We start from the raw sequence: 72,089 nt of genomic DNA on the forward strand, positions 1-72,089 counted from the left end.
AAAGCATTAAAGGTTAGTTTGATTTTTACAGTGTATAATCTCTATATGTCCTCGTTGGTAACCTGTCATTTAGTGGCTTCCTTCCTCCTACGTAACCGTTTAGCCTCTTTTTTCCTCCACTGCAATCACTTTTCCCATCCATCGGAGGCTGCATCAGGAGTTGCCGGTCGTTATACTCAATCTCATTTTATTCTTCTGTAATTCGGAGTTGGCATGCGTGTTATATAGTGCAGGACCAGGTTGCTGTAAGGATGATTGAATAACCAGGGAGACTCTGAGTGTTACTGTTTGGTCTCCTTCTATCCTACATCAACATCCGTCTTTGTGAATAAAAATGATATGGCTGGATTGCTTTTACTCTTGATATTAAAATGCATCTCTGATACACATATTGTCCACGTTCATGTGCACACAGAATATGAATTTGTAATGCATTTAAGAAAATAGTCGCAGCAAGACAGGGCCCATGTAAACACCATTCATATCACTTATGTTAGTGGCGTTACGCTGTTTGAATAAGAGTAATTGCAGGAACATATGAGGAGTAATCCAATTTGAGTGCCAGTTAGAGAGATCAGTCAGAACATGTAAACACCTTAATTACAATCCTTTAAGTGTCAACAAGTGCTCCTGTGCAGATGGTGATTTAACCCAAGTCGCATCAGCATGTCATTACTGTGTGAATACTCCCCTCATTCCCAGTCCACATGTAAACCAGCTTATAATGGCATGTGGAACTTTACATGAACATGTAAATGGCTTAGTTTTTCCCTCGCCAAAATGCTGATCCCTGCATGTCATCTCATGTTGTTATAGTTTTGTATTTTTTTTTTTTTTTTTTTTTACAGAAATAGTTTTTGGATATTCTGTTTGATTAGACAGTCACAGTGGAGAGAGACAGGAAAGACAGGGCAGAGAGAGGGGATGACATGCAGGCCGGGCTGGACTGACCACTGTCCCGTTCTTACTGTTTTTCTTAACTTATTTTATTTGTTTTATTATATACATATTTCTTTAGTACTTCTTATTTATTGTTTGTAAATTCTTCCTACCAAGCAGAGGTGCAGACCCCAAATTTCGTTGTGCAACTTGTACAATGACAATAAAGGCTATTTTGATTTTTGATTTTTTTGATTTTTTTTTACTTGAATCCGTGCTTCTGTGGCTTAGATTTTGTATTACATGGTTGGGGCTCTACATACTGAGCCACCAGGGCGCCCTGTATTTTAAAATGAACTGTAAACATCTCACTTCTTTCCCTTTCCTCAGCATCCTTACAATATACTTTTGACAAATATTGTAATAATGTCCAAACTGCCTACTGCTGCCTCTTTTGCTTCAGTGTATTTTCTGGTTCAAGCCGCATTTTAAAGCCACAGTTTTCAGCCTGAGATTGGGAGACAGTGTTAGGTCTGCTCTTCTTCCCTCAGTTGGCCAAGACTGGATGACTGTATCCTCAGTGCACCTTCAGTGAATTTACACCTGGGGTTCTGTATTTTTACTGATCAGATCACCATCCAATCACCCAGAATGCAGGTTAATGCAGGTGGAAAAGGGGAACTTATTAAAGACCATTTGGTGCCATTTTCCCCGCCTCTCCCATCACCCTCAACCTCTGTCTCAACCTCGCTTTCTCTCTCTTTCTCCCCGCGGCGCTCTCTCACCCCTCCAGAGACATCAGAGAATGAGTAGAGGTGTGAAGATTAATTAGATGTGATGATTAAATTAATGTGCTTCATTACTGGCCTTTAACAGCCTCCGAGAACACTGGACTGTACTGCACAACATATATTAAATCAGACACGCGTACATAACACACACATTCGCGCACACAGTCAAAGTACTGTCTGCTAACACTGACCGCTGTCACAACTCATCACAGCTCTAAAATCAGCAAGGGCTTCTGTTACACACACTGAGATTAGGGATGGCGAAAATGGAAAATTTTCTTGGTCGACCACCGGGCCTCATTAATCGGTTTATTTCGGTTAATCGAGAATATTATTTGACTGTCTGTAAAGTTTACAGACAGTCAAGAACGCGACCGTGTCCGTTCTGTACCACGGATGTCCCCTCATGATATCCTACAAACATTATGTAATTTACGCATGTTGCTTACCGTGGTGTAGAAGAAATCTCTCTCTCCTCGTGAAAAATATTGTCTCCAGATTCCTCGGTGAGTCTGCTTGGTGGTTTTATGACTCTTGCAGACTTGCATGGCACACTTTGTTCAAAACTATACGTGATCACCATGAGCTTGGCTCGCTTCTCTGGTCTGTCTCTACCGTGCTGAGCTCTGAGCGTGATGACGTAATCCAAGCCCGGCAGAGCGTCCCGTTGCCATGTTTACCGTATTAACCTGTATGTGGGTTCATGAGCAACTTCTTAGCTTTCAGGAACAGTTGGAATTTTTTCGATAGAGCAAACTTTATGGAAGTTACGGTATTTACAATATGACGTGCGCATTTGTGTTGGCGACGACACGTTCGGCCTTAAAATTAACCGACAAGATTATTCTGTTAAAGTTCAAACGGTCAAGAACCGGTCAAACGTCCACCGGTTAGCATTCCTAACTGAGATGAATGAGAACATGTCAACTAAATAGAAATAGAGCAAACATAATATTGGTGCATAAAGATATTTAGGGTTGACCCCTGAACGCTGATGATTCCATTAAGCTGTTTCAAAACCCCCTGCAGTCGACTGCTAAGCTGGAGTTGAGCATTTGTTTTTTGTTTTTTTCTTTTTATTATATTTCTTTTTTCTTTTTTTTTTTTTTTAAACAGTGTGCATTGCAATACCACAATAAATCCCAGTGATAAATAGAAACATGTTGTCGCAGACACAACAATACATGCACACCCGCACTGCTGCCTGTAGTATTCCTACAATATTTTTATGGCAACTCCTGTTGCATGTCTGCTGTTTAAAATGTGTTCTGTCACTGAGAAATAATTCCAGAGAAATCACTTGCATTTTAATAACGTAATTGTTTAATTTTCCATGTTAAAAATAAATAAATAAATAAATAAATAAATAAAACAAGTGAACTCTCAGGGCTTCATTTAACTAGACATATCACTGTGCTGTCTCATTATTGTGTCATTTTACTAACAAAACTGCACAGTAATTCAGATTGGCCAGCAATTAAAATCTTAAAATGACAGTTAACCTTAAAACAGTATTTGACCCATAAAACATCATGACCTCCAGAGCGTGGATTATACAGATTTTAACCACCGAGGTCCATGTAGAAAGCATGGGATGAACGGAGGTGGAATTCCAGGCAGTGTTTTTGGCCCAACAGGCTTCCTGTACTTTGTGTCTGAACCCCACTGCCAGTCCGCCTTCAGTGCGGTGAAGACTGGAGACGGTTGTAGTTGGTGTGTTGCGCAAGATATTATGGTTATTTGAGTGGTTATGATTCTGCGACCCTAAAATCCACAAGTACAGCCAAAATCTTACAAACTAATAAAATAAGATGCTTTCCCTGCTTTTAAAAAAAAAAAAATTACAATGTCACAAAAATTAAGTGTATTATGATGTTACTTGGTTACTGTGCTCTTTAAATGCTCAAATATGTTTGACTCTATTGCGTTCAATTACGTGTGATTATCACCGCTTCGAGTATTATGAACATTGAACATTGTCTACACTGAAACTTGCCAATGCATATTCTGATTGCTAGAAAACAACAAACAAACAAACAAACAAACAAATCTGCGATTCACTGAATCTTCGTAATAGATGGTTGAATCATGCAACTGACGAAATTCTCTGTCGGTATCGTTGTGGAGATATTAATGCATATGCTAATTGGAATGCTGGTATCCTGTTCAATGCTATGAATACCTAGTATTAGTGTTTAATTCAGTGCTATGATTATTTAATGATAGCTACTTCAGTAGTCCACAGTAGGTCACTTCCACTTCCAGTTACTGAGCTACTGATTCATTTGCATGCGTTGTGGGTCTGATTGCACGTGTGTATCAGAAAGCGATATGTGTGCACATGTAAATGCCATACTCACACATCCGGGCGGCGTCTGCTGCAGCTCTGTGTAGTGGAGGGCGGTAATAAAAAAGCAAACGAGAGATTAAAAATGAGAGCAAGGAGTGATGGGAAAGCGTTGGGTCAGGAGTAGGCCGTGCCACATTAAGAATTCAAACGCACATAAGATTGCATGGTGAGTGTGCGTGTGTGTGTGTGTGTGTGTGTGTGTGTGTGTGTGTGTGTGTGTGTTGGCTGGGTGGGAGATACATATCAGTCAATTTGGTGTGCATAAATAATGTGTATCTCCAGCTTGTACAGTGCACGCGTGTGTGTCTGTCCTGTCTAGCTTGCGTTTACATACCAGTCAATTTGGTGTGCGTAAATATGTGTCCAACGTGCGTGAGTGTGTGTTAGAGACAGAGAGAGACAGTGTGTGTGAGAGACGGAGAGAGACAGTGTGTGTGAGAGACAGAGAGAGACAGTGTGTTTCTCTCACTCTTGTGTACATATCAGTCGATTTGGTGTGCATAAGTAATGTGTATATACAATATGTACTATGACTGTGCTGTGTTTGTGTTGTGTGTGTGTGTGTGTGTGTGTGTGTGTGTGTGTGTGTGTGTGTGCGCGCGCGCGCCCTGGCAGTGTAAACAGGGTGATCTGGATGCAGCTCAGGGCTCTGGCCCAATCGCTGCCGCTGATTTATCTGCTGTTTTCTTTGACAGGGGAAAACAGATTCATGTGAGCATTAAAATACAGAGCTGGACGCACACACGCACACACGGATGCGTAAGCACTGAAAAATGTGGATTTGCGCACACATGCATACAAAAAAGCACACACTCCTTCACGCACAAACACACGTCCCCTGTGGTTCCTGTAAGTGGGCAGGCCTCAGTTGGCCAGCATGCTGCCATTAAGTTTATTACAAATCCAGAGCTTGAGGGAAAAAAGGTAGCAAGGAAAAAAGAAATAAAACCCTAAAGAAACAGGAAACTAACAATGTTAAAAGCTTATCTTGTTATTTACCATAAGACCGATGCAGAGCAGAGTACATATCACACAAGGGCGGAATAAAATGTAAACTTTACAGTTTGTGAGTGAATGGGCTCCCCCTCTGGTCCTCAGTCATTAAAAAAAACAGTCAAAATAGACAAAAGTAGAACAGGCATCGATGTAGCTTGTCCTGCTTGGATGAAATTTTATTTATTTATTTATTTATTTATTTCCCTCAAACTCAATCATTGGCACGGGTGGTCACAGGTTAATGAATTAAATTTATTGTAGGGGCCTCAATTGAGTGGCTTTTGTGTTTTGAATATTTTGAAGTCAGCAATTTATGCTTTTACTCACGGTTAGGTATCGTGGCCTACCGCACAACATTATACATTTTGGTGGCGATCCATTAGCACCGCATCAGAGGTTGTATTTGCATCAAACCAATGTTGGGGAAGCTACCTCATTGTTATATCAAATTGTCAAATTTAATATAATTTAATTTATGGCCGGAATACACCAGGTATGGACGTGGCACTGCACACCTGCTGCAGTAGAACGTGTCCATCATAATGATGAAGCTGCTACATTGACCATCGAAGCCAAGTGCACCCATTTTTTATTTTATTTTTTTCTCAAATTTTGGAAGTGAATGGAGGGAGAGAAATAAGTATTGAGGATTAGCAGTCCGGGGAAGCACCAACCCACTAATGAGCATATTTCACCGCCATGTGGACTCATATCCATATCTTGGCCAGGTGACTATATAAGCCAACAATCTATCAAAGTTTACTTTTGCTTTAAAATGATTTCTGTGCACATTACTTACTGTTCCATGTTTATAATGGTGTTTTACAATATACTCCCTCTTTTCTCATTTACATGCTCAAATGATGAACCCACTGAAAAATTCTCTGCTTCTCCATCTACCGTTTGCTCCGGGTTTAGAAGTTATGGACGTTTGGATTTAAGTCTTTAAACAGTCGTTTCTGAAGGGAATATTTTCTGGCAGAGATGCACATTCTTTTATGTGGGTTTTTGAGAACAACAAGCATAGGAATGGTGCATTCCTCTCTCTCTCTGTTTTGCATTCAGAAAAACAAATTTCCTATTTGGTTGTCGAAGCCAAATCCACACATCTTTTTCACAGTGTTCATGTCTGATTATTGCTTCTCTTGATGGTTTGTTTTTAAGAGTGGGTACCACGCAAATGCATTGGTGTTTTGCATCTCTCTTTGAAGTCTCAGATGCTGGCTCTTCCCACCAGCATCCAGCGTTACAAAACACCCCATGACTAAATACTTTTGATATGTAACATTAGAAAAAAAGAGACTTCAGGGCACGCTGGTGGCTCACCTGATAAAGTGTGTACCACGTATGCGGTTAGAGAGCGTATCGCGTATCAAGTCCTTACTGCAGTGGCCCAGGTTCAATTCTGAGCCGAGCCCTTTGCTGCATGTCATCCCCGCTCTCTCCGCTGCCTTTCCTGTCTCTCTCTATACTGTTGCTATGGAATAAAGCAGAAATGTCCCCAAAAATCGGAAAAAAGAACGGAAAAAAGGAAAATGAGAGCTGATGAATTAGTCCCTAAAAACACTGACAATTCAAAAGACACTTGGAAGTATTGCCTATTGTTGTCTTCTATCTCAAACAACACAGAGATATCAGTTACTATCTCAAAAACCAGGTTTTTATTGCTGATCCATGTAAGGAACATTTTTTATTTAGTAAGCACTTCTTTTCATCAAGTCGGATATTTTGTTTCTCCTGGTCATGCTGATATGTCATCCCTTCTGTTGTGCAGCAGCATAAAGTCATTTTACTCTCCACCAGTGTTATTTCATTTTATTTGGAGCCGGCGTTGGCGTGACAGCAACAACGTGAGGGAAACCACTGGGTTTTTCTCTGGAGAGAGCGGAGGAGAAGCAACAAAAAAAAAGAAAAAAAGAAAAAAAAGAAAGACCGAGAAAATAAAAAGACAGAAAAGATTGGGCTAGAAGCCAAGAATTTCTTGTCTTGAAGAAGAGGAAGAGCGTTTCGAGCGGAGGGCTAATCCAGGCTGTGCTGACAGGAAACCCAAACGATAGACCGGCTAAACCCCGGTGTAAATATGGCAACTCCTTTTTCCTCCTGCCGCCTTTTCCTTACCTCCTTTCTCTCCATTTTTCTCTCTCGGTTTTGTTCCTTCAATCTCTGTTTCATGCCCTTTTCTGTGAGTGTGTTGGGGAGAGCCTGAATAGATGGAAATAGAGCTCTGTGGGTGCCATAATCTCCCCAACCCGCTGTCATACACTCATACTCAAGAGGTGTGTGTGCATGTGCACGTGTGTGTGTGTGTGTGTGTGTGTGTGTGTGTGTGTGTGCGTGTGCGCGCATGCGTGTACAGAGTGAGTGTGAGAGAGCGAGAAAAGCGAGGACACCCCACTTGCCTATTTTTGATGGTTATGCAACTATCAAACGTCAGAATATGCTGAGGCATTGTGGGGGGAAAATATATATCGGATCAGCATCAAAGCCTTTCGAAGAGAGAGGGAGAGAGAGAGAGAGAGGAAGAGAGGGAGATGCATTCTTTTGTGCTTTACAAGAGTGTGTGTCGTGGCGATAAGGCGCCTATCCCGAAACCGGTGTCACCTACACAATATGGCGGCCCTTCATCACTATAGAAGGGCATCCTCATCCTCGTCACGACCGGATGGAAGGGAAGAGAGAGACGCGAGAGTGAGACAGAAAAGGAGGAAGAGACTATTCCAGCCTCATATGCACGTTTACAGATGTGCACAATGAATTTTCCACACACCCTCACAAAAAAAAAAAAAAAAAAAAATCCACCATTTCGGAGAAAGACACACAAAAGCCAGATTTTTTTTTTCTTTTTTTTTTTTTTTTTTTTTTGCTCTACCGTTTTGGAGACACACACACACACACAAAGCAAAACTGCCTCTTCTATCATTTTGGAGGCACACACAATCCTCCAGGGTGGTAATTCCTATTTGAATAGAAAGCCTGTCTCACTGTGTGCAGATGATGATTTCTGCTATCTTCCCTACTGATGTGTTATCAATCTGCCTTTGTCTTTACAGCCAGAGAGGAGTGTGATACAATCTTAATTCGCCGACTCGCTGTGTTTTATATTGTTCCCTACAAGCCGTGAATTAAGACGTTAGTCATAAGTAAATCATGAGCAAACATACAGTATTTGGGTTACAGTAACTTGAAGCAGAATGCAAATCTTCAACTTTTTGTTTCGGCTCTGAGTGAGCACTGCCTCCTCGGTCTTATTTTCCTCCGGTGTATCTGCTGCGCTGAAAACGAATAGTAGCAGGTAATTTAACCTTGCCCTCCTGAAATGAATGACAGAATCTTGTCTTTTAATATCGCCCTGAACAACGTTTCCCTAACAAGCTGAATTGTGTTGATAAAACGGTAAACGAGGGTTAACTATTTCCAGCTGATTTCCAGCGCATTTTAATCCGGTCTCCATGTACAGTGCAAGTAGACTAGACCAGATAATTAGCTCTGACCAATAAAAACTTAACTTACTTGAGAAGGAAAGGAGGAGAGTGCAGGAGGAGGGAAAAGGAGGCGGAGGACTATAGATATACAGTAAAGAACAGATGGAGCAAACAAGGACAGACACCAGGCAGGGAATGAGGGATCAAAAGGAGGAGAAGAGGATGGCTGGCAGGCACGTTAGGAGAAGAAGAAAAGAAAAGGAGGGAGGGAGAAAAGGAGCAGGAGGAAGAGAGCGAGCGAGGTAACAAGTAGGAGGAATGGATGGGAGAGAGAGAGAGAGAGAGAGAGAGAGAGAACAGCTTGTTTTGCAGTGACAGGTACATGGAGGTCAGGCCTTAGCAGGTGTTTAGCCATCATGCTGCTACCAATAGCAGGTAATGAGACACACACACACTCACTCAGACACACACACACACACACACACACACACACTCATACACACCAGCTTCTAAGGGCTACATTGAGACACACTAATACACACACATTGTATTATTCAATTGTATTCACTCTTCATGTAACACTCCAGCTAATAAAAGATGGAATTTAATTGAGAGAGAGCTAGGTAGACAGATGAAGAACATGATAGGTAAGTGTGTGTGTGTGTGTGTGTGTGTGTGTGTGTGTGTGTGTGTGTGTGTGTGTGAGACGGGCTTTCTCGCTGCTCTGTGTTTCATTAGGCTTGTCAAATGATGAGAGGCGAACGGTCGGACACAGGGTCTTGTGTCTGATTAAATGACAAGGCGGGGCACATCCTACTAATTACTCCCTTAGTTCTGTGTGTGTGTGTGTGTGTGTGTGTGTGTGTGTGTGTGTGTGATTTTCTGTGTGTGTGCGCGTGTGATTAAGCAGCAGGGCAGAGCATGTCCTACTAATTACAGAGCGAGGGGCATAATTGTCGTCTGATTGTTGATCAGGGCCTCCCTATCTGCCAGCCGGTTAGAGGACAAGCCTCAGGTATAAAATCAGCTGGCAGCATCTTCTTTTTTCAAGTTTAATCTAACACTCAGCGCGTTTTATTTGTTTAAAGACTAAATTAACTCAACATAACCAGTGTATCCTCGGCTCTTTTTTGGAAGTCTAAAATAAGCAACCACATAGTCATCCGCTATGTCGTGATTTTTAGTTGACTTTGTGTTAATCTGACAAATTTCCTACATAAAGCGTGCAGACGTCGCCACATATATTACTGATTGTTTAGCTTTAGAGCTGCTAAATCTCCCAAACCCTTGGTATATACTTATAAACTTATACTTTATAAGAACATACCAAGGGTTTGGCCTCGTTCAGCTGGTCCAGCAAAAATACATAGTCATGTAGGGCTGCACAAGGAGGGCATGCCTGCACAGGTCTCTCAATGATAATAGTAAAGTGTCTGCACTCACCATAACATATTTCATAACATGTTCATATTTCTATTTTTTTTTTTTTTATAATCCTTGTTTATAGTGTTTATATTGCTTACTGCTATTCATCTGTGTATACTGTATATTTCTTCTAAATTTGCACATTGACCTACCTCTATGCATATTTTATACACCCATGCACGTTTTTTTTTTTTTTTTGCACATTGCTTTTTGCACACTGGGTTGTACTTAGATCTTATTCTGTTGTACTTAGGTCTTATTCTTTATTTTTTATTTATTTTTTATTTATTTATTTAATCTGTAATCTGTGGATACTGCTGAAAAACTGCGAATTTCCTGCGGGATGAATAAAGTATCTATCTATCTATCTATCTATCTATCTATCTATCTATAACATGTGGCGCATTCACACCATATTGTATTTAATTACCAAATTCCAACTTGTAAATAGCATTCACGTCAACATCCAACGAGTAATTACAACAAGGTATCTCACATTTTTCTGAAAGCTCCGGTAAATATCCAACAAGGAGGGCGGTAACGCTGAAGTATCTGGAAAATGGCAATAGTTAAACATAAATAAATCCAATTTTACCCTTGACATGACCATTGATGGAATCTCTCCAGCCTCTGTCTTCCTTCCCATATGACATGAATGCAGCTACAAGTGAACAAAAAAACGGACCAGAATTGTGTTGGAAAGCCAATCAAAATGCCTTCAGAGGAGCTTCCGTCCTTGAATTGCTGTCATCAAGTCCTTGTTCACGGAGGTGTCGGTCCAATTCTCTTCTCGTCTTTCTGTCTATAGTTTTGGTGACGTCAGGGAGCTGTTCTATAGTTTACTGACCACATCTTTTCTCTCTTCTCTATCCTCTTCTCTCCCCTCCATTCCTCCCCACCTGCTGTCCGTTACTCTTCCCTTTTAATGTTTTTGCTTTATGTTACGTACGTTGCATCTGCAGTCCCGTCTGCGACTTTACTTTTCGCCTTTCTCCTCCTCGAAAATGAGATCAGTGGCGCCTCGCCGCTTTAAATAAAAGGTGAACTTAAAAACAATAAATTATCCGATTAAATGTTCCATCTATCCCTATCAGTGAGTTTCCATTTGCCGCCACTGTTCCTCTTAATTGATAGAGCGCGTCTGTGTTTGGCATGTGTTGTCAGCTCTGTTCCCCTTGTCACATTAAATAATTTTGCAGTTGTTGTGACTCATGCTCCTATTTGGCCTCTTTGGATCTCTGTTAGTTGCCTCATTAACCACCGTGTTAAGTGTCCGTCTGTCCCTGTCAGTAAGCCTCCACTTTAGTTGCCTCACGTTGCTTTGAAAAATCACATATAAAAGCGGCGACTGTCAAAGCTCGTTCAAAGCTGACACATACTGCTAATTGGCGTTCAACTCAACGTGATTGGCCTGTGCAGCGGCATTTGTAAATTGCAATTTAGTTACTTTAGTCCTTATACTTGAGTTGTTTCAATTATTTTGTCCACCCCCTGTAGCTTTTCATTAATATTTTATAATACCAGGGGAGGATAAATCTCTCTAAGTGTTCTACAGACGGATACATGACAGCATGTTATATGTGTTTCATAAGAGCAATAAAAGGAGTGGTGCAGTGAGGTTTGTCATGTATTTCTCTCGCTCTCTCATCCCATCGCTCTCTCCCTCCTTTTGCAGCACATTTCGCTCCTCCTCCTACACTTTGCCTTTTCTCCACGCTTCAACAAGAGCTTGTGTAACGCTCACCAGGGGTCTGCATTTTATTCCAGGCGCTATCCACCCAAACATTCAGGGCCTGTGAGGGGGTTTTAATGCAGAGGGTGTGTTAATGCGTGGCCCTGCATTGGGGAGATTGCACTGGAGTGTCCTCAATTTCTGTGGAGGTTCATCCCAGTTGGAGAGAAGGGAGATTCAGAGAAAAAGAAAAAAAAAAACAAAAGGGAGAGGAGTATGTTTTGGCGGCAGAGATCTGTGCTGCTTACATATCACTCCCCATGGTGCTATGTGAAGGTGTTATGACAACTTAGATTCATCTAGGAAATGTGTGTATTTGTGTGTGTGTGTGTGTGTGTGTGAATGAGCTTGTGTATGCGCATAGAAATTTATACAGAAATTTTCCCAGCGACATGAACGGCGACCTGCCATCAGAGACCTGTAGTAAAGGTCTGGAAGTATAAACCATTTTCATGTCATACACACACATTACTTCTGTTTCTGTGATGTTAAAACCATCTTGGGGCAGCAGGGCGGTTTAGTGAGTTCAGCAGGATGAGCCGGGTTCAAGCCTTCACCCTGCTAAAGTGTCCTTGAGCAAGACGCTGAATCCCCATCACCCTAAGAGGATTTTCCAATTATGGTCATCTTTCTCCATGGATGTGATGCAAGGTAAACCCACTGCAACACTGTTCACCCTCATTTTTATTTGCTAAAGAAAACTGACAAACCTCTGTAGGTCATATATTTGTAGATCATGACAAAGTTGGTAGAATCCAACTTAGGTTATATTAAGATCTTCTAAGGTTACAGATTTATGCATCAATTTATGAATTTCTGGGACTACAAGTGATTGTTATTTATTCTGGTGATTGCAGTACCTTGAGGATCAAAGACAGGAAGTGTTCTTCATTGTTTATTTCTCACGACAGCTCCGAGTTTCCCCAAAAACATTGTAGAACCAACCTCTCAGGTAGCTGCACTTAAAGGAATAGTGAACTAAAATATGTAATTTTTCATTTCAGATATCCTTTATTGTGATAATTGATTGTAAAAAATAAATAAATACATTTAAAAAAAACCTGAACCTGAAGTCCTCTTTAGGCAGAGATCCTTACAGGTTGATTTCTCCTGAATTGAACTGGCGTTTTTTCAAATGATTGAAAGCAATTTCCACATGTGAGAGTGGAGCGATCCAATGAGAACAAATCGCAGTTTTTATTGCTTCTGCCCCTGTTTGATTGACTTGGCGTTCCTCTGCGTGTCAGAAACAGCAGAAAATTTTGTGCTGTGGAAATGAAGCCACGATTTTGCCAAGGATTATTTCAGATGGAGCTTTAGCTAGCGATGGTGTCAGTTTGGGATTTTCTCACATCATCTCTGCTGATGCTGTCTCCAAAGTGAGCTCTATAGCAACGTTAGCTAGGAAGACATTAGCTAACATTTTGTTGTAACATTAGAAAGACCCCTAGCTTTTTCAGGTCTAACAAGTGGGATATTTTGATTTTGCTGGACAGGTGGTTGGTCTTACCAGGTTCCAGACAGTATCATTACCCGACAAGAAGTCCACCCAGCCCTGCTGGAATGGAGTACTATAGCAAATGCTGCCCCAAAAACTCCATTTTATTAAGGTTATCTCTCAAATCTTGGTTCATGATAAATATAATACTCAAGAGTAATGCTAAGAAGAAATTCCATATTTTAACCCTGTGAAGCCTGAGCCATCAAATAATTGACTGAAAATTCCAGTTCTTTGAAACTGGAGCCAATTATTGGTCCAACTAAACAGCCAAAAAAAAAAAAAAAAAACTTTCAAATATCAATTCCCAACTATGAGTTTCAATTTGTGTCATATTTGGCACATCAGGCAATTGTGCTTGAATTTTTTTTTTTTTTAAACAAACAAAAACATCATAAAACACAAAAATTCTGTAACACATTGGTAATTCCAAACATATAAAAGAACACTTTTCCATCCAAACATAGAAAATAACACTTTTTCCATTATTTAGTATTATCGTTTTATTATTTTGACCAATTAGGTGAAAATGACCTCAGTATACCTGCTGTGTTAAATTTGAGACAGTCATTTTCAACATGGTTTTACAAACAAAAACATCATGAAATGTTCAGTAATTTCACATTGCATCAACTCAGTAATTTTTCCTATCGATGTTTCAGTAAAAATTTGCTGCACAGTTGATGTACAAGGCTGAAAACAATTATGTCTGAAATATGACACGTGTGGCTTTATAGGGTTAATTGGGTGTACCATCCCTTTAATATGAATTCCAGTGGCTACCACCAGGATACAAAGGTCTAATCACAACCATGTTAACATGACCTGCTCCTGTACCAGAAACAACCCTGTCATCTCAAATGGCACAGCTGATTGGCAATGCTCTGGCATGTTGAAAACAGTGTGTCTCTAGCATGATCTCGCTGCTCCAACAAAACCAAAATCAATGTATCCATTACCAGAGGTCTGTCTTCAGACCTGTGCTAGTGCTCGCAAATGTCACGTACCAGCACTAGCAAAGGCCGCGAGTCGCCTGTAGACAGTCATGACCACATCAGTCTGGATCGTTCGCAAGGACATTAATCCTAATTGGTGATCGGCATGGCCGTTTAGTTTTGTCATGTTGTTTTGACAACACCGGCGCTACTGTGGCATTTATTTGCATAGTGTTTGTGTCTCCCCTAAGTGAACTTTAACTGGCACCAAAGTCACAGACATAAATCATGTGTCGGGGGTTGTGATGGCGGGTGTCACGGTGGCTCACGGCGGGTGTCACGGCACGTCAGGCCCGCCGTCATTTCTTTTGGCATCACATAATGTCAGGTTGTCAAGACATTATTGATATCCTTTGCCACTAACGCAGCTGAATAGCGAGAAAACTGCCGTCATGTTGTACAAAAAAAGAAGTTTGATGCGTAACCCACTTTTTGGTTACGCAGGAACATATTAATAAAATAGGAGAGTCTTCTGGATATGCTCTTCTGTTAACAGAGTTGTTATTTTTGTAAGAGTGATATGCAAGGCTGATTTATTCACTGCTGCTGGGAATAAATAGACCCAGAATTAAATATTAATACACTTTGGTAGCTTATGAAATCTCATATATAGGTATAATTTCATAACAAACCAAAAGCTGGGTGTAAAGGGACCAGTTTAAGGTGCCGCAGATGGATGAATCACCTATAGGTGTTATACTGCCATTATATTGCATTCACTCTAAACTTCTTTTCAGATAAGGTTGAATTAGGTTCATTTGTTCATTTATTTTTTTAAGTCCTAGTTGTGCTTGCTTTTTCATTGTTTAGGCTGTATTTTTTCATATGATTTTTTCAGCATTTCTGTTTCATTTGTTAGTGGTTGTAGAAAGAGACGGGGGGAAAAAGAGGGTATGACTCGCAGCAAAGGCCTGGGCCTGGATCCGAACCCAGGCCACCACAGCAAGGACTTAGCCTCCGTGCTGTACCAGGTGGCCTACCCGGGCGTACCTACAGATTGTATTTTATGTCACTATCTCTTCATTCTTCTCTTAGAGGAAAACCTTATTTCTGGGATGGCATGCATTTTTCAGGCAAATGTTGCCTTCACTGAGTTTCTATAATATCTTCAATTTACCTGCCCTAACATGAATGTATGTTTGATGCATTCATGGTATATATCATAGCAAGTAGTATCAAGGTAATGTAAGCTATACAAGGATAGCCTACAATATGTCAAGGAGGAAAAGGCATAAATTAATGCTTTTGTGAATTTGTAATTGATTTTACTCATATTGTTGTTTGCCATAAGGTGCTCAATGTTTATCCTGATTTTTATTGAACACCAAATTGGGGTAACATTTTCATTTTATGATTGCTGTTTTTTTTTTTTTTTTTTTTGTAAATCTCAGAATCTCATAATCCATAATTCAGTGCCTGTGTTGCTTTGCAAGTATAGGGTATAAAATATTTCACTGCGATGCTCTTGCCACTATGTACTGTAAAGTATGTGTGTAATGTACAGCCTGTAGACTTGCTCAGACTTCACTGTCTGGGTTTTGCACACTGAATGGTATATTTCCTATTCCAGTATTCAGTGCAGCATTGCAATGCAAACCTGCACCATATGTCACAGATGATGACGTTAGAGAAGACAGAATCACAAGATGACGATATACAAGATGTTGTGATAGTTACGTTCTGTATTAATAAAAATATGGAAATCCAAGGTGTAAATGCTCACTGCATGCACTGTGATTGGAATGGGACTGATCTGCCCCAGCCATCAAGGCTATAATGCAGTCCTTACATGTATGTGAGAGAGTGGGATAGATCTTTGTGTTGGGAAAAAAATATGTTGTAAAAACATCATCACTACTGGTAGAAATGTCCCTGCTGCAGAGAAACGTCATGGGAAGAAACATCGTCACTGCAGATAGAAGTGTTGTCACTGTCAGGAGAAATATTGTCAGTGCAGGTCAAACATAACAGTTGGTAGAAATGTAACTGTGGGTAGAAATGTCGGCATCTTGGACAGAATGGTCATTGCTGTAGGTTGTGGGTAGACGTCACTGCGGGTAGAAATATCATAACACCAGGTGTTATGACATAACTGAAACTGGCCCACCACAACTGATAATCCACCCACAGCCACACATCTCACAATATGGACACAAGGTAGAACAAAGTGTTATTATAGCCTTTTTTTTAATCCTTATAGTGCAGGCGGGATTTTATATGGGAAGATGTATTTCAGTTCAAAATATAAAAACATCACTTTTACCATCAGTTGCTGACAAGGTTTACTGTCTCTCCCCAAAACTCCCCATCTTGTCAACTTGGGGCTCATAGAAAATCCCGACCCTCCTTGTCATTTTTACTCCCTTGTTTATATTGTTCATGCGCACTCATCTCATAATTCTGATTTCCGACAGCACCTTGAAAGCAGCGCGGTGTTCATTTGTTTGGTCGACTCGGTCGCGGATTTATGCACAATACAATCTGTTGTTGTCAGCTCAGCGTATGAAAGGAAGAATGTACCAAAGGAAAAACTGGCGGGGGGGAGAGATGTGGGCCCAGCAGTCTACATCCCAACTAACAAACGGCGTGGGACTTATTTTGGGGACTTTTTACTTTATTTTATTTTATTTATTTATTTATTTTGACGGTCTCCCGGACTCACCACCGGCCCAAAGCTCCACCAGCCCATTGGGAAAATTCCCGCTTCTCCAGATGGCCAGTCTGTCCCGGATTGAGGTCCTACATTTTTTGTAAATTTATGTGATACTCCACAACAACTTAGGATGAGTGAACAGATGGGGCTTCAGTGCCTTGCTCAAGGACACTTTAATAGGACACATGGCTGCTGATGACAGTCCACGGGCAGTGCTTTTTTTTTGTTTCCTAACCAGTTTGGAGCATTGACTGAAACGATAATGCTCAACAAGCAAGCTACTGTAGGTTTCCGCACACACACACACACACACTCATACACACACAGACTTTAGATTGAGTCCTTCCATTTGGTTCAGATTCATTCTGCTAGATTTCACCGTGTTTCTGTGCATGTCTGCTCTGCCACATTGGCCTGTCATGTCAGATCAATATGGCTCCCATTAGCCCACGTCTCCACATTGATATTTCCATTCACACCTTGTGCCTGTCGTCTAGTAACGCGCCGGAACACACCAAAGCCTGGGAGGGCTCTTTGCACAGCAGATATGATTAAACCCAATCAACCCTCGTTCTGTGAGGACGACACCACAGGGGGGAAATGTTAATGCGGGTCATATTAATAAAGCTTAGGGGTTTCTTGAACCCATAAACCCAGATTCTGAGAGAGAGAACAAGAGAGCGAGAAATTGATGGGGAGTAAAAGAGATTTTGCAGGATGTTATTTATTTATTTTGGGTGTGTTTCCAGTGCTTTGAGCAGGCCGTCAGATGTAGGGTCAATTAGGCCGTTGTCTGATTGAGAGGCAAGGGGGGCGAACATGATCAAAATGCCTGTGTTGAAATATTAATAGAGTGATACATGTCTGGGAGGTGCCGCCGAGTGATATTTTTGCAACTGTGGAGTGTTTGTTCCGCTCTTGTGTGTTTGTGTCTGACCTCACTGAGCAGAGAAAAAAGGCCTTCATCTGCTAGACAGCAAGGGAGCGTTATATAGAAGAGTGTAGGTTGCATCCTCCTCCTTCCTCCTATATGGGCACATCTGCCAACCGGTGGATTACGTTAAACCATGCGAGTGGTGTGCAGCTGAATGCAGCTTTAATAAATGTGTTTATCTGTTAAAATCCACTGAGCATTCTCCCAGCAGCACAACCTACAGGGGGTGAGCAAAATATAGTAACTGAAACACCTAACAACATCAGTATCAAGTCCATGCTAAGTAGTCTGAACAGCCTCAGTCCTCCTTGCATGTCTGTCTTATCCTGTTCCTGTTAAAGTGAGTCTTCAACAGAGCCTGAAATTAATGATTAATCAATAGAGAATTGATTAATTTAATTTAATTTTGATAATCACTTAATAATTTTAGTTATTTTTCAAGTAAAAATACCAAATATTTGCTGGTTATAGATTCACAAATGCTAAGATTTACTTGCTTTTCTCAGTTTTATATCATTACAAAATGCAAACAAACAACTTGTGCTCACCTGAGTCATCATTCTGCAGGTGTGTGGGAGCAAAAATAGACCAAATGTAGAAAGGCAGTGCTGCACACCGTGCACAACTTGCAAAATTTTCTGATATTAGTTAAAAAAGAAAACAGTGATGAGCAGCAAGTGACGTGTTGCCATGTGTGAGTTCATGATGTTTTATATATCATCATGTCAATCTAATTTCATGTGTGCCTGATAAAGGTCTCTGACTGAAACGACAGCCCTTTTTGGAATAAAATGGGAAAGTTTTACAAGTCATAGCAGTGTGTGGGACTATCTACTTTCTATATGATATTACAAAATAAAAAAAATAAAAAAGTACCTGCTGGTTAAACTAAGGAAGCAGTTTGAAGGCATTGTTTTGAGATTGATAGGCTTTTGTCAATAGTCTCAACATTTTATAGATGAAATGATTAATTGATTAATCGAAAAAATATTCAACTGATTAATCAGCGCTGAAAATGTTCCTTAGTTACAGCCCTGTTTTTCACTTTAGTTGCCTCACGTTGAAAAAATATAAAACTCAGTGACTTTTTTTTTTTTAAGTCGACACGCACTGCTAATTGGCACTCACTAAAATATGACTTGCCTTTGTTGCTGCATATAGAGATTTGACTACTTCAAATTGTGGTGTTTACGATATTTTGTCTAACCCTTAAGCAGCATATATTAATATTGTGGCATCATGACATCAGGACTTCTCCAGTGAAGTTGCTCCCCTGCCGATGTGGCAGCCCTCAAGCCAGGCAGGAACTCTGCTTAATGCTGCTGTTTCACTCTATAGACGACACAGCGATGCACTTCAATCGACTGGTCGATGAGTCAAGATGGAAGATGGGTTTCCCCGTTCAAATGGTTAACAAAAAAGGCACTCGGCAGTGCAGTTGCTGTCGCTAAAGTGATATTAAAACTGTAATTGCTCCTCTTTTACACGTCTTTTAGACATCTAGGGAAGCTGCTCAAGAGATCTAGGCTTCTCTTCCTCTCCAGCACACGCACACACTATCCAGTGTCCGTCTAGACACTTTTCACCCTCTAATGCCCTCCTGCTGTGCTGTTAAGACTCTGAGCCACAGTTAAAACTTTTTCAATTATAGCCATCGAAACTCTGGCAGAGAGGAAAGGACAGACATTATTGTACCCGGCCAAAAAGGAAGCTGAGAATGCCATCAGCCGAGCTCAGTGGATGAGGAGTATTAATACAAAGATGACACTTCCATCACCCTCTGAAGTTCACGCAGTACACACAGTATCCATAGACAGAGTGTAAAAACACCGCTCTGTGGAAGTCAAAAAGCACTTGACAGATTTTGGGTTTTCTGAATGAACTGTGGTATTTACAAGGGGTGGACAAAGTAATGGAAACAGCACATGAAGGACTTGAACTTTGAAGTAACTAAATGACAGTCACAAAGGCGGCTTCGCAGGCTCGTCATCAAGTTGAATGCCAATTAGTAGTGTGTGTCAGCATTTAAACAAGGTCTGACAATCACCCCTTGAATATGTGAGTTTTCAAAGCAACATGAGGATCCTAACAGAAAGCCAAAGAGGCCAACGTGGAGGTCCAGACACTTCAAAGTGGCATGGGGGACAACGTGGAGAATCATGACAACATATACTGACTCAGTCTCATCAAAACCTTTCGGACTTGTTCAGGACTTGATGAAAGAGACACAAAGGATATATAGCTTTACTCCTAATAACAGACTTGATAATCATATATTATTTGGTGGTTCCCGTATTTTGTCCAGCCTCCTATATTTGTCAGTGATGTAATATTAATTAATGAGGCCAGTAAACATCAGAGAGCTTTTTGGTTACCATACAAATAGCAGTTATAGCAAATAGCAATTCCTTCACCTGCTAATACCGGTTTTTCCTTCAGAATTCACCACAACTCATTTCAAACGTAGCAAAAAAATGTGCATGTTGTTGAACTGTGTCGCAGATCTTCTGTATGTGCCGCAGCTAAATCACACTCGCATGAATGAAATATTTAAGCCTCGATGCCGTTGTTTTGTGGCTGCGCCGTCACACCACATAGAACATGTCTTGTGCGTCATTTTATACGCATTGTTGTGGAATTCAGCAGGGCATGTTTGGGATACTTGGAAACCTTTGGATCTGCACTAGAATGTCAAATAAAGTTACGCGGGTTTGAACAAAGCTCAGCTGCACAGCAATGACAGGCCAACCAATGGGACCGCCAAGCAGCAAGGGTTTAAAAGACCCTCCCTCTCACCCCTTCACCCCTCCCATCTACTGGCTTGCTTGCACTGGCAGGGCCTGGCCGGTGGAGTCCTGAGGATGGGAGAGGGTGGAGGTAAAGAGGGGGCATGCTCTGAAGATGATTAGCTTAATGGGAGATTAATTAAGAAGGTAGCTGCAGGGGAGGCACTCTGGGAAATGCACTGACCTCTACTATGGAGAGAGGGAGCGATACTTGGACTGAAGGCAGAAACTGGGGGTAAGTCTGGTTTGATCCGTTTGGGCTTCACTTGGTCAATACCCAGATGTTTGAAGCCACTGATTTTGTGCTAATTCTTTAAATAAGACTATTTTCAGTATTTAGTGTTTAACTATTACTTTTTTTTCTTGTGAGGGGTGCAAAAACCTCTGACAGAGCATTTACACAGCTATATACAAAACTAATTTATGCATGTTTATATGGAATTTAATCATAATATTGCCTAAGAATCAGATCAGAACAGGTTAGATTCAGGGATTCCCTTCCATAAAAGGACAATAATAAAAAGACAATATCACCAAAAGGAAATAGCAGTTTGCATCTAAGGTCGTGTTTACACATAACATGTAACCTGAGGAAAAAGCACAGCTTAACTAGTGTCTAAATATGTCAGAGTAGAGAAATATAGAGAAGCCAGAGTGAATCCTGACCTGACCTGACCCAGTGTGTTTTTCTGTCTAAATGAGTGTTGGTGTATAGCAAGGCTGAAGAGCACGGTAACCATGGTAATCATCCTATGCCACAACAAGGGTTCTGTCATTCTTGCGTAAGGTGCGTGTTGAACTTGAGCAGTCAGTGGGGAACCGCCGGGTGGGGGTGGATGGGGGTTGGGGACTTTGTTCCATTTCAAACAGGCAACACAGAGAAACAATTTGAGTTTCTCTGTATTTTTAAGATAACATCACGCAACAATCATCCCAGAGTTTATTATTACACCGTGTAAAAACACCGTTACAAAAGCAGGCTTCAGCAGGCTTGTAGGGTCACTGTAATTAATTCTGTCCTGCTTCTGTGTGACATTTTTTAGCCAGGTCAGCTGTGCAAAGAGAGCACGAGGAGACTGAAACTTAGCAAATGGTAGCTAAATGTCAATGATGCAGAAAATGTTTAATCCTTATTTTCACTTGAATCCACATAATTCAGCTTGTTGTATGAATCCAACCGTTTGAAAATATTGACATTGCCACCTTATTGGCAGAACAAGGACATTACAAGATTAAGTTACATATAGATATTTCTCCTGCAGCTGAGTGGATATACTGAAGGACTATAGTTCAGGCTAAGACCAAAAGCTGCAGTGGATTCCATTGTCCTCAACGGTACTGTAATTCCATCGCTCAGTATCTCAGTCTAACCCTGGAGTGACGGGTGATGGGGTGAAGGGCTTTAGCTTATCTCTGAGCAGTGCCTGAGAAAACATACCTTACAGGTGTGGCATGTAGGCGAAAGCTCAAAACCCCCGGTCCCAGAGGTATTACTCGTCATCCCCCGCCACACACCCACCGCCATTTATTCCCTCGAGCAACGCAGCAACCACTGACCGACTGCAGAGGAGCAGAGTGTGAAGAAGAAGGGCCGCGTGGCGTCATCTTGTAGGCGCATACATCCCCCTGTGTCACCGTCTCCCTCTCTTTTCGTCGCTCTGTCACTGTGTACACACACACATACATACACATGCACCCACACACCACTTATGGCCCTGGAAAGCCCTCCAGAGCTCCACAGAGGGCTATCAAGGCCTAATTAATGGAGGGTGCAGTTATGTTTTATGACAGGACATAATCGGGCTCTAATTAGTGTGAAATGGGGCCCAGTGGTCTGATTTATGACCGGTTAGGATGATCGCTGGGCGGTGATTTAAGACCTAACACTTCCATCTCATGTACTACTAGTTAGAAGAGTGCTGGGAAAACAGGGATTCAGAATACATCTTTTCTTACTTTGATCGTACGAGGCATGTTTTTACCTACAATAAAGCAGATGTAGGTGGAGAGAATGAGAGTGGGGGCAGGTATTACAGAAATCTTTTTTTTTTTTTTTTCCCTAGTTTTGACAGAGATGTTGTACTCTGTGATGTTATTTAAATTATGCTAAAAGACGGTGTGGTACTCTTTGCCATTTTACCAGGCTCTCTATCATGGGAAATGATGTCACGAGAAAATCAAGCCAGTCAGGGTTGCTTCCACTTGTTTTGTCACAACTGGCCATCATCAGACGGTCAATCTCAGTCAGCGTTACTGGAAAAAAATAAAGATGCCTTGATGCCAAAACTCAATTAGGTTGGACGTATTTTTTTCTTATACCAATAAAAGTACATGAGGCTTATTTGTTTGAGCAACACTGGAGCGTGTTGAACTCAGACTGTCATAACAATGTGTAATATGGCTTATTGAATTTATATGTAATATCAGAGTTCTGCCCACAGTATGAAAACTGAGTCACACCTTTTGCCCTAAATCTATATCCTCTTTGGTTGCTTGCTATTGCTATTGCCAGGCAGGAGGGCGGGGCCACACATCCTATCAGCCAATCAGCAGCCAAACATCATGGTTAGATTGTGGAGGGCTCCTGGATAATAAGTTGCCGTATTTGCTCACAATTTTCATTTAATTTTCATTTAAATGGCACAGCTATGTTAACAGACAACAGCTCGCCATATAAAATTGCCAAAAAAAAAAATAACAAAAAAAACAATGAAAATATCCCGAGATGCATATAACAAAGGGAGGCTTTTGTTTTATAGCACAAAGGAAAAGATTTAAAACCTGTAGTGGTAAATCAATGGTAGATGTACATACTGCCCGTTTTCCAGGCTGTGACCATCATCAATATTTACCACTGGATTTACATCATAAAGATTGTAATACACAAAAAAGGTTAGTAAACTTTTCTGCACTTTAAAAAATACAATACTACAGTAAAAATGTACAGTATACAGTACAGAGGATGGGTAAGGGTGGGTTTATCCTCCAGGAAAACGCTGTTTAAAACTCCAAAACTCTGCACTACGACTTAAAACTTCCCGGCTTTGACAATTTTTAATTGCCAGAAAACAGATCTAACCATCCCAGCTCGCACTTTTTAATATTTCCTTCCTTTCCTGCCTCATATCTGCTCGCTCCCCCTTTAAAAGGAGTTTCTGGAAAATCCCACGGTGCTCACGCAGAATACATGCAGGGCACGGTGACTTCTACATTTGTTAGTCCTGTATGTTCTCATATCCAGAGATCAAACGGAGATGCCCACAAGACAAAAAGCATCATCTCGAGTGTGTGAATACAGGCGTCCAGCAGGGAGGCAGCGCGTTGGCTTTTTGATCAGCAGAGGATGAAAGTTTGACAGAACGGCGTGAAATTCTTATGAGTGCTCATGTATTCTTCATTTTACAGAATCCCTTTGACGACAAAGAGATTTCACTCCTTTATTTTTCACCGCTGTCCCGTCATTTTACATAGAGCATCCGACGTGTGGATGTGCTTCTGTTTCTTTTGGGGCGTATGTTTCATCACTTGACATTCCTCCATCTTTTAGGTCTTAGGTCTGAGCAAAAAGGGACTGAGAAGAAGAGGAGTGGGATGGGGATGAGACAGCAAGAGAGGAGGAAGTTCTTACATTGTGTAGCTTACTGCTGTTAAATCCTTGCTTAAAGAACAAAGGGGAAAGAGGCGAGGACTGTGTACTATGGCTGGACTTTCCTTCTCTGACTTCTCAGAAATATTCTCTCTCTCTTTTTCTCCATCTCTCTCTTTTGTGTGTGTATGTATGTGTGGGTGTGTGTGTGTGAGTGTGTGTGCGTGCGCCTCTCCCTGTGTTTCCCCTCCGGCATCTCTCTGACTTTTAAACTACCTTGAACAGAATTATGTCTCCAACTTGAAAGAGCTCATAAAGTAGCAGCATGTGGAATAGCTCTGTAGACCCTATTTACTAAACCTCTTCTGACACAGGCTGAATTAAAAAACAACAACAAAAAAAACCAAAAAACAAAAACAAAAAAAACAGAAAGCTACCTGGGTATACCTGGGTATATCCATACACAGACATGCATGTCAATTAAAACTAGATTGGCTTGGTTTTTAAGGCGTTAGTATTGTTTTGACCACTGTGGAATAAAAAGGTTTTATCTGTTTTTATCCTTTTTTTTTTTTAGAATGTTAGAATGCTTCATTTTTATTAAGACCGCAATTTCTACATTTTATTTACATTTTTACTGTAGTGTTATATTTATTATTGTTATGCCGATTAATGAGGCACTTTGCCAACTCTAGAGGAAGTAGCTGTTAGAATATGAGTAGCATTAGTAGGAGTAATCGTAATTGCAGGAAGAATAATAGAAGAGGGAATAGTAGCAGTAGTATGGATATGAATCTTTCTATTCATGATTCACTTGTGGCCATTTCCATTTAAAATGTTTGTTTTTGTTGTTTTTTCTTCTTAAAAAAAAAACTACAACAGAATTTTTCTTACCTATTTTCTCCATTGAGCTGGTAATACGCCACATTAGCCGTGTTGTGGCTGGTAACAGAAACCGGGGTCCACGCAGCAGCTTGCGTCATGTCGTATTTATGCAAGTCTGGTGCGTTTTTTTGACAAATCGAGAGTAAACTGATTCAAAGCACGTTATTTCAATTCAGGCCGACGTTAGCGCAATTCATCGGTTTCTTTTGTCCGAGCTATTCATTTGATTTGAAATGTTAGAATTTAAAATCGATGAATTGCGGCAGTGAGTGAATCATTACACCCCTGAGCAGTACGGATAATAGAATTAGTTGAAGTTGTAGAAAGGAAGAGTAGTGGCAGCATTATTACCACTGTTTTTTTTAATCGGCTAATAATTAAGTAATGAAGTAAACATATTTTCATGGAGAAGCCTGTTGTGGTATTGAATGCCTCTGCTGACTGTTTAGTTTCACTGTAGTAATGATTAATCATCTTCTCTGTCCCGTAGTGGGCACACCTGGGCTACTGGACCAGGTGGCTACGGGCCAACTTGCCACTGTGTCATTACCACAGGCATCATTAACCATGTGTGAGTGTGAGCGAGTGTGTGTGCGCGCAGTATACGTCTTGGTGTATTCTAATGGATGACACACAGCGACAGTGATGGCGGCAGTGCGTAGCGGCGATTTGTCTCGTTTTCAGCCCACCGCTGTTCTGTCGTTAAACAGCCTCTAATTAGTGTGTGCAAATGCCGAGGCTGCCTGTGCCTTTGTCTGAATGTGTGTGTGTGTGTGTGTGTGTGTGTGTGTGAACACGGCTTGTCTGCGCTGACGGTGATTTTTTTAGTTAGTCGTACCAGCCCTGCGAGGAGAGAAAATGATCATCTTTTTCAGCCTCATAAGCAACAATGTCCTCCTCTGTCATGTAGCGGGAAAAATATTGTGAAGACACCACAGCATCGTCAGTAACACTCCATTTGCTACTTTTCTGTTCAATACCCCAATAAATGTAAGATGTTATGAAGTGAATTTGAAGTGCCTTGGATTTCCTTCCCCTTCCAGAAGAAAAGAGCTCTCATTCTTTACAAGTTTGGTGTAATCGATATGCATTTTTTAGGGGTCGGTATGGACATTTTTGAATTGAAGCTGCTGGTCACAGGAATCTTTCAGTTTGACTGCCATGAAACTCAGCTTTTATTGGTGATCAAAAGCAGCTGGTGTATATGTGGGATCTGCGTCAACTGGGGACGTGCCTTTATTCCCTTTTGCACCAACGTCTTGGTCAGCAAAAACTATAAGACGTGATCAAAGATGGAAATATAAAGATATAACATCACAGATCATAGTTTTTGTGTGAGAGATGGAGGAAAAAAGTACAACCCCCCTGAGTCCAGCTTTCTCTTGTACTCCTCTGTATCTGGTTCACCTCTAAACCTTAACACATTACACCCCCGCCTGGCTGCTGTCTACTGCAGCACAGAGCCCAATCAAACTTGTTGGAATAATTACATAATCTGAGCCTTATATAGCTCATATAGGATGTGACAGGAAAACCTGAAATAGCATTTAAACCATCATAGGACATTATGTGTGTGTGTGTGTATGTATATGTGTATATGTATGTGTGTATATATACACTACTCACAAAAAGTTAGGGATATTTGGCTTTTGGGTGAAATTTATGTAAAATGTAAAATGTTCACGGTACAGTGATATTATATCATGAAAGTAGGGCATTTAAGTAGAAGCATACACTGGTGATTTCCTCATCTCAAACAATTTCTTGAAACAAAAGCCAACAACAGTGGTGGGTATACCACAACAAAAAATGTCAATGTCTCAATAACTTGTCATGTGCCCTTGAGCATCAATTACAGCTTGACCACGACGTCTCATGCTGTTCACAAGTCGACTTATTGTCTGCTGAGGCATGGCATCCCACTCTTCTTGAAGGGCGGCCCTCAGGACATTGAGGTTCTGGGGTACAGAGCTCCGAGCCTCTACACGGCGACTCAGCTGATCCCACAGGTTTTCTATCGGATTCAGGTCTGAGAAAGTGCAGGCCACTCCATCTGAGGTACCCCAGTCTCCAGCAGCCGTTCCCTAATGATACGACCTCGATGAGCTGGAGCATCAAACACCTGATGTGAATTTTGCCGTTAAACTCCTCGTTAGAGAACAGCAACTTGTGCAAAAAGTACTGAAACATTGAACAGTTGGACATGTGCATTCAAAAGTTTACAGAAGGTCACATTAAGTTCACCTGTAAAGGTTAGAATGCATTTTAGGTTCATCCTGAAATTTCACCCGAAAGCCGAATATCCCTAACTTTTTGTGAGTAGTGTATATATATGCATGTATGTATACAGACACACACACACACAGACACACATATATGCATATATATTAGTTATATGTACAAAATATATAAACTTCACGTTTCTGGTCATTTTTTTCCAAAGAAAACAGTCGTATTTTTGAACAGCCATATCATTTTTCTCCCTTTTATCCAGCCGTTGGTTTCCATTCATTCCACTATGATATGAAAATGAACTTTCAGAGACTTCAGACTTTCGTCTCACCAGTACTCCATCACCGTGATAAAGTCCTCCACACTAGTTTCCTCAAAGCAGCAGCACTGTTGTGTTTTGATGAGTTGAAATTGGATGCAGTGAAACGGTCCCTCTGCCAGGGAAAATAGTCCCAGAGGAAGTGTATGCTTTACATAGATCATTATCAGCTCGGTGGTTTATGAATGGTGGCGACTTTGTTAGTCGCAGAACATTATAAGGTGGGTGTTTCTACCAGAAATTCATCCTTGAAATTTTTGGGATTTTGATTACATGTTTGTTGCAGTGTGGGATCTGGGTGAACTGTTGTAAATGGGCCAAGCATTCGCAATCACTGCTATGGTCCTTTAAGCCAAGATGACTCAGATTTCCCTGCAGGTTTTACTGACTGACACCCTTGAGGTTTTAGAGTGAAATCGTATCCTTGTCACCATCATAATGGCATTGCAGGGCATTGGCGGGCTGGCATGTTATTGGTATTAAAAGGCCAATTTCGGCCTGATATATTGGTCTGTTACTTGCGGACATGACTGGACTGGTTCTGACACGGGGGAGTCATCTTTAACAGCTAAAGAGGGAAACTTTGGTTACCGACAGGCCAACCTAATTGCCGAGGCAGAGAGAAGTATAACCCTGGGGCGTAGTGGTGATATAACCATCAGGTAGGCCCGGAAAAGAGAAACCCTGCAGGCAAAGTAAGACAGAGGCTATCAAAAAAGAAGAAAAGGGGAAAAAAAGAGGGAGAAAACACACAATAAAACTACAGAGGTTTCAAGTGGGAAAATCCAGAGTGAGCAGGTTATGTTGTGATCCCCCTCAAGTTTATTACGAGGAGTAAAAATCATCCTTAATTAATGGGATGTTGAGGCGAGGTTAGCTAAGCTTTCTGTCCGACTGCGTGGGGCAACACTGAAGTGCTTCTAATTGGGGATCACAGTATGTGAAGTCTGGGAGTCTCGGTGTGCCGATAATGTCATATAATTGGAAAGAAATCTGTCACACAGACAGAGGCAACACACCAGGCCCTCGAAGGCTTGCACTTTAAAGATAGATTAATTAACAGGCGGCTTCATTTCTCTAATTGTGTGTTCCCAGATAACGAGTTTAGAGTTGAGCCAATTATCTCCTTGCACTAGCCTACCCATTTCTCTGAGCAGGGTATTTTTGAACCCCTCTGCTAGACTTCGAGGTCAGCTCAGATTTACAGAGGCCACGTCGCATTGATGAGAGGGAGAGAAAATTGAATTGTGCTAAATTAATGAACTCTGGTGTGATTTTTTCCCCCCTCTTTCTTTCACTTCACTTCTTTGTTTCAGAGGCTCGTTCTTCGTAGCTTTATTTATTTTTTTTGTATCTCGCTCTTTCAGAAGTTGTGTCTTTGTTTTCTCATTATCTCTGTTTATCTCCTCTCCTTTGCCTTTTGTTTTCTTTCTTTTTCTTTCTGCCTGTTGTTGATTTGAAGATCAAGCCCCTTAATTCTCCTCATTACAAAGCCCGTTCTCCTTCTCCTCGCTAGAGCTGCTTTCTCATGCAGCCGTCCATCCAGCTGCAGCTTGCGGGCTTTTAATTGACTTCTAGATCATTATTTAGTTAATTATACCCCCAGACAGATTGCTAATAAATATTGATATGAATTATTCAAACCATATGTATGGCTCTGATTGCTCGTAACAGCGACAGAGTGGGCTACACCAGGCGGAATGGCACAAGGTTAAGCCTCCAAATTAGAAAACAGAGGGGGAAGGAAGAAAAAAAATAGAAAAGCCAGGGTCCATAAACGCTACAGCAAACCTGCTAATGAAAGTCATTATTATGAATTCCTGGTTGGAGAGAGGAAGGTAAATCAATGTGTTATAGTTTTGGATCAACACAGCGCTGCTCTGTGGTCTATGGAAAGCTGTGCTGGATAATGGGGTAGAGAGAGAGAGAGACTGAAAGACTGGTGAGAGAGTAGCACTGCTGTGTGTGAAATCAGTCCAGGCTGTCAGCGCAATGAGGTTTTGCTGGAGAGAAGGTTGGTTGGTCTGATAAAAGAGAACAGAGCTTGTAGAAATGAATGAAATGAATGAGTATCTCCACTGTCCACAGCCCGGGCTCCATTGTGGTTCCACAACGATCCAGTTTCACAGCGTATGGTTTTGTCCCCCACATGAATAATGTAGCACTCTTGCAGCTCCAAACAGCATTCATTTATGCCATTTGTTCAATCTGAGCACCATTCAATGCTACAGTGTACTCCAGCAGCATACCAACCATGGCAACCAAGTTTTTGCTTTGCTTTTTTGCCTCCCCACAGACTCCACCTTTCTATTAATCCTGCTATCCCGAGGAAAACTTTTTCACAAGTCCGTGTGTAGAGTCTTCAGAAGACTCTGTAATATAATATAGCTCCCGATACAGACTTTCAAACAACTTGGCCTTTCTCACCTGCATATCCTCAGACATTTAACACTGCGTGCCTTCCCCATTGCTATTCCTCCTGAGTGTCAGCCGCCAGGCAGCTTGTGCTTGTTAGCATGCTTTAGTCCAGCAGCGCTGAGAAACGCCGGACGATTTGCAAGCCTGGAATACCAACAGCAGTTAACGCTTTAACCACGGGAGCAGGGCCAGCAGGAAGGAAAAAAAAAAAAAAAGAGAGAGACAGAAAGACAGAGAGAAAGAGAAGGGGGCGGGGGTCCCCAAGATGCTATAGCTTGCTCTACAGCAACCATAGAAAGCAACGGGCCTCAGACTGAGGGAAGGCAAGAGAAAATAAGGAAAGAAGATTGGAGGCATTAGTGTTGAAGGGTGAGAGGAATTCACAGAGACGATTGGGAAAATAGGCCAAGCTTCCAAAAAAAAAAAAAAAAAAAAAAAAAGTGGATAAAAAAAGCAGATGGAAAAAAAAGGTTGGGGGGTGCGGGGTGAAATCAAGGCTCTTAATTGGCTTGTTAAGACTTGAAAGCGGGAGCTGGGAGAGGGGTGGCCTTGAGTTAGGAGTTTAACCAGAGGAAAAAGAGAGAGAGGAGAGAGAGAACGAACTAAAAAAGAAACAAATCCACGTGCACTAGGGTTAATGGGGAGAAAGAGAGCGCCGGTGCAAAAGGGGAAACAGCATTGAAGTTAAGTTGAGCGACAACTTAGTTTAATTAGAGTGTGTTTTGGAGAGGCTGATTGGGATTGTTGGATGTCAGAGTGGAGGTGAATGTTGGGAGGGGGTGAGGGGCTGGTAGAATGAGATTGAGGCATACAGGTCACTGGGGTTGTCGCTGGTGTGTGCACATACATTTGTGTGTGCTCGCAGGTGGAGGTATAGGTGGTTTCTTGTGTGTGCGTGTGTGTGTGTGTGTGTGTGTGTGTGTGTGTGTGTGTGTGTGTGTGCGCGCTTTCCAGAACCAGGCCTGGGGCTGATGAAGCCATTAGGGCTTGGTCTCACAGCCAATCAATCACTCTGACACCTCAATAGGGGAGCTGGATGGTCATTCTTCAAAACGCAGCCAGCCTACCTCGCCCACTCCAATAATCGCTCCAATCATTCAGTAGCCAGGCTCGAACTCCCAACCTACAAGCGCCAAAACCCCCTTTTTCGCCTCCAACGTTTCACTTATTTGTTTGTTTGTTCCTCCCTTTCTTCTCTGCGTCGCATTCTTCCTTTCAGTTCACGTGATCCTCTCTGCAAACCCGTTAGGACGGGGTTGTGACAAAACAGACATTTTCTACGGCGCTTTCTGCAATCTTTAAATTCAACTGCCGCATGTTGGCACAAGGATTTGACTGATATGGGTTGTTAAAGGTAAAATCCACCATGCACTGCTTGATTCCTGGGTCCTGGAGTGTCCTCTTCTCGTTGGTAACTGGCCAAAACGTAGACGATGTGACATCTAGATATTTCTAAGTGCAGAAAATATTTCAGCAATCCAGTCTCATCATATCTCATCATGGCAAACATCAGCTTTTGGTGCCTCATGATCAAAAAGTACCAACATTTTCACCGACAGTCCAGTCAAACAGGGAGAAAGAGTCAACCTAGCCCTGACCTTGCACTCTGAGTAAGCGGCAGAGGTGCAATCATAGACATAGGCAGTGTTCCTGAACTAGTACGCTTGCTGGCTATATTTATATGCCTTTCTGGCCACCTTTGGTTGAATGCAAAAATTCAATTCAAACCCCTTCTATGGGGTCTGTAGAAGGAAGCTGACAAGGAAAAGTGGATGCCATAAAAAGCATGCTTTCAAGCGCGTTACAGTTGTGGTCACAACCCCGTCAGTGATGTTGAAGCAGGCGGTTTACATCAGCTGTACAAGGAAAAAACAATTTTCTGCCCTGGGTGATTTAATGTTGATTTGCTCTTTAATGACATTTTGTATAAAATAACCCCAGGGACACAGAACATCACACACTGATAAAATATATAATAGTGCAAAAATATGTCTGGCTGGATTTTCCCTCTAGAGGTTAATACTCATATCTTGTTTCAGTATTCAGTAGCTCTAAATTTGACCATTTGATCACGGCAAGGCATTCCAAGTCTTAAATGTTTCCCTAAGAATTTGATTCTCATCAGTATGGAAATGCCTCTGAAAAAGCTTCTAGGCAGCAGCTTTTAGGCTCATTGGACTCTAAACTCTCAGATGAATTCAATGCATTCATAGAATCTGATCAACATTTCACATTAGAATCAGCTCAGATTAAGAGTTTCCCACTAAGGTATCAGTGTAGTATTGATAATTTCTGCAATAAATATGTAATCAAACTGCATGGGCTCATATATTGACATACCAACTATGAATACTAGGTGGTGAAAAAATGATGATATCCGAGTTATTTCAAGAAGAACAACCGGTGGAGGGGCTGGGCCTAAGTTGAATTCAGGGGTTTGTGAGATGCTACGAATTGAAAGGTTGTCCCGTTTGTGAATGGGCAAGAGGGAAACACAGAAAATGTGAACATGAAGGGAGAGGGGGAGGACAGATGGAGGCTATACAGTAGCACATGGAGCTGTGAGGCGGAATAAGAAAGAGTGAGGGAATGTGTGGACAGCTTTGAAGCAGGGCTGCTAACAGGATTCCTTAGATACACCTCAGCATCACACAGAGAGGGCTAAAAACCCAGAGAGGGAGAGGGGGGCCTCCAGCCACTGACTACTGTAATCACACCCAACCAATGACCCAGTTAGACCCATTTAGCCCAAAGATAAAAAACACTCTTTTTCTTCTCATCACTTCCTTCCTCCCCCTCCTTCTCTCCTCTCTCTCTCATGTATCTCTTTAATTCTGCTCTGAATCTTCTCTTTTGCTGGCATTTTTCTCCGAGGCCTCTTCATTCGTCATGATTTTTTTTTTTATTTATTATTATTTACATGTAATCATCTATTCTATCTTGCAATGTGCAGTGTAGCCAACACTGCCATATTGATCTATGTTGCAGAGATGAGAGAGTTTGGGAGGAGGGGTATTAGAACTTATTTCATAACTTATATAAACCTTTTTATAAAACAATGGATATGCCAGCTACTTTATTTGTTATTTTTTTGTTTATTTGCCATTCGCATGTACACCTCTTGTTACCAGACTCTCATTGCTGCAGTGGTAACTTGTTCCCACTCTGTGTACATTTAGGAAGTAAGTATTTCATATCAGTCTTAATCAGAGCGTTCTGATGAAGGCTCTGTGCTGAAACATGTTTTTCTGATGTGATATGGGCCGAATAAACAGGTGAAATGTGAACATTATCTCCTCCTCCACTTTTCACATTTTTTGAATATGCCCATTGGATTTTGGGTTTAGCCCTCCATTGAGAATCATATTGTTGAGGTGCAGCCTTCTCTTCACATATAATATTTTAACAGCATATTTGTTTGCAGAAACGTAAAATGGCAACATTTTATTCTGGTGACTGGATTGCTTATGATTGGTTGATTGAAACTGAATGCAGTTGTTTGCTGGGGTCAAGGCATGCAAACGCCCAGTGGTTGTGTCGTGTGTTGAGAGCCCTTCTGCGTAGCGCATCATGCTTGAAGTTGAATGTTCAAATGAAGTGAGAGGTAATATTGACCTCATTTTCCTCATCTTTTGTTTTGAAATACATATGTTCCTGGTAGCTGGTGACTGTAAATGGAGATGAATTATTGTTGTGTGTGTGTGTGTGTGCGTGTGTGTATGTTAGTGTATGTGTATGTTAATATACACTACTCACAAAAAGTTAGGGATATTCGGCTTTCGGGTGAAACTTCAGGATGAACCTAAAATGCATTCTAACCTTTACAGGTGAACTTAATGTGACCTTCTGTAAACTTTTGAATGCACATGTCCAACTGTTCAATGTTTCAGTACTTTTTGCACAAGTTGCTGTTCTCTAACAAGGAGTTTAACGGCAAAATTCACATCAGGTGTTTGATGCTCCAGCTCATCGAGGTCGTATCATTAGGGAACGGCTGCTGGAGACTGGGGTACCTCAGATGGAGTGGCCTGCACTTTCTCAGACCTGAATCCCATAGAAAACCTATGGGATCAGCTGAGTCGCCGTGTAGAGGCTCGGAGCTCTGTACCCCAGAACCTCAATGTCCTGAGGGCCGCCCTTCAAGAAGAGTGGGATGCCATGCCTCAGCAGACAATAAGTCGACTTGTGAACAGCATGAGACGTCGTTGTCAAGCTGTAATTGATGCTCAAGGGCACATGACAAGTTATTGACACTGACATTTTTTGTTGTGGTATATCCACCACTGTTGTTGGCTTTTGTTTCAAGAAATTGTTTGAGATGAGGAAATCACCAGTGTATGCTTCTACTTAAATGCCCTACTTTCATGATATAATATCACTGTAGCGTGAACTTTTTATATTTTCCATAAATTTCACCCAAAAGCCAAATATCCCTAACTTTTTGTGAGTAGTGTATATATTCCCCACTTGCCCTATTGGCCAGTCTCTACCAGGCCTGGGAGCCTGATGGTTCTGCGCAGTATCTTAGCTGTTCTGAGGACTGCGCTCTTCTGGACAAAGATCTCAGATGTTGTTCCTGCTGGAGCCACGGCACCGCTGTAGCTTTCACCCCCCGCATCTTCTCCAGCTCCTCTCTCAGCCCTTGGTATTTTTCGAGCTTCTTGTTTTCCTTCTTCCTGATGTTGCTATCGCTCGGGATCGCTACGTCCATCACTGCTACCTTCTTCTGCTGTTTGCCGACCACCACAATGTCTGGTTGATTAGCCACCGCCAGCTCAGCCGTCTGGATCTGGAGGTCCCACAGGACTGGATCACTGGATAGCAGCTGGATATCTTATCTGGATATAACTTTGTCCCAGGAGACTGGGGTTCCAATCCCGGCCAGGGCTATGGTTAGAAACCCAGTGTGGGCACTTAGGTAAGGTCTTCATTGCTGCATGCCTATACCTCGATATGAGTGGAAGCACAAGTAGGAGAGTTTTACCGGCCTAAACAGTCCCAGGGTTCAACAAGGTCCGTGTCAGGTATTTGGGAGCCAGCAAGCAGGTGTCAACTTTTTATTTTTGTTTTGTAATACTACTACTACTACTACTACTGATAATAATAATAATAATAACAATAATAATATCCAGCTCCGCCCATGACTCGGGCTGGGAGCTCCTCTGTATGTGGTTTTATCACAAAGATGATATTATTTTCTGCTCCTCCTAACCACCTTGTCTATAATGTCCAGAATACACACACACACACACACACACACACACACACACACACATATCTATAGTAATAGGTCTATCTGCCTGGCCAGGCGGCTGAATGAAAATAAGTGTGTTATCTGATGTCATTGTTTGAGAGTGTGCTGTCTTGCAGCTGTCAGGGACGACTGTTGGTGAGACGAAGGATAAAATCATCCGCAGAGAATACAGTCATCTGCACATACACACTCTCTCTCTCTCTCTCTCGCTCTCTCGCTCTCCCTCTCTGCCTCTGTATATGTCCCCCTGCCCCTCCTTTCCCAAACACATCAACCCCCTTCTCTCTACAGGCACTAGCTACCTCTCTAAATAATTCACTTTGCAACACAGCGGCACGCAGCTGAAAGAATGAAGAAATCAATGAGCTGTTTTTTCTTCTTATGCTCCTCGGCACAGATTTTGTTGTTCATCCGCTTGCTGGTCAACCAGAAATCCCATAAGCGAGACATAAATATTGTAAAATTGACATGTGCCGGTGTGTGGGTGAGATCGAAGATGCCATAATGTCAGAGGCCAGAGAATCTACAGACATTATACTGGGATCACTGACCTTAGATCACTTCTCCATCAGGTTCTCTCTCCTGCCATTTCCTCTCACTTTCTGTCTCTGTGTTGCCTTTGTTTATTTACTGCACATGTACTCAGTATTTATTTACTTGGCTTTAGTGAGAAAAAACAGTTAGACAATGCGTGTGTATATGTATTCCATGAATATTAGATTTTAGCCCATCAAAAATGCACTTCGAGTTAAGTGCCAAATTTCCAAAACCAGATGAATTCTTAAAGCCGCTAAACTGAATTAAACCACCAGGAATCTTTATTCCAAACAGATTCAGGTTCGGGCCTATAAGATTTTCAACTGAAAACTTCTTTTGCCAGTGTCTTCTCGTTCTACTCAAAATAAGTGGCTATTAATATAGGACACAAGCAAAAAAAAAGAAGTGAAACACCCAAAAGGTGTACACTGACATGAAGTGGAGACGGGTTTATCTGTCAGTGAGACTGCAAAGCAATAAAATCATGTGCTGATCAGAGTAAAATAAGGCGAAAAGGGCATAGCATAAAAAAAAAAAAACAACAGCTTCCCTTTCCTGTTCTACTGGATGTAGCAACCTGTGCTCCCAAGAGTTACTTTCTATTTTCACTTATCCTTAATATTTTTAGTAATGGACAAACATATCACGTATTCTATTCCAAAATGAATATGTTCTAGTGTGGGCTATCTTTACTGAGGTCTGATTTGGAGTCTTTTTGGTTTCCACTGAGTGCAATAAGATGAATAGATGAAATTAACAGAGGACAATGCCTGCATTGACAGCCTTGTTAGCCGATCCTCCATCTTAATAAATCATGCCGAGCCAAACAATGAAGAACGCCCACATTAGTCAACACCGCAATAAAACAGCAGAGAAATACTGCCAAAAGAGAGAGAGAGAGAGAGAGAGAGAGAGAGAGAGAGAGAGAGAGAAAAAGAACAACTCCTCTGTTTTCTTTCCTCGAGCAAAACAACAAACTTCTAGCGCTGTTTGGGGAAATGAAGACTCTTTATTAGACTTTATTTCCTGGTGATTGAAGAAGTGAGCCTGCCTTAGTACAGTAAATAGCAACACCTCCAGCACTACTGTAGCTCATCTCTGGAGGATGGAAGGTGGGATGAACGTTATCCTCAAGACTGTCAACTTATCATTTCATGAGTAGGAATAAATGTCTCCTTCCATCCATCACTCCCTCACTCTGTCTATTCCCTCATTTTCTCTTTTTAACTTTATTTATCCAGGGGAAGTTGACGGAGCGGTTCGCTCCTCTCAAGCAAGCACACTTTCCCAAACACAAACTACTCGTGGCCACTTTGCAGCAGTCGGGATTTCAGTGCCTTGCTCAAGGGTACAAGCGCACTAATTGGTTTTGTTTCTTCTTTTGTCCACTCATCTCAGTTGCTCTTTTCCCTTCATCCCTTCTTTCCTCGATATTTTCGCTCTCTTTCCATCATTCCCTCCCTGCCCTTTTGCCCCGGCTCCATGCTTCTCATATTCATTTCTCCCTCCCAATTCATCTCAAGGGGTGTTTCCCCCATCCCCTTTGTCCTCCATCTTTTCTCCACCTCTGTATCATTTCCAGCATCTCTGTCCTTTTCTTTCCGTCCCCTTTTCCTCTCTTCCCACCTCCCGATTTATCTGAATCACTGTTTCCCCTGACCCCTTCCCTTCTCCATCTTATCTCCTGCCCCGACTCATCCCTCCCTCTCTCCCTCCCACTCTCTCTTCCCTTGTTGGAGAAAACCCTCCTGTTGCTGAGGTGTCCACCAGCCCTTGAGCAATCACCTCCCTTATTGATCCCAGCACTGAATACCGCCGCCTACACACCCACGCCCTGGCTATTTCCAACCAAAACAAAACACTATATTTGTTCCCTGCCCAGCTTCCCCGTGGATTAGCATTGTAAACAAAAACCCGAGATCCTGTGTGGTATTTCTATAGTTGTAGCTATACAGTAGGAGCTGGAGATAGAGGAGGCCAGCGCTAGTGGGCGGCCTGAAGTACAGTACAGTAAGTACAGTGGTGGGAGGTACTGTATTGTTGATGCAGCCAGGCCTTCCAGTTTTGCAGCCATGTGGCCCAGTGGAGATAGCACCATGAGTAGGAAGGACCTGCACCACCACCGAGAGCTTTTGTTCAAGTGAGCGTGTGCATATTTGTGTGTATGCCTGCTTTTGTGTTTCATTTAGCCTTCATATAATACGAGAGTCTCACTGAGATAAAGATTTTTTTTTTTTTTTTCAATAGAGACCTGAGAACAAAAAAATAATTACAAAACTGACAAAGAAATTACACAAATTGCTTTGGAGTGCTTGGACCAGGGTGGGTTCGCGGTTAGAGGGACTGACTCCTGCCCAAATGGGTAAGATTTGTTTTCGCCACAAAAAGTATCCATCTTAACAAGTCCCTTTGTCTCATTTTCAGTCTTAAATCTTATTATTCATAAAACAAATGCAAAAATCCACCAGTGGGATGAGATAATCCCACTTCTTTCCAATGCTAATCACTGTGTTGGAAGAATTTTATTGAATCAAGAGACATTTTCTTCATAATCGTGGGGTAATCTGCCTTATTCTTCCTTGTCTCAAGATATTATTTTTGTTCCTTGAAAGATTCCTAAAACAAATGAAACTACATTGGGGAGTTGCATTGCAGATTTTAAGTGACTTGTTACGGCTCGTTAGGGAATAAATGTAGTCAATGGAAAGTCATCACAAGCACAAGAATAGTCATGCAAACTTGAATTTGATATTTGATTATCCAGCAAACTCCATAATTGTTGCTGGTAAAACACGGGCTATAGCACTGTGTGTGGACATGTGAATGTCATTATGATCATGATTATGATTATGATTATGATTAAATCAAAAGGAACCAGAGAAGTCCTTAGGCTCATTGATCATCATCATCATCATTATTATTATTATTATTATTTGCTCTGCTTAGCATAAATACTGTTTGTAATATGTTTTCAAACTCGCTGCAGTTCAAACTGATGACAAGGCTCTTTAATGAAACTTTGACTCATTATTTATGGCAAATCTGTAGTAGGGTTTGACTGATACAGGCTGATACCGATATAGGAATGAAGATTCTGCCAATATTTTATGCTTTTTCATGCTTGAGAAGTGTATACAACTGAGAAGACAGTGCTTCTCCCAAACTTTTATTTTAAGATGGGGACGCCTCTCATAAGACACTAAAACTCTTCCGATCAGAATGTTGCATTAGAAACAGTTCAGGTCAAGGACTTCCCATAGACCACTAGTGTTGTATCGATCACTCGCAAAAATGAATATATTATCAATCAAACTGCATCATATCCATCATTTTACAGGTGCAGATGATTGCACAATTTTTAATAAAAGGTTAATATCGCTATATAAATACACTGATCCAACAGATATGTATTGCAATGCCAGTCTTTCCTCATTACTATGTCAAACTCTTTACAACAGAAAAAAAAAAACTCATCTCATCCTCTGTCCCTGTCTAAGATTTGTGACAAACAGGTTCTGTATACCTCCCATACACACACGTACACACACACACACGCACATATATATACACCACATTTCTCTCTCTTACACACACATCTACACTATGTGGTGGGTCTCAGGGTGCGTTCCCTCTCTCTTGTTTATCACTTTTTCATTTTTACCCCCCAGGCATCGCGGTGCAGTAAATCAGAGCCGCCCGTACCTTGTCATCCTGCGATTACCTGCTGCAAAATAAAGTGACTGCCTGCCCAGCCAGGAAAATAGACGCTACCCACACACACACACACACACACACACACACACACACAAGGACAGCAGGGGTTTGTGGGTGTGTGTGAGTATAACACCTTGCAGCCATTCTTTAAACGCATGAAAAATGATTGTAGACAGACCCAGTGTAATAATTGTGTTCATGTATGTGCACGTGTGTGTGCCGCTGCTCCTCTGCCTCTACATGCAACGCCGGTGTAATCAATGACTCTCTCCAGCTTTTAACCCAGTGTGGTTTCCCCTCAAAGTGGGCCGCCCACCTTCGTGCACTGATGCTAATCGCGACTAAAGCTTGGTGGCTCAGGCTGTGCCCATATCAGATGAACCACTGTGGGTAATCGCTCAGCTCAGATTTCCGGCTGAAACCCCCGCACCAAAACCAGCGTTCCTGCCGCTTCCCTCCGCACTGCCGATGGTGCGGAGCTGGACGCGCCACAACTGAAAGGGAGGGTAAAAGGAGGGAAGGAATCCAATTGAATTTTTATCTGTGACATTGGCCAATTGCTGAGATGAATGTGCTGCGTTATTGTTGTATTACTTGGATGGGGGTTGATCTAAGAGGGAAGAGCAGAGTGGAGAGCAGAGGTGTGATTTCCTTTTTCCGTTACAAGTGAAATGGAAGGAGTCGTAAGAGGGGGGAGTGGGAGTGAATTTGGGGAGGAAACCAGTCGAGGATTGATCATAATGCTCATGCTGTCTTCTTCATGTCAGGCCTCTCCAGTTTCCCTATAGATTTGAGCATTTCACACGACCATATTGTATGTATACACATGTGTTACACATAAAGGGCCATATCAGTGATTTTGAATGTCTGGCCTGTTTACTACAATGTACCCACATTTTACTTTGTTTCAAACCATTTTGTAAATCATGCAGGCGTACTAAAACTCTCAGTTTTTGGATATGAATTTTTGGTTGAAACACCCGCCATATAACATTCTGCTTATGCGGCTAACAAGGTTGTCACCATTCATAAACCACAGACCTGATAACTGGCTGTTGAAAGCAAATGTTTCCTCAGGAAGAGAGGGACCGTTTCACCTCGCCCAATTTCAAGTTATCAACACACAACAGTGCTGCTGCTTTAGGAAAATTAATGTAGACGATTTTATGGCGGTGATGAAACACTGGTGTGAAGAAAGTTTGAAGTCTCTGGAAGTTCATTTTCATATTGTTGTAGAATGAATGGAAACTAATGGCTGGATAAAAGGTATGGAAAATGATATCAGAATTCTAAAATACAACTGCTTGCTTCAGGAAAAGACTAGCAGAAGCCTGAAGTATATACATTACACTAAACATAAAAAAAATCACTGGTATGGTCCTTTAAACACACACTCGCACATTCACACAATCTAGCTGGTTTACTCCAGCTATGGTTTCCCCTCTGGTCACGCAAGAGCACAGCAGTGAAACCAAGGTTTCTCACTGTATTTCCAAACCAGGCTTAAATATGCTGTGAATTATGGATTACTGAGTTTTGCCCTGTAAAAAAAAAAGTCCTTTCCTGCACCAAATTCCTGACCCATGAAGGGAATGACTGCTCCCATGTGGCTTTTGATGATAAATTATGGTTCGCTTGACATTTTGCTTCATGAAACACAACTGAATAGCTGCGTAATTGAAGCAAAGCAACAAGTTGTCAACTGATTCAGGCCAAAGAGAGGGGACTGTAGTTGTGACACTGCATTTACTTTAATTCAGATGTTTTTTTTTTTTTGTTGTTGTTTTTTTAACGAGGTCAACAAAGTGATCCACAGAAAAGGCTAAACTCTTTCTGTTTACAGTGGCACTTCCAATGCACCATGTTCTTCAATAGGTAAACTCAGGTCAGTCATAGATGACATTTCACCCTTCCCATATATGTAAACTGTCAAAATACACAATCATTTGGTAAATATTGTAATGCCTGTTTTGTATTAAGCAGTAAAACAGAAAAAAAAAGTTGTATCATCGTGGAAATTTGACTTAAACTATGAATCTTCATGTTACCCACAAATTGTGCCCTCCAAAAATCCTCATGGTGTGTTCAGACAGAGGTTTGCCATATCCATTTGGATCAAGAGTACAATTCAACTTTGGAAACAAGGGGGAGATGTAGGACATTTTATTGTTTTAGGACAATACAATTTCAGTGGTCATGCATCTTTTAAGCAGCAACAAAATATTTGACAAAGGATAAGATGTCATATTTTCTGTCCGAATTCAGGAAACAGTTTGACAGCTTTGAAAGGAAAGGCAGCATTGCTTAATTTTAACTCTATAGAGAAGGCAAAGGCAGAAATGCCTTTGCCTTCTCTACAGTCACATTCATTCCCCCCATTTCCAGTTTGTTGTTGTGGATATGTTTTATGCTGCAAAAAAGAGATTTAAAAAAAAAAAAAAATTCACATGCACGCACACCAACGTGTGTGTGGAAATGCGGTATGTGGAAATTCGTTTTTCATGAATTCCTTTGCTGAGACCTGAACTCTGCAGGACCACAAAAAAACGTTTTCATTCCAGCTTCAAGGAAACACAAAGCAGGAAGGAGAGGGGATGGTGTTGCCTTGAGGCACCAGGTTTTAGAGTGCAGGTCCCATTGTGTCTGATTGACTGTTTTCTTTCTACAAGCTTGACTCAACATGGAAAGGCCTTGCGTGCAGTAGAGGGGACAGGCACATGCCACTTTTGTGCCACATCATAAATATAAGCTGCATACTGGGGGGAAAAAAAGGGAGAAAAAAAAAAGATGAGAGGCGTCACCCTGGTTTAAGGAACTGCTAACTCAACCAAGACAATTTTATTCATTTTTGTTTCTGAAGACTTTGGTCTAAATGCTTTTGCAGAGACTTTTCCACCTTGACAAAAAGAAAACTGGGGAACACACCAAATATGTAATGGTCAGATCATCAGCAGCATCACTCTAAATATATTGGTATTGGTAAAGTAGGGCTATGGGCTCTACAAAACCCATATCAGTCAAACACTAATAATTTCTAGTAAAGGCTGGCACACATTACAGGATTCTTCAAACCTTCACAGATTTAGAGACCACACACTTGATGATAACAAAAGACAGATCGCACAAGAGTATCAGGTTCTTCACGCTCAATATTCCAAATCTCGCGTAGTCAAACGTGACTTCATTGTAAATAAACATGGCGGACAAACAGGAAGAAGTTTTCTCTTCACCGGCGCCGTGTTTTTTGTTTGTTTTTACTTCCTCTCAGGTCAGTCAGCTGACTCAGCTCGCGTCTTGATTGGCTTTTGTTCCGGTACACGTGACATTACACACTGTGCGTGCTCGGCTCCTCTCGGAGCACCACACACACTACAGGATTTCTAGTCGCAAATGTTAAACATGATCATTATTTACGATCTCTCCTTCCTAGGCCTTCCGAGCGGATCGGACCGGACAAAATCACTGTTAACACACCCCACACCACAGGAAAATCAGACACCATGTCGTTTGCAAACATCAGACAATCGGGCCTTTGCTGGCTTTGATCGGAAGGGGGAGATCAGGACAAAAATTGGCCCGATTATCGTGTAGTGTGTACCAGACATACGACTCAAATATCTCCCACTTTGCAGCTGACCTTAACAATCGTCATCATGGATGTGGGTGTCCCAGTGAGTTAAAGCAAAACTGAACTTTGGTAGAGTGTTGGGTTGCCCAGTTCCCTGGGTGTGATGTGAGTGCACATGGTGGAGAAATGTCCTAATCTATCCAGCTAATCCACAATACTTCATTTCGGTCTCTACATTGACTTCCACAGTAAAGCAGGACCCACACTTGATAACACTTTCAGCACATAAACCAACTTGAAAAAAAGTGGATTATGCCAATATAAAAAAAAAATAAAAATAAAAATAAAAAAAAACAAGTCCTGGTCAGGTCACCTTCAGTTGCTACCAGGCAGATCTACTTTCAAATCGGACATGCCAATAAAAAAAAAAAAAGCTGTTTAATCTCCTCAAGAAATGGGTTTCGGGACTTGTTGATTTTTATATTCACATAATCTGCTTTTGCTTGCATTTGCGTTTTGCATTTGTTATGGAAGTGAATGAAGCGACAAAGTATTGTGAGTTAGCAGCCCATGAGAGCACGAGGCAACTAATGAGGATATCTTGACAAGTGGCCTCATAACACCAAGGAAACTATCCAGCCCGACGCTCGACTAAAGTTCCATTTTGCTTTAAACAAACCAACCCAAAATCATCCTGTCGTCCCATTCCTCGGGATATGTGGAAGGGAAGGAGGTGCGGGGACTGTGGGAGATGGTGAGTAAAGTCAGGAGCGATGAAGGTGGACAGATGGAGAGAGAGAAAGAGAGACGGTGTAACTTGACTTGACATCGTTGTGTCTTATGGGAGAGGCCAATCGATGGTGTCCACCGAGATGTGGCATCTTCTCTCTTTCTCCGTCTGCCCCTCTCTCGCTCTCTCTCTGTCTTTGTCAAGGTGGCTCTCTCTCTCTCTCTCTCTCTCTCTCTCGGTCTCCTCACACACTTGGTGCTATCATGGGTCATCAGGCAGCCGTCACCCGCAGTTCCCATCCCGTTAGGCAGTCAGTCAATCTTGCAGCACTGCTGGACAACTAAAGAGGTTAGGGTTCTGGTGTGTTCGACTTGTGGCGGGACATTTTGTAGCACTGACCAGAAGTGATATCACTCTTTCTCGGTGTTAAAGATATGGGTGTGGACACGGGGCGAATAATTGGATTTCAATGACCGAGCACCGAGCGCTGACTGGTAGATGCCAGGCAATAAAAGGTCTTAAGTCATCGATCCTTTTCCTTTCTGTCTCGGATTAGTCATTCACACACGTATTACTGCTTGTAGTGCACAGACGCACACACACACACACACTCGCTCACTCACACACACACACAGAGTCATTTGCTTTGCATGAATTGATTTCCTTGATGCACTTGACCACCCATGGGAGTTTGGTTTAATTACATTTTACAGACAATTAGATGTGCAGTGTTGCTCCGGTATAAAGCTCAGCTAAGTGGCAGGGCTGCTAATGGACGCTGCTGTATTGTTACGTTGTCACGCCGCTGTCATTGTGAGTTTGACACTTCCTGGAAGCGACTGTGAAGCGCCGTCGGAGCGATATTCAATTTGCGGAGCTGTCGTGGTGTTGATAGTGGAGGTATGTGTGTGTGCATGTGTGTGTGTGTTAATGAATGCGTGAGGTAGATGTGTAGCTCGTTTCTGGGTTCAATGTATTGACATCTGTCTCGGCCTTGACTTTTGTTTGAAAAGCATGCATCAGATCAAACACACACATACACACACACACACACACTCTCTCGCATCACGTGCCTGCAGGGAAGCTGGCTGGCACCCACAGATATTGACACCTAGTCACAGATCATTAGAGCTGCAGCTCTACCTGCGTGTTTGTGTCTCTTTGTGTCTGTCTGCCTTTCGATACGCTTCTTTTTGTTCTCTTTTCTTTTTTCTTTTTTTTTAAATCATCCTCCCTTTCCTATTCGCTGCCATGCTTTTTCTTTAACTTTCCTTCTGGTAACCTTTTCTTGTCCTCTTCTCGCATCCCTCCTCCCCATCTTGTGATCTGTCTCTTTTTATGTTGCCTGATCCTTGTCGTCTACATCATTGTTGAAATAGCCCTTTAGTTTTTCAGCGCTCGGAGAAATGGCCAGGAGGTTACACCGGGTTGCATCACGTCAGGGAAAAGTTAACTCCTTTTCTCGCCCTGTGTTTTTTTCCATTGAGAAACAAAGTCGAGCTGTCTGTTATACAACAGATATTGTAGAGACGATTTAGGCTGTGTGCGTGTGTGTGTGTGTGTGTGTGTGTGTGTGTGTGTTGCTTCTGTCTAAATGTGTGGAGGCGGGTGAGGGTGGGGGGGATCGTGAGTGTGTGTAGGTGACTTTACCTTCCTCATTAGGAGTAGTTGTGCGACGGAGAGAGAACCTGTGAGAAAAGAGCGAAAGAAGAGACAGGGAGGGGATGAGAGAAGTAGAGTTAGAGAAGAGAGAGAGAGGGGAAGTGTGTGTGTGTGTTGTGGGGGGGGTTATATCTGTCACTTTCCATTTAAGCGGTGGATTCACGCCACAGCGGGCTAACGGACAAACAATCCATCCTTATTTACCCTGCTCAATGCCAATCCCATTGGATTGGAGGGAATTGGATTCCCACATCCAGGGGCGATTTCTTTTCAATTTGAAGGACCCCATTAAAAGTCTTTTTCTGTCCGCCTCTGTTTCGTTCTCCTTCTCTCTCTCTCTCTCTCTCTCTCTCTGGAAGTTTTCCAGTTGAGGTTGAACTGTCACACACACACACATATCAGCATGCATGAGCTAAGTTGTGTACAGAGCCCTATGGCAGATCTCTCTCTCTCTCTCACACACACACACACACACACACACACACACGTGGCGTGAGCAGCAGAGAGGATAACAATGTCATAAAGATATTGAGAAAAGGGTTAAGACTGATATAAGTGGCCAATATTGGCTTTTTTTTAAAATACAAATCGCATCCTGTCGAGTCAGTGGGGCCCATCTCTGATATGGCAGAAATGAAGCAATTTGAGTAATTAACTGTTTATCATAAATGTGATCAATACTACACTAGTTATGTGTGGGAAACCTTTAACCTGAACTGACCCTGGTGATCCTTATGTTTTATTTTCACTCTCATGATCACTATCAAGGGTTTCAATGCAGAATTTCAGTTTCCAATAGTAGTAATAGAAATACTGATACATAATCTGACCTGTGCAGCGCTTTTTAACTTTAAAAAGTGCTGCACAACACTCATTACAAAAAAAAGGTCTTCACACCAACAGAATAAAATGGAGAGACAGCCATGAAGCAACAATAATAAAACTATAATACAAATAGATCCAGAGCACATAAAAATAATTGTAAATAAAACAGAGATTAAGGAAAAGCCTTTTTTTTTTTTTTTATGAAAGTGTGTTTTGAAAAGAGATTTAAAAGGTGACAGTGAATGTGCCAGGCTGAGATTCTCAGGTAAGGCATTAGTGCTGCTGGTGAAAGCCTTTTACCTTTTCCTATGATGGCCTAAATTCTGTTTCAGAGGCTTCTCCACCCCTGAAAGAGTAAAGTCCTGATGTGTGATGACTGACCTGACACCAGTGTGGACACATTGAATGTTATAAATATCAGTACTGGTATCAGTTGGGTTGCGATAATATCTTTATCACAAACTTGAGAATTGAGAAATTGAGAAAAATATACTGAATATCTTAGTATCAGCTATCAGCAGCTTTACTTAAAAAGAAATAACTGAAAAAAAAAAACTCATATAGGTTGAATCTTAACATCAATATTATTGAAAAAGCCATCGTAGAAAACATGCACATACACACGTATGTACTTCATGAGCAGCTGACAGTATCACAGTGTCAAAAACCTGTTTGAAAAAATATACATATATCAAAAAATCATCAGAAGCGGCCCGAGAGCAGCTCTTTCTGGCAGCTTTATTCACACCCCGATCCTGCGTCCGCTCAGTCATCACTCCTCTCCCAGCTATCGTATTTACCTGCGATCCAGCAGCAACTCTGCGAAATGCATGCCCGGTGTGAAACTAATAGCCTTTCTTTCTGCTTGTCTGCCGTTTTTTTTTTCGCCCTCTTTTCCATCTCTTTCCATCTCTCACTTGCTGCTTATCATCACTCTTTTCTTTTCCTGTCACGGTGGATGAAGGCGAAGGTGAAAGGACCTTTACCCTGTCATTCTCTGCCCGCCATCGCCTCCTCCCTCTGTTTGGGATTTGAAAAGGATGGGTAAGGGTTGGGGGGGGGGGGGGCAGAGGTGGGCGAGCTATATAGAAGCAGAAAGAGAGACAGGAGAAAGAGAGAGAGAGAGAGAGAGAGAGAGAGAGAGAGCAAGTTGACAGATTAGTCTTGCCCAGAGGGACGTGGGCTGACTTGAAGGCGGTAGGCCTATGTGGATGTCAGTTAGCATAGAAGAACATATCCCATCCCTTCTTCTGCCTCGGGAAATATGACTGTGGCATGCGACTTTTATGATTCCCTTCATAATTTCTGGTTTCTACCGCATTCTCAGATGCCGCTAGTAAACTTCTTTCCTAAAAGAATGTAAAGGATCTTTAAGGATCTTTATGTCTTTAAGCATTTGACTGATAGGGTTTCTGTAAGCAGACACAGATATAGATATAGACGCCGATAGTCAGTATAACTGTGGTCTCAGAAGTTACCACAGACCTGAACCAGAGCTCCGGGATTTGTGTTCCAACAATCCAAAGTAGTGCATTTCTACTTATGTTGCTTTTTGATTGGTGCTTTTTAACTTTGCATGTGCATCGTTTTTAATGTCTGATACTTCTGATACGTCTGAAATTTTTGGGTTGAAGCTGCCAAAAGTTGCCATTTTGCGCAAGTTCAGTATTTTTATATTTGACCATTTTCATAACAAAAAAAATTCAGAAAAAGAGTCTGACACTAAAAGTCAGGTTAATAATAAAATATGTTCATGCATGTAGAGTCAAAATGGTGCATCAGAGCCAATTCAGGTCTAGAGCTTTCCATAGACATGTCTTAATCAATTCTACAATCAGTGTGACATCAGTCAAATTGCATCTTCTCTATAATGTCAGAGGTTAATGAGATACACTCAAACAGAGTGGCCCCATACGATATCAGCAAAATGATATCAGTCTGACCCCTAACTTTAAATGCAACCATGAAGGTCACGAGAGGAGAGAAAAATAGTGAAACAGCAGTTAAAATGGAGACAGAGTTTCAAGGAGAGAGGAAGGAAGGAAAGAAGCAAGGGAAGGGGAAAACACTGAAGTGGGAGATGAAGCAGAACAGAGGGAGGATGAGAAAGACAGACAGTAGAAGAGAGGAGAGACGACGGAAGGACGGATGAGATGAGAGATTGCCTTCACTTCCCGGTCGCGAGTGGCTTCTGTCAGAGTGGTTTTCAAAGCGCGGCACTCCTGCAACGCCTCAGCGGGCCTCTTACAGCCCGCTAATAACATTCTCACAACGCTCTCATTACCTTCTCACAACACTCCCCTCCTGCTGTCACACACACACACACACATGCACACCTGAATGCACGCACACACCTAAACACATGCACGTACACACAAAAATGCAGACACGCACATGTGTGATGTACAAGCACTTTCAAAATGCAAAATGTGCAAGCACTCAAACACAAGGATGCACACACGCGGGCATGTATACCCTCCCTACCCGCGTTCCTGTTTAACAGGGTAAATCTGACAGGATGGATTGTCTCAATACCGCTGGGAGAGTGGGTTGGAACGGCGGTAAATAAATAACCAATGACAGGGAAAGAAAATATTAATATCCATAAGAGTTGTGTCAGGGCGGCGGTCTGCATGGATTCCCCCAGTGTGTTTGTTATTCACAAGCAGCCGGAGACTGGGAATGGGACCGGCCCCGTTTGTTAATTTGGTCCGGGTAATATTTCAATAAATCATCCTTTGACAGTTGGCTAGTGGATGGGTTGAGGCTGGTCTCACAGGAGCTCCCATACACTTAGGCATGGCTTTGTTTGTTGATGGGCTGCTCCGTCCTGACTGCGCAAGGAGATTTGAAGCCTAATGATATGAGGTGATTTCTGATAGTATATCCACAGAGTGGGGTTGATTTGAGGCTGCCGCCCTCTGGTTTAGTGAAGGGTTGCTCTCAGTAGGGTTAGATGCATATGGGTTTTTGAAGGCCGATGGTAATGTTTTTGGATCGAGGCTTCTGCCACTTTTGGCGCTTTTCCACTAGTACTTACTCGGCTCGCCTCGGTTTCGGTGGTTTTCCATTACAATTGAGTACCACCTCGCCGTTGGTGGAGTCGTCATAGCAAGGCGGCGCACCGTCCAGCTCCCTCTGGATTCTTTGGGCCGCCACCAAGCACAGAAAAGTCTCCACCTCTTCATTTGACCACGGGACCGGTTTGCTTGCCATTTTCCGACTTTGCCAACTTCAGCGATGATCAATGCGCACGGTCGCTGTTGCCGTTTTCTTTTAAAAATGCCGGGTTTGGTTTGCGTGTAGAAGTCACTCTCATGTGTCGTCACTCCCTGTCCAATCAGTGGCCTGCACAGCGTTTACGTCACATTTCGGCTCGACTCAGCTCGCTTGGAACCCTGGCCAAGTAGGTGCTAAAATAGTACCCGGTACCAGGTACTACCACGTAATGGAGAAGCTTACAAACCGAGTAGAGTCAAGTCGAGAAGGTACTAGTGGAAAAGCACCATTTGTGTCAGTGTTCGGTATCTTTAAAATTTGGCAGAGAATCTCCCCAAAATAAGACTTCATTGTTGAATGGTGCCCCCATGAATTTTCTTCTTGGTAGGGCTCAAGTTTGAAGCAGCATTTAACTATAATAGGCCTCTAAAACTCTTTATTTAAATCCAGATTATAACACAAACCCATGTGGAATAGATTCTCATGTCAAAATGGATCCAATTCAAGTTAAAGAGAAAATCCACCTCATACATTCTTGCACTGTTGTGATGTAAATCACGTCTTCATGTGTGCATTGCCAATAGCTGTTTTTTGGTGGTGTCACCTCCCATTAGCAACCAGTTTTTATGACTAAAACTGCATCATTTCCACTCAGATCAGAGATATTACTAAAAGGCCAATATCATTTCAAAACACCAGTCTAACACTGATTGTTGGTGCTTCAGCAACCTGACACCTTTGTTTGCTTTAAAAGAAACGGGAATGTTTGGATCAAGTGTCTTACTCAATGACTGGAGGATTTTGCAGGCACTGAACCTAATAAACTGTCTCTCTGACCACTGGACCGCTCTGCTGCCTTGTAATGCCAAATGTCTGCTTGTCTTTGGCTGTAACCAGCAGATTGTACAAGACACTCTGTTGGTAGGGTCACTCTGTCGGGCCCAAACAATTCAAAAAGTCCCACTGTGCACATATAGCCGCAGGATGTGCGATTGCTGTACATGTCTCAGCCAACAACATCGGTGCTGAGCTCACTGGTTGGGTTTTGTTATTTATTTATTTATTTATTTTTACATGTATTTATTTATTTATTGATTTATTGATTTATTTATTTTAGCTCTTCTGTTAGACTTTCATGTGGGCGTGTTGGATTCTGATTCCCGGCTTGGCCAATTTGGTATTTGGTTTCACAGAGCCAAATGGGCTGTATCCTAGCACCAATTACATGCTTGTTTTCAAATAAAGCACATGTAGCTGTCAGTTAATAATGACCTAGTGATTTCTGGAAGTGTAATGCTCCCCTACTCATATTACATTGATGCACATTTTGCATTATATGCCCTGGTAGGCTTTAAAATTTAAAACTGCGCTGCTGCAGGTGAGGTTTTCACTCAAGTTGGCTCAAATTGGCCGTAATTATAGAAAATGAACATTGATACATACACTTCCTCTAGCTTGAGGCTTTACATTTAAAGCCTGAACCCCACGTCCATCAATATCAGAAAAAGGTTGTCCAAAATTTACTTTTCCCCCCGTTTTTTATGCAGTTTGGCCCATACATAACGATATAATCTAAAGCGCTGAATGCAGTGATTAATCATCTAAAGACATAAAACCATCACCCTCAATGTGATATATTTTTTTCCTCCAATGTTTAGTCTCAACATGGTTCACAATAAGGAAGCGTATTGTTACTACAGGCTAGGGTGACTTAGCAACTTCTGATTGGTGTAAGTGACTGATGACTGTTGAGTCGCTCATTCCCAGAATGCAGCTGATGTGTCAGGAAGGAGCTACAGTGGAACGGCTGTAAGAACAGAGAGGTAGTGACAAGGCTGGGTGCACCGCAGGAAGAAACCCCAGAAGCTGCATCTATTTATTCTACATATCAGTTGATCTGATAACAGGTGGATTTTAAGGTTGCTGCGAATCCCCTTTAATTGGTCAGTGGGGAAAAGGTGCTGTTTCACATTCTAACAAATCAGAGCAGAGAAGTGAGTGGAAAAGTGGGGGGAGTGTGAAGTATATAATTTTTCTCCATTTCCATTTTTTTTTTTTTTCCAAATTTGCAAAGCCAAGTGTGAAGTGGAGTGTTTTACAGTCTCCATCGTGCTCCTGGCTGGTCTACTGAGGGCCGGTGTTTTGAATGGAGCCCAGGCAGGCTCAGACAGTCTGTGCTCTGCTTTGTGGATCTCTCCTCCCGGTAAGATGCCGATGTACTGAACTCGTGAGCAGTGGGTGGCGAAAACGGAACAGAGAAGAAACAGAATGAAATACCACGCCGACGGCCAGAACTCAGGATGCCAAGGTCGTAGATACTGTTGTGTAGGGTGGGAGGGAAGGAGGGAGGCACAGAGTTCAGAGGACAAAGACACTTCATCAGGGATTATAAGGCATCATAACATCACATTATGCACCATCACATTATGGTGCCACAATAATCCAGCAACTCAATAGTTAAGGATCCATTTACTACATTTTCCCCACATTTTTTTTATTTATTTATTTATTTTTTTATATTACAACACGTGATTTTGCAAATCATGCGTGGTACTAAAGATTTCACAACATATAATCAAAATCCTTTGATTTTTATGTTAAAAGTTTTGGTTGAAACAGCCACCTTACAATGTTCTGCTTCTGGGGCTAACAAAGTTGTCAACATTCATAGATCACAGAACTGACAATTATCTGTGTAAATCAAACATTTCCTCTGGAAGTATTTTCTAGAAGAGACACTATTTCACCTCATAATGATGATAAGTACTGGTGCGAAGAAAGTTTGAAGTCTCTGAACATTCATTTTCATATCGTAGTGGAATGAATGGAAACCAGTGGCTGGATAAAAGGGAAGAAACATGATATGAGAGTTCTAAAATATGACCACTTGCTTTGGGAAGAGATTAGAAGTGAAATATATACATTTTTTAGATATTCCGCTAAACATACAAAATAACTGGTATGGTCTTTTAAAGCTGCTCTAGACAATATTTTAGTGTAAAAATCAACTCATCAGCTGCAACAACAAAAGGTGTCCCATCCTCACTTGCTTAGATGCTGTAGATTCACCCTGGTTGCCCAAATTAAATTCTCGTGATGGTGTTGACACTTATCGGCACAGAGAGTGGATGAATCAAAACCATCAAGAGTGAAGCAGCAACAGCAGTCCACGCAGAGAAAGTTGCCTCGCATTACAGGATTCACAGGTTTCAAAGTCCAAATTTTGTGAACGTTGCGCCTTGTCGGTATTCAAGAATGCCAAGCACGAAGTTGGCCCTAGTGCAGCTTTGATAGAACAGACTATTAAGGTATTAAGGTGTTAAAGGGAAGCAGGGAGGGCCTGAGTGATGGATAGTCCCGGTTAGAGATATTAATTAAAACCATAATCAGCAGCAAAGACCACAGCAAATACTGTTAGTGGAAGTGTGGAAGCAATCGGACGCACTCAGGAGGGAGATTGATTTTAAAAGCCTTTAATATCTCATGGCTATTCGTTAAAAACATGCCTACGCGTGTCAGCCATTAAGGCCTTCATCGGGGCAAGTGCAGGCGCTCCAAGCATAGTGGTTTCCGACTGTTAGGAGAACATTTGTGTCACTCTTTGCACAAAAAGCGTGTCAGATTACAACTTGAGCTGTGAGGCCCAGACTTCTTTGGCACCGGTCTCCATAGAATAAGCTATAGAATCAGCTTGTTTACTTTGCTTCTTCTAGTCAAGGACAAATAATAGAGCAGCTGTGGCCATTCCATAGGGACATGTTGTAAACAGTATGTGACAGTATGTAATACAAATACGCACACACACACATACACAAACAGCAAAGGCCCGTGGGAGTTTGCGTTTGCTCAGTGTGATGGGATCTGGAGGCTTTATGCTGTGGTCTGCTTGATTATCTGTGTGTTTGTTGATGCGCCGTTGTTCCTTGGGTCGCCAACCCCTCTGTATGTAATGCCTGAGGGGCAGACGCACACACACACACACTCGTGCATACAAACACACTGACGCATACGCACACGCACACAATTGGGAAGGTGCAACTGGTCATAGTTCAGATGAGGACAGTCCCAGAGGTCTGTCCCTGCAGCGTCTTATGTATTTTTCCCTAGGAGTGAGCCAACTTCCTTTTTTCTCTTTACCGCCTCCACGGTCCACAGTTACCATGGAAACGCGGTTTGGCACGATAGCTTTAACCACAGAGAGTAGCATCTCCCGCATGTTTCTCTTTTCTCCCCTGTTATTGAGGGAGAAATATTTTAATTGCCCAGGTTTAAAGGAAAACAGGATACAGAGAGAGAGAGTGGTTGCCAGCCATCGGTGTAGCTGTCTGTATCTGTTTAGTGGAAACTGTTTTGCCATGAAGCACCATCTGTCTGGCCGGCTGGCTGGCTTCACACTGATCTGTCTGTCTGTCCCTCTACCCGTCTATCCACCCATATGGACCCAACCATCACCCTTCAACTTCAAGTGCACCAGCCCTAAAACTACACACATTAGCTTATTGACAGCAGGTTTGAAGCTTGAGGTGAGCTGAGAAATCGTTTGTTTTCATGAACGTCATGAATATAATTTGTTTGAAGTAGGTTGCGACTGTTTTTCAAAGGCTCATACTGACATTTTTGGATTTAAGCTTTAAACACCAGGGACTCTGTTTTAATGATCTAAGTGCACAGTCTGAAGAGCGTGGCGCCAGTACATTCAGGACATGTCCAAGTCCACTTTTGTTATTTTAAAGGTAGAAGAAAGGCCGATTGTGCCAGGCGAATAGCTCAAAAGGGTTTTATTTGGTCTCTTCATTAATCCCGGGTGTGTTTTGGGTGTAACATGCAGTGAACCAATCAGAGTGCCATCTCCCATCCCCTTTAAAAGTCAGGTGTGCTTGCACTTTGGCGGTTTGCTATTACAAAGGTGCATTTTCCAGGTGAGAAGGAAGGCTTCTTTGCAGAGCTTCGCCGCAGATGATCTGCTCATAGGCTTTCACTTTGTGCACCAGCAGGTCATCACAGCATGTTGGCGCCCCCTATGTAGGCCACCATTACTGTCTTGATTATGAGCTTCATATAACCACTATCTTCAGACTAGGCCTGTCGTGATATGCGATAAGTCGGTTAATTGCACGGTAAATTTAAATGAAGTCGGTAACTTTTCTGACCGCGATTAATTGCCACATTCATGCGTGTTTGTTTTCCTCGTCTCTCTCTACCAAAGAGACCAGACGACAAGAGCGTTCACTGTCGAGCATCATCTGTCAGTGAGGTGAGCTGGTTCATTTAGCGGAATGAACGGAGGAACTTTCACTTGTATCACTGGCAAATTTTGCCAATAAAACGAGGAAATTTTCTAAATTGTCTAAAAACAGGTTACTTCTGAGGTGATCATGTCTTATTTTAAGTGTAATGATACATTTTGACTAGAAATAAGACAAATATTCTTGGTAAGATTTTGAATTTTTGCAGCGTGTGTGTGTGTGTGTTGGTGTCTCTGTGTGTACGTGTGCGTGTGTGTGTGTGAGGTCTTCATCATTTAGTGCTTGTTCTTTATCTGATGATGCACTTGATTTGACCCAGTGACAGACAGGACAAGTAAATAAGCTGTCAATACACACTCATCTCGCTCTTGCCCCCACTCTCTCTCTCTTTTCTCATCTTTCCCACACACACACACACACACACACACACACACACACAGAGACATAGAACTGCAGCAATGGCAGCCACTACCTGTAGGATAAACTGTCCCTGTTCCACTGGCCTCCCATCAGAGAGACCGAAATGGGAGGAAAGAAAGAGTGAGAGAGAGAAAGAGAGAGGGAGATGGAGGTATATCCAGCCACACTGAGTCTTTATTCCCTCACTGGGAGCCACAGAAGCAGGTTTAAAGGGTAATTATGAAATATTGAAAGTCAAACGTCTGTCTGCTAACAGGGGATTGGGGGGAAGGAGGGTGGAGGAGGAGAAAAGGAGAGGGAGTAGAGGTGAGGAAGAGAAAAACGGATAACACTGCCGCTGTTCAAACAAAGATCTCTCAAAACATTCCCATGCATATGTATAGACAACTGCGCGCATACACACACACACACACACACACACACACACATAAAGAAATGCACACAAGCACATGGATCCTGGAAATCTCCCTCCCTCTGTGCACAGAGGAGATCCAACTTTCACATACACACAAACACACTGCCATATTGTGTTTCTGTTGTTATTCCTTTTCTCCGGGCTGTCCTGACCCTTGGCGTCAAACTCTTAATTTAAATATGTTTATGTGTGTGTTTCCAGGTTTACACACAACTGAAGAGACATCCAGAAGCCTCGTCCGCCTCGCCGCTGAGCTACCGTAAGTTGAGACAACGCCGGCGAGTTTGCTCTCGCTGTCATCTCCGTCTTCTTCTCTTTGTTTAGTTGGCAGCCTCTATCTCATGCCAGTGACATTGTTGAATTACTGTAAGGCCACATTTCCGATAAATCCCATTGCTTTGTGTTCTTCTTCTACCTCATTGGTTTCTATGAGAGTACAGAAGAGAACAGACATGTTGGAAGTGATTTTTTCACATCTTTCACGTCCTCCACCATCTGCCATGGCTAGAATCTTTTTTTTAGCTCCCTTTTCACTGGAAGAACAGCGCCATCTGTCTGTTTTGTGGTGGCCGAATGTGTAAAATACAGTGTGGAGGCTGCTAGTGGCTTTTTTCGTGGTGATGGTAAATGCACAAATGCCTGAACATTAATGTGGTAATGATTTTTTTGACATTAAATGTTAGTAGAAATTATCTATCTATCGATCGATCTATCTATCTGTTTGTCTGTGTGTCTGTCTATCACACCATTATGGGCTGTAGAAATGCTGTAAAGGTCCTTACACACCAACGGCGTTATTTTCATGCGAATATTTCGTATTTTTTCAAACTCATAACAAGCCATCAGTACTTGCACACAGAACGCGAAAAGTCGAAATGCGAGAGATTTATTTTTCGCAACAAGCTCGATTTTTCTAGGCGAACAAACTGCAGCAGCCAATCACCAGTGTCCATTCACAACAACAACAACATTACGTCAGCGCCTGCACGAGAGGCAGCGTCTCTCCTCAGTAGTTGCCCACTAAAATATTATGACAGCCTACCTCAAACAGACAGCCAGTCGCTGCTCTGGGTCAATGGGATCCCGATAGTTGGTTCACTGTCTCTCTAGATGTGGTGCCAGCAGACCCAGGAGAGTCTCGAACTGTCCCACGGACATCCGAAAATACGTTCGTTAACGGTCATGATACAATTTTAATTCCTATATCAGCAGGTGGGATTCCCCTTCTCTATCCCTGCTCTGTAAAAGCGGGCGTGCCCAAAATCTCCTCTTTGGACGGGTAAACAATTCAATAAGTGACAAGGTCCTCAAGAACGCTCTTCTCCGCGATGCGGGATTCATATTTCGCAATACGTACATTCGCATCGCTGATTGGTGTGAATCGTTAAAGGCGAAATTTCTGCCAGTGAGTTTTTTCGCACTTTCGTTCCGCTATTTCGCTACGCATGCGTGTAAAAGTGCTACACATCATCAAATTCAGCAGTCAGTAAAGATGAGAAGAAATATCCAGTTTATATCCAGTCAAAATGGGTGAACTGGCCCTTTAATATGCACCTTTATTTGCTAGACACTGGATTGTTCTGCCAAATGTTTATACCCACACTGGTTTTTCTCCACACCGGGCTTTAAGTATCAGATCCTGAAGGCTGAAAAACTATGGAACTGAAGTTACTATGATTTTGTTAGACTGAAAAAACACCAGAGTGACTGTGGGAGGCTTAAAGGGATTCAAATAAGTTGGATTTGTAGTCGTAGTTTGAGAAATAGTCACCATAACCCTTACCAAATCTGGAGAGACTGATCCTCCAAGAAAGGGGACGACTTCCTCCTCTGCCCCTTCATCCTCCATATTTTTTTTTCTTTGTACAGCTGATATGATGTTAATGTTATCTGTTTTATCATGAGCTTCGCCACAGCCATTGAGATTTTTAACATTTATGACAAGGCAGGCCGATAATTGAAAGGCTGAATGGGATGATTCACAGGTTTTTGTTTTGGTGGCTCAAAGGCAGGAAATCTTCACAGTGGAACATGACTCACGTAATGGCACTTTAGACTGATGATGTTTCACCTCCGCTCTGTAGTTTTAAACGATAATTTGACCGAATTTCCTTTGAAAAGTCTTGGCGGATGGCATTAAGAGCGAGGGTTAGTGTAAGCTCCTCTGCTCACAAAGGTTCAGTCATTCCTTGACAAGTTGGGAGGACGTGTGCAAGGCTCTCCCTCAGTTCACTTTTGATAAGATGTATTGAGGTGTTTGCTTTTAACCCCACTCTGTTTTTCAATACAGTGTTTTCAATTTAGGTCAGGCAGCAGCATTCTGATTAAATAATGAACTTTTCCCTCGAGTGTAGAGTGTTTTTTTTTCCTTAGAAAAGGTACCAAAAAATTCAGTAAGAATGCCAATTAGTAATTTTTTTCAAGTTCCAGCATGCTTTTTAATACTTCTTATTATTTGACTCACCTTGAAATAAATAACCTGTCCTTCATTAGTGAGAATGGAACATGTATGGTTGTATCGAACATAGCCCTAGGTCACAACACTCAAATGAACCAGACCCTATTAATTTTCGTCTCTATGAGATGTGTGTTTTTCCTTGTGTGTGTGTGTGTGTGCACGTGTGTGTGTCAAGAGGAAATGAAAGGATGAAAAGTGGCCTGTAGGGGTGTGGGTGTGTGTGTGTGTGTGTGTGTGTGTGTGTGTGCTTGTGTGTTTGAGGGAGAGAGAGAGATTTTTCTGTTGTCGCTTTTTGTTTTTGTTTTAGATTTATTATTATTATTATTTTTATTTCAGGCCACTGGCCCAGTCAGTGTCGTCCACTTCTGATATGATGAAAATCATGCCGTTTGTTTGGTATTGCATATTTATTGTAGAGCTGGTTGATATTACACTGGTTGTGCATGTGAAGCCTTTCACTTGAACAATGCTAACGAGAAGTTTGATCAGATTCCACACAGATCTTTAGTTTCGAGTTTTAGTATCCCATTGTGGTTCAGAGGCTTTTCTACCACGACAACGATAAAAATTTAGAATCTTGGAATATTTTGCTCAAATATTTTCTGTTTGCAGCTTCAATCCAAAAATACAGGTGTTTCACAAAAGTGCGTGAAACGACAACATCTTAACAACACATCTCATGGCGGTGCCTCGGAATGGATTCAAATTATGTGCCACCACCTTAAGTTTTACCATGCGTTTTATTGATAAGTGTGTGTTTATTGTCACCAAGATGACTATTTTAACCCAAACCATGACCTTTCCCTAACCTTAACCAAGTTTTGTTGCCTGTGCACGCCTTGGCATGACGGTTTCATGTCATTTTAACCCATTGTGTTGTTAAGACGTGGTGGTCATTTCACGTGTGTGTGTGAGATTACAGTGGACCTGTGAGTGTGCAGTGCTGCAGTGTGGAGGGTACATGATAAGCCTCCTCAGTCCTCCTAGTCATGGAGAATCAGATTGTATCCTGTATCTTCCTGCAGACACTTTCCCTTGTCAGGAACCCATCTGCGATAAGCAGAGAGAGCAGGTTGGCTGCATTACTACATCTCTCCTACTGCTACACTCTTAACAAAAAGAGTTCTGTGCAGCGCTGCAAAATGGTTCTGCAGGAATGAACTGTAGCAGAACTGTAGCAGAACCACTTAGTGCAATCAAGAGCATCTTTAGGAAGGTTCACCATTTAGCAGCCTCACTGCAGTCCTTTTGTCCCCAGCAAATCTTCTTTGAGACACACCTTTTATCCTTAAAAATCCACATATTATAAGTCTGGTATCATCTCAATTTAGTGGGGATAGGACCCTTTTATTTTTTGGAGCCTCACTTCCTGATTTCAGGCTGATGTGTTTTTATGTCTTCAGGGCCAGGCAGATTTACTGCGCCTTTTCCGGTGTGTTGTGCTCAAAGGTTAGGTCGCCTACAAAAAATGTGCTTCATTTGCACTGGCTTGTGTTTAAAGAGGGCAATCTTTTCGTTTAATCCTATTTTTTTACATCATGTCTTTTATAACTTCATCAAGATTTTACTTTTTTACGCTTAATGCATTTACTTTCTATGAAATTGATACCCAAATTCTAATTTTGGTCGGGAGAGGGGTTTAGGGGGGAGTTGCATTATGTCCCTACAAAATATCTCTGAGCATGAACACTTCATTAATCAATAATTGAATTTTTTTCATTTTTCTAACTGAGTGCTCCATGTGGCACAAGCTCCAGGACTCCACCATTCAAGCGCACACATTTTAAGCTCTGCTCCATATGCAAGCCTGCAAGTAAGCAGTCTGCGTGCCGAGTGTATAATTCCTTGTTCCCGTAGTAAATCTAACATTAATTCCATGCAGATTGTGACCATAAATTGCGTGTATTTAAAACTGGCCCAGAGTCCTCTTGTCTTACAATCAGTAGTAAAGGTTTTTAAAGCTCACTTGGTGCATGCTCTGACATGTTTAGGCTGCAGTTTATTGGTGCAAACCTTTTCATATTTTTTCATTATTGTTTTGCTGCAATTTTGAGGTTTGGTTTTCATATTTGGTTTGGTTTATATTCTGTTGCAAACTGGGATTGAAAATGGCCATAAAAACCTTGTTTTTGATGTAACCAGGCATGTCAGTTGGCTGTTGCCATGTACCTGCAACACCATGGCTTCACACACACACACACACACACACACACACACACACACCCTTACTTATTTCACTCTATCCAATGAAGCAGAAATACACAAAAAGAGGTCTCTAAAAGAGTCTTAAATTTACTTTGATGATTCTTGCAGCCACCCGAAGGCAACTACTGCACTGTACTCAGAGAACCCGTTGCCTCTATTGTTTCCTCTTTCCTCGCCTCTCTCTTTGTCTGGTGGTCTCTGTGTCTGTTTCTATTCTGGCGTGTCTTTGCGGTGTCGCTGATTGTCTTGCTGTTTGTCTATGTGGAGGATGTTCTCTTGTGTTCCTGGCCCACCAGACTATCCATCTTCCTATCTATCCAGAGACAGAGGAGATACTTCAGGCGCGTTCGCTCCTCCAAATGAGAAAGTAAAAGGCTCCCTCCAGCTCTGTACCGCTAAAGATCAACTGTAAATCACGCTAATGGAATTCACGGCAGCGTGTGTGTGTGTTGTCTCTGTGAATGGGAGATGAGGCTGTATTCATTTTGCAGCAGCTATTGTACGGTAAACGCTCCCACGGCAAGTGCCCATCCGAGCGTGGCAGTGAATATATACTGCATACATTAGGTAGTGCTGCTCTTTTGTGGTTCAGATGACATGAGTTGAAGGCGGGGGGGAGGGAGAGGGGGAAGAGCACTGTCAAAGTGCTATAGGCATTCAACTCGAAAAGACGTTTTGGAAAACTGTACAGTGATAAAAAAAAAAAAAAGAGTTCAAAGAGAATGAGACTTTTATTATTTGTACTTGTGTTTCTGATTTGCCGAGGGATAAAGTGTAACTCGACAACATCCAGTGCAACGGTTGCGGCATAAGGCAGATGAAGAAGAAGCGACAGATTGACAGACAGACCGACAGCTAGAGAGACAGACGTAATCGATCAGAGACAGGTTAAGACAAAAAGTGATAAAAGACTGAGTGAAGAAGTCAATAAGAGTGGTGTGGAGGTCATATAAGAGTGGCATGTGTGTGTGTGAGCGCGTGCACTTTCATGTGCATGCAAGGAGACCTGATGCAACACAGTGTAAAACTCTACATGCAACAGTTCTTCACTGGTCTGGTTAAATGGTAACGCATCGATAATGGAGACTCCGTACTCAGTCAGAGGTGTGAGGAGTACGGTGTGCATTCAGATACACACAAAGATGCACAAATACACACAAACACATCAAACTTCAGTGAGACCTTCACACAACTGCACTTTTTTTTGCAGAACAAGCACTGCCGCAATCCAGTTTTGTGCTTAAAATGAAAAGTGTTTGTTCCCATGATGGCAGGCCCCAGCAGCTGCTATCAGCTAACAGCACAGATGTCCAACTGTGTCCAAGCGCTTACGAACTACAACAACACGGAGTACCAACTACTGCCACCTCGCCTAGCACAGCTTTCTCCATCGGAAAAGGAGACAAAACTACTGACAACTTCACTGCCGCTGCTTTTTCCATTTCACTGTGGTTGTTGTTACAAAGTCTGTAGCTAGCTGTCTTTAGTGTGTACTGTAGTTGAACTTCTGTGCCGTGCCTAAGGCTATGTCCTCATGCAGACAGATTTTTTCAAAAACACAACTTTATTTATGTTTTTTTTTTTTAAAATAAATAAATAAATAAATAAAAAACACTGTCCACACAGGAGTGTTCTTGAAAATCTCTGCACACGTCAGTGCAACAGTGCATCATCTTCACCATATGAGCTTGTGAAAAAAAGGTGAGGAGTGACTGCAGCAGTTTGTTGAAAAGATGAGCAAAGACATTAACAACATTCAGATCTGTATATCTATATCTATCTATCTGTACTATATATATATATATATATATATATATATATATTCCTTTACCTTGTGATTCAAATCACAAGGTTCAAATATACTGATGATTATCATAATTATCTGCACATTGTTAATGCATCATTTAAAATCATCATTTGAATGTCCTCCTGTTGTGTCATGGCAGACGTTTCTGCATGCAAGAAGAGGATTAAGGTAATTATATAAGAAAAAAAAAACATAGCTAAAATGTGAGTTTTAATTTAAATTCCCACAATAACTTCTACTTCCTTTAAATTAATTAGCCACTGCTGAATAAAGAACAAACATGAGCTGACTTTTTTCCCCAGCACAAAGTGTGAGCACAGCCTGAACAGGCAGATAGCATGAAGGGAGAAGGTAGCTGTCCATGGTGCTGAATTCTTCAACTCCCTGCACCAGATGCTAAGCCCTTCTGATTCCTTAATGAGCAGCGCTACTGTAAATGTATACCGTATTTCACCAATTAATCGCCCGGGCGTTTAATATGCAAAATCGACTTGGACCCCGGGCGTTTAAAAGAACCAGGCGGCTATTCGCTGCAGGCCTTTATTTATTTTTGCACCAGGTCATTATCGTGATGACAGCTACTGTCCAACATATTTTCAGTCTGTCGATTTAATATTACGGTACACCCTTTTGTTCTAACGTTAGCTAGCGCTCTTATTTTGACAGAAAACGGAAGCGCCGCACTGTTATTGTGCGGCTAACTGTTTACTTCTGCAAAAATAAGGTGAATAGCCTTATTTTAGGTTACCTCATTATGATGTAAATAATCGCCCCGGCGGTTATTCGGGTGGGCGTTTAATACGCAAAATGCGTGCAGACCCCAGGCGTTTATAAGAACCCGGCGGCTATTTGCGGCCGGGCGATTAATTGGTGAAATACGGTATTTTAATTCTCTGCAGGAACTTAGTTTCCGCTCGGACTCTCTGGAGCTCCCCACCGAGGCGCGTCTGTCGGGCGCCTACATGTATTAACACAACCTGAGCAGGTGGAGCGGTAGAGCAGGCAGAAGACACAGCACACACACACACAAGTGAAATCTTCGATATCAAACAGGCAGACAGATTGAGCATGGGGAGATCTTCCCACCATGGGGAATTGGAGGACTTTGTTGTGCTCTGCAACAAAACGCCACAGGGAAATGGAGACAAACTGGAGAATAAAACTTTGAACGCGTCACATTTGTTGGTTGGGGTATCGCGTGGTGCAGATTGGGAATGGATGTCTTTGTCGGCGGGGACTTTCTTGTGCTCGACTTGAGATTTTTGAGCCATATGCGAGGAGATGAATGTTGGAACTATATCAGCTGTTTCACTTTGGTCTTACTCAATATTTAGAAACTTGCAGCAACTGTTGCCACGTTTGTGTCGACAAATCTGTACATCTGGAGCTCCGGGGGTAGCAATCTGGTCTCTGTGGAAGCCTGTGTGTCACGGTGCAATCAGGACAATGGGAGCGACACATACACACACACACACACACCCTCTGTGAGCCTGTAAAACACATGCTTCTCTTCCTCTCTCTGTAAAACACAAGACATACACAGTAGTTTTTGTGTCCCCATGTCAATCACACACACACACACACACACACACACACACACTGGTATCCCTGCCCCAGGCAAAGTCACAGGCTGTGTGTCCCCCATTATCAGAGGCGATTAGAGGCCCTATCAGACCACTGAAAGTAACAGCAGGCACTCTAACACACCTATCACAACTATCACACATGCACACACACATGCACACATGTTCTTCGAGACACACACACAGCAGCAGCCACATATGGAGGATGTTTGTTTTGGTTTTTTTGCCCCTGACTAGAATTGCTCCGTCCGTTTCTTCCCAACTTGACAGTCAAACAAATGCAAAAACAATCTGCCCTCTGCGTTCCCTCTTGCTCCTTCTCTCCCCCACTTGTCTCCTGTCTTTGTGCAGAAAGTGGAGCAACTCAATAATCAATTTACTGTGGGTTTGTTTTTATGTTGTTGCGTTGGGTTATCAGCTGTGTGTGTGGATCTGTGTGCATGCTCTGTCAGTGATATGATCCAGGCTGTATGTCTCGCAAGGTCAGAGTCAGCACTCCGACAAGGTCAGCCATCCACCGGTGATGGAAACTATCTGCCTGTCTGACCCAACGGTGGAAAAAAAAAAAGTCAAGTTTAGTAATTCACTCTGTGCCTGACAGGGTAACCACAGCTCCTGGAACACACTGAAAAAGTGTTCATATTTTCAGCCTTTTTTTTTTTTTTTCTGTTTTGCTACACTGCTTTGCTGACTGATTTAACACAATAGTGATTCAGCTTGTATCCAGTTCATGAAAGCTTTTACAATTTGCCGTTCTAAACATCCAACGTGCAATAGGACCTTTTCGATGGAATAGAGAAAGAACTGTGCAGTCATCATGAACAGAGATAGCCTCCATGGCAGAATAGTAAAAGAAAAGAGCACCACTTACAGAAACTCAAATTTCACTAACAGAAAATCACTGCTTCATTAACAAGTAATCTGTGAAATATTCATTGCATTCATCTTAAAAAAAAAAAGGTATGAAAATACAGTTAGATGCCTTTTTCCCTTCAAGGACACACTGGGTGTTGTTTGGGTTGAATCTGAGACCTTCTGCTTAGAAGGTCTCAGATTCATATTAATCAGTGTTTCATATTAATTAGTGTTTCAATATATACAAAAATTAGAAGAAAAAAGTATGTATTTTGAATATTTTATAAACAGTGCACCAGAAGTAAATGGTACTTGAACTGCAGGCTGTCATGTCCACATTAGGAGGGTATAGCCATAATCAGAGCCAAATTATTAAGTGAGAAAACATCAGCAAGTTGAATACTTCATGGGGAAACTGTACAGTTTCTATAATATAAAAATGAAGTTGAATTTTCTGGTGATTTATTATAAGAAACACATATCTGCGCTTTTAATGAGTTTGTAATCTGCTTGTAATCCAACACAGAGTGCTTCAAGTGAAGTGTTTACAAGAAAGTGCATTGCCAGTTTCCAGAACATTTTTGAATGAATGGCATCTACAAGTACAAATATACTCTTTGGCCAATTCTTTTATATTTTATAAAATCTTTCAACATATAGTCTGAGCTGTAAGTCTTTTTTTTTTCAGTATGGAATTATGAGTTGGCTTGTTCATCTCCTTCATTTCACTGCATGTCTGCCTGCGTTGTGCTATTTCTGTCTTTCTGTGTGTGTGTGTGTGTGTGTGTGTGTGTGTGTAAGAGAGAGAAAGAGAGAGAGATTGAAAAGGCAAAGAAACAGTTCAATGGAAGAGGACATGGGATATTAAAGTTTCAAGATTGAGACACCCTCAGACCATTCCAGATTGCATATAAAGACACGGAGATGCTTTCTGGGCTCCACATCACTGGTGATGAACAGCTAGTCAGTCAGATGGAGCTGTCAGATGTCTGTCTGTGCGTGTGTGTGCGAGCGAGACATTAGAGAAAATATTGGACCAGCAAAAAAGGGATGATAGAACAGCCACAGCCATGTTTCCATTGCTTTTACCTTTTTTTTTTTTATTCCATCCCTCCTTGTCTGTCAGTGGTTGGCTCAAGCACAGCAGTGTTCATTTTGGCAGGCATATAATATTGTTTTAGTCACCAAGTAAAATATTATTTATAAATGAACTTGTTTTTAATCAAATTTTTAGTCATTTGAAGTTCATAAATCTTTTTCATTAGCGTTTGTCATATTTTTGCCATATGTATGTTTTGATCAATTTCTAATGTCTGTTCTAGCTGCCACGTACTTATCAAAGCTGTTTCTAAAGGGCGGAGGGTGAAAGGTGCAGGGTATACATTGATGCTGTCTCCGAGGGAAAATCTGCCATAATGTTACTAAATGAAGAGCTTAATTGATTTCAGCGGTGATTAGGTGGCCGATGAATTTAGTCTTGTCATACTTTTGGTTGATTTAAAACTAAATGTTATTTCACTGTCACTCAATTTGATCAGTTCTTTTAAATGGAAAACACTTTGATTCTTCTTGAGAATTTTGCTTCATATAATGAGCATACCTTTACAGGGATACCTTTACAATGCAGTTGCACAGTAGGCATATCAATACAGATGCAAGACTGGATGTGTTACCATTTTTGCTCCACATGTCATGCTCAAATGCTGTATACTCACAGCAACTTTAATCAGCACTAACACCAGTGCAGTAGAGCTAATAGCTCCGGTCCAGAATCTGTAATGAAGAGCACAACCCAAAGAGGCCATGTGTCAAGTAACTCATCAGCAGATACACAACGGGTCAGAGGAGACACCCCACACGGCCACTTTTGGAGAAGCCTGGGATAAGTCAGTGCTCATAGACTGGTCAATCATAGGCCGCGTTCAGACTGCAGGCGAATCTGATTCAAATCAGATTCCTTCTCAAATCCGATTTTTAGGGCTGACTGTCCACACTGTTTTTAGCAACTGTCCAAATCGGATCTGACTCTGTTCAGACTGGGCCACATCACTGACCGATCTGACAGGTTGCTGTAGCAACGATGTTGGCGCGGAGGTGTCATCCAGCGCGCATAGTGTAGAGTAGAGTGACGTCACGGACAGTCAAAACCGATCTGAGTGTTTGGAGCTGTTCAGACTCAGACGCATCTGTCCAAATGCGATCTGAAACTACCTCCCGAATGTGGTTTCGATCAGATTTGCAAAAATCGGATTTCATGTGATTTGTGACTGTTCGTACTACAAAAGAGCCATCCAGTTTCAATCTGGATGGGCTAAAAATCGGATTTGGGCTGGCAGTCTGAACGTGGCCATAAGGCCTCAGTACTGATAATAGTTGCTGAAAAGAATGCAGTTTCTCACAGGGACAGTGAAGCTAGGACCCATTCAGTTGAACCTGTTACCCTCCAGTTACACACCCATCTGTCTGTCCACCAGGCCCCTTTGCTGTCCAGTATCGCATTTCATTAATTAAAGATCATTTGTTAAACTTATTCACATATTGTAGGTCTCATTTGAAAACCTGGCTGGTTGCTGGCTGCAAATCATCACTTAACCTTTCCGTTCCCAGCATCTGTGCCTTTTTATTCCTCCGCTCTTTCACCCTCCTTCACCCTCCATCCCTCCTAAGACCAAATTTTGCGGTGATCTTGTGACCCCCCCAAACTCAGACGAGCTCAAAGAAGATGATGACAGAGGAGAAATGGAGGAAGAGAGAGGGAATAAATGAGAGGAAAAGATGGCTGGAGAGGGGAGGAGACGTGAGGAGGGGAGCATGGACAACAGATGAGAATACAGCCACGGAGAAAGGAGGAGAGGGAAAGTTAAGAGAATAAAAGAGTAGAAGACAAGGACGGGTGGAGGAGAAGGAAGAATAGTAGGATAGAGGGGAGAGTAAAACAAATGGAAGAAAAAGGAGGAGATGAAAAGAAAGAAGGAAGGACGGGAAGGGGGAAGAGGAGAACGGGGAAGAGGAAGAGAGTAAAAAGGACAGGATTTAATACAAGAAGGTAAAAGAAAGGAAGAAGAAGACAGTGAAGGAAACACAAATAGAGGTATTTCGCCCTCTTTGCCACTCTCTTTATTCTCCCCTTCATTCGTGAACAAGTGTCTCATTCTACTTTTTTTTTTTTTTTTTTTTTACATTTTCTTACCCTTGAAACAGCACTCTCTGGAAAATCATACATCTTATTATGACTTGTTATGGCTTTTCTTAAGCATGGCCTGAATCTGAAGTGAAGTTTCTTTTTTCCCCTCTTTCTCTCCGCCCCTCTTCTATCCTAGTCAAGCAGCCTGCCTTGCCTTTGATTGTGCCCTTATCTTTTCTTCTCCGTTCTCCTTTTTTCATTCCCTGTCTCTTCCTTCAGCCAAGCTCATTCTCTCTGCACGCCCGGAGCAAGGGATTCTTCTTTTGGCACAATGGGCAAAGGATGGCAAACGATGCTTTACAGTAGCTGCAAAGTGATATGTCTCATTTCGGCGGTGTACACTAAAGAGAAGGGTTCTTCAGGGGGGGGTTTTGTTCTGTTGAGAACTGTAATGAACCTTCGGATTTGTGCTGCACATTTGGAGGTTGTTTTTTTTTTTTTTTTTTTTTTTTTTTTTTTTAGGTTCTCATAGTATGTTAAAGGTCCAAAGTAGAATGATCGGAAAAAAAGATGCAACACAAGCCTAAAGAACCCTTTTCCGGTACTCTCTAGAACCTTTTTCCACTATGATTTGGACCAAGGAAAACAAAGCAAAGGATCAGTGTCATACTTAATAATCTCCATTTATGCCCACTATACATAAGACGACTTTGAAAAGACTTTTAAGACTAAACTCTGACACCCTCTTACATCTAAAGACAATGTGTTAGAAGTCGCTGGGTTTTTAGTCCCAGGCTATAAGATTTTGCTAAAAGCAGTTCTGGTCATTATGGATATAGTGTCAGAACATGAGAGCCAGCGAATGGTGAGAGCCTTGAGAAATGTTAAACAAACACTTTAACACACACACACACACACACACACACGAAACTTGTTCACTGAGACTTTTTCACGTTCTTGCGCCTCCCAAGAAAATTGCTGCCTGCTGTTTGGTGCTGGAGAGAGTGCACCTATTGGTTGTTTACAATGTGCACGTCGTTGAGCTTGACTATATGCATGAGCCAGGACTAAAAACTTTAATATGACGCATTTGATTTTATTGGAACGTCAAGATGAGAAAAAATGAGTCTGAGTTAAGACAAGATAGGCTGAGTCGGACTGAGTTTTATGACCTCCTTACACCAAACGATCAAGATGACAGGAGCGCTACCAACAGTGGAAATTTGTCTGCAACACTGAAATCATTTAAATAGTTGAAAGGTGTGAAGCCATCATAACATTGCAATTAAAGTATTTTTTTTTTTTTTTTTTTTTTATGAAATATATCTGTATAATACCATGAGGTAGTTTTCTGGCTTGTAACATAGCTGAGCTTTTGCTTTTCCTCTAGTTTCCTCTGCCAGAAGAGTTGGACAAGGGTTATGTTTTCGCCCCATTCTGTTTGTCTGTTTGTTGTTTGCAGGATATCTTAAAAAGTTACGAACAGATTTACATGAAACTTGGAACCATGCAAAGGTTGATGGGGAAAAGAAGAACTGATTATGTTTTCATGCCAATTGGCCAAAGGGAGGTGTGGCGGTGGGTGATTAACTTTTGGTGAATATCCAACATGTGGAACTGGCATATCTTGACAGCTGCATAATGTTGGAGGAGATGGGCACTCTACTGAATGCTTTCTAGTATGGATTGTGGGACCATTTTAGTGCTATGAAGAAGAAACCCTATGAGAATTCATCAGTAGTGCTTCAAACCAGAAATATTACATGCACATATTTTAAAAAACAAACAAACAAACAAACAAACAAAAAAAACATTTTGAAGTACAATGAAATTGTATGACACTGCTCCTGTGATTTGTTTTCTGTGGTCCAAACCACAGCAGAAAAGGGTTCTAGAGAATACCAAAAAATGGTCCTTAAGGCTTGCGTTGCATCTTTTACCCTTTATGGTACTTTTATGATCTATAACTCTTTCATACTACTTTGGACCTTTAACGTACTATAAAGAATATTTTAAGAGACAAAAAACAAAAACAAACAAACAAACTAAAAAAAAAAAAAAAAAAAAAACCTAACTGTAAGGTTCTTTGACTCATTACAGGCTTATACAGAGCCACGATTCTGACCAAAGAACCCTCCTTTTTCTGTGTGTAATTACTACAGGAGAGGGCAAGAAACAGTTGAAGTCTTGAATGTATGTGACAGACTGCGCAAAAGAAATGCAGACTGAAACTAATGGAAGAGGTAAAAAAAACACCGGAATTACTTTACCTCAGCAATGGAAAAGCAATTACCCGTCCATGATAGTATGACCTCTGTATACCAGACACTATAACCACATTCAGAATAGGGAGAGCAATAGAGATGGCTGACCGAGACCTGGGGAATGGTCTCTAGCCTCCCGTCTCTCACTCTGTATGCCACGACATATTGTATATAACGTGGAAAGGGCATCATGCATTTGTATTCTACCAGTGTGTATACCAATACTGCTGTGACAAATATCTTTTGCAGCCAATCTGAGATGTTTGTGAAGCGTGCATCTGCAGTTGAAGTTACGCCTGGCTCTTATTCAGCTCCTCCAGAGCTGTACTGGAGGCGATCTCACAAACATCCCGGTGGCCTATTTTTTAATTTTTGGTTACTCTGTGTTCACAATGTCCAATTGGCAAGAGGTTCTCGATGATGGTAAATTGAAGCAAAACTTTTTTCTCATTTATCCCTCCTCACATTGTGATGTCTTTATTGCCACAAGCGACAGAAAGAAAATATTGGTGTGGGAAGAGTCGTGAGAGGTTTAGGGAGGGAAAGGCAGGGAGTCATAAAGAGAATGAGAAGAAGAGGCGGACAGGGAGCGCTGAAAGGAGGAGGAGGAAGATGACAGGATGTGAATTTCATGCCAGTCGGAGACATAAAAGATGTCTACGTGAAATCAAGTTGAGGGGGTGTTGAGATTAAATGTGTAACTCGCCTCGTTTCCTAGAAAAAATAGTGCATCTGCAGCCCTGAGAGGTCAAAGGTCAATGAGACCACTGAGACACCACACAGTTTTGCACAGTGCTCCTTTTTTTTTTACAAAATGAAAAACCTTCAAGAGAAAGATTTGCTAGAGAGTAACGTATGTATTTGCTTTGGTCTGAATTCAGGGCCGTTCAACCTGTCATTTTGTAGTTTTTATTGATTTTGCTCATGATTCACATTTCAAATGAACCACAGTTTGTCATCAGAAACCACACAGGAGCAGTCACTGAGTCACGGTAAAAGACCTTAACCCATAATACACAGTTATGCAAAGTGCTTCCTGTAGTTTGATGGGATCTGGGTCAGATAATCTTCTCTCTCCGTGCTTTCATATTTTAGGGATGGACAGAACAATAGAAGCAAAGCAAACAAGCACCTGAATTTTAAAGTAACATAATTACAATGGCAAAGGTAACTACTCTGGCCAGTTATAAGGAAATTGAGTGTCATAGAGCGGGATATGTCCAGCTTGCCACCAGCCATGGAACTGCCCTTGCTAGTCCCATCTACTCAGGAGTCATTTTGTGATTTAGGATCTGGCCTGGGTTCTGTTATGAGTGGTTTCACGGGGGAAAGTATGTTCAGGTCAGTCGGCATCAGCCAGCCAGAATTCTCCGTAGAAGACATGATGACGACAATACCAAGTGCCAGCAACTCTCCACATCAATGGCTCCTGCTGCTGATGTGGTTTATCTTGATGTTGCAATAAAAGTTCTCGTGAAGAACTTTAATTCACCGGGGTAAACGCTCTGAGGCCAGAGCAACGCTGTGCTTTGAAAGTGTTTCTTTAAAGGAGAGACACTTTTTTTTTGACTTTCCAACTGGATTCGGGAGAAATTTGATATACCAGCTGGTATATTATCTTTTTATACCCCCTGATCAGACTAATGGAAGAGCAAATAAAAAACTCGGTGTGCATAGCGACAGTGATGTATCTGGTGGCCGGTGCTTTCTCATCTTTGGCGACCCCAGGGCATGGATTAATAACAAAAAGTCGCACAACATGTTGGGGTCCAACAGCTAGATACCAGCTGTGTTCTGTTGTTTTGGATGAAGTCCACATAGCATATAATTGTACGCAGCCCTGTACGGAGTCTAACCATATTTCACTATATAGCTACAATTCATTGTTATGCTCTTTAAAAGGAATAACACATGAATAACACATCACACACCTTTTTTTTTATTTGGTCTTTCATCAGTGCAGTAACGGGTGATAGAGTGATGACATGCCTTTTCCAACACTGATTTCAGCCACATCAACAGCGGTGGCCATTGTTTTTGTACAAAAAGAGTCGCTTGGTGTTGTTGCCATCATGTTTTCTTTGGAAGACACACCCAGAGTGAAATTTTGACAAGAAACAGATTGGCTACAACAGAATTGTAATGCGTGAAGCTGCTGTAAATGAAAGATGTTTTCAACCCCCAATTGCAGAATGACTGCTGAGTCGGTGGGACAGTCTAAAGTGTTTCAGGACCGGGTACCAAGCTAGTATGTGTGAGCCTTAAAAGAAATCTGACAGTCGCCACTTACTTATAAGGAAAG

The sequence above is a fragment of the Myripristis murdjan genome, chromosome 19 (assembly GCF_902150065.1).
Source record: "Myripristis murdjan chromosome 19, fMyrMur1.1, whole genome shotgun sequence".
NCBI classification, from domain to species: domain Eukaryota; kingdom Metazoa; phylum Chordata; class Actinopteri; order Holocentriformes; family Holocentridae; genus Myripristis; species Myripristis murdjan.